Below are 72,089 nucleotides of genomic sequence, written 5' to 3' on the forward strand. Positions count from 1 at the left end.
AAGAATATTCAGAGTGAGGGCATTGGTGGACACATGAGCAGAAACATCAATAGTTTACAGAGATACAACAAAAATCAATGGTGATATAGTGATGATTGGTGGTTTTGGGGGACAGATAATTCCAGTCACCCAAACATGGTTGAAACTTTATACTCCACCCTGGGAATATAAAGTGTCTATTGTCCCAGTCCAAGAATACATCCTGGGCATGGATATTTTATGGGGTCTGGCTCTCCAGACAACCGTGGCAGAGTTCAGACTTCGACAAAGATGCAGGCAGTACTGAGAGGCTATGTGAAGCATTAGCCTATTTGCCTGCCAAAACTGAGGAGAATTACTAATGTAAGACAGTATAGAGTAAAGACAGTACAGGACAGCAAGATGAAATATCAAGAATGGTGAAGAAATTAGAAAAAGTGGGCATTTTAGGACCTGCACATAGCCTGTATATTTCCCCATATGGCCAGTGCGAAAGTTGGATGGCATGCGGAGAATGATTATAGAGAAATAAGGTCATGTCACCTATTCATGAGGCTGTACCCAATATTGCCTCCCTAATGGAACATTAAGTAGGGAGACAAAAACTTAGCACTGTGTTCCAGATTTAGCAATTGAGTTCTTCATTATTCCAGTTGCTGAAGAATCGCAATATCAGTTTGCATTTACATAGGGAGGCAAGCAGTGGACCTTTCAGGTCTTGCCACAGAGGTACGTGTATTCACCAGAATATTGCCATAATCTAGTGGTGCGTGACCTGGCTAATTGGAGAAAACCTGAAAATGTTAACTTGTATTAATATATTGACAATCTCCTCTTGACATCCGACTCATTGGAGGCAGTAGGACAGGCAGCAGATTCATTAACTGCCTGTTTGCATCAGAGAGGATGGGCTATAAATCCTCAGAAAGTGCAAGGTCTGGGCCTGTTTGCAGAATTCCTGGCGGTGATTTGATCAGGAAAGAACTATCCAGTGCTTTCATAGATAAGGTTCAGGCATTCCCAATCCCTGCAACACCAAAGCAGCTACAAAAGTTTTCAGGTGTATTGTGATATTAGCACTTCTTTATACCTCATTTAGTGCTACTGCTGAGGCCACTGTACAGACTCACAAAAAAGGGCATCTATGGGACTGGGGGAAAACAGAACAGGATGCTTTCCAAGAGGAAAAGTGGCAGTTAAACAAGCCCAGGCATTGGGTATCCTACCCTCCCAGCCGAGTTGGACGTTCATGTCACTCAGGATGGCTTTGACTGGGGTCTGTGGCAATGCCAGAGTTTTGTTCAGACCGCCAATGGATTCTGGTCTCAGGTCTGGCGCAAAGAAGAATAAGGATATAGTATGACTGAAGAACAGTTATTGGCTGCCTGCTCTACATTACAGGCAGAGCTGATAACCCAAATGGCTGAAAACTTAGTTAAGACCACTCTGCCAATTCAGGGGTAGGTGAAAGATCTGACCCATCTTCCTAAGACAGGGGTGGCCCAAGCATAAATGGTGGCACGATGGGTCTCCTATCTCAGCCAGAGGAGTAGTCTGTCTTCATCACCCTTGAAAGAAGAACTTCAGAAGATCCTAGGCCCAGTGACGCATCACAGTGATGCACCAAAAGAAACATTGGTCACTTCACCAGAGAAGAGTCCGATTCAGGAGGGAAAATATCCTATCCCTTAAGATGCCTGGCACACAGATGGGTCCAGCAAGGGTAACCCAAGCCAGTGGACAGAAATAGCATACCATCCCTACAGTGAGACAATCTGGTTTGATGAGGGGGATGGTCAGAGCAGCCAATGGGCAGAATTGCGAGCTGTGTGAATAGTTATAACCAAAGAACCTGGTAATGGTATCCTGAATATCTGCACAGATATTTGGTCTGTGTACCAGGGGCTCACTCTTTGGATTGCACAGTGGGCTACCCAGAAATGAACTATCCATGCACAACGAATCTGAGGCAAAGACATGTGGTTAGACATATGGAATGCAATTAAACACAGGACTGTACGTGTCTACCATGTTTCTGGTCACCAACCAGGCCTATCCAGTACTGAAAGCAAACCAGGCATATACCATCAAGGCACTCATTAAACTGATGCCTGCCTATGGGACACCTCAAGTCATCGAGAGCGACCAAGGGACTCATTTTACAGGTGCAATGATACAACACTGGGCAGAAGAAAACAACTTTGAATGGTTATTCCTTCTGCCACTTAATCCTGGTATTCTTAAGGCTGCCTTGAAGACAGACTCCCAGTTCCTGCAGGAGTGGACAAAAAGACTATGTGAAATCTTGTGGGACCTGAATGAAAGACCTAGAGTTTGCAAACCCAGTACCCTGCAAATGCTACAGACAATGTGGGCCTCCCTGCTTAGGATCCAAATTATGGGCACTGATAACCATTAAGACCCCAGATTGGCAAAGAATATAATCTTCTGCTCCCTGCCCCTGAGAATTTAGATCCAAGCACCCATAGATTAAAATGACCTTGGTGCAAGTACGACATAAGTTGTGTGGCCTGCTTGCACCCTGGGGGAGATTATTGGAGGTGGGAGGCTTGGTAGTCCCTCTGGTAATAGGCCTATGGATATTGTGGTTAACACTGCAATCTTCATTGCTAAAAGGACCCCCATCATGCCCCTCTGGCAGATCAGCACACCTCCTTTGGTGCGATATAGTTATGCAGCTACAAATATCTGGCCAGAAGGTGTGGTACAGGCAGCTGAGGCATGCCCCAGTACAACCTGAATTGTTAACCCAGGACACAAATACAGCCTGTATCTTGCCCTGGAGGGCAGATCTTCTCCTGGTACTTCTGAAACATCTGTACTACTAACCATGAGTCTTTGAGCCTTCAGGATCACCGAAAGGAACGAAATAACATCAGAGCATTCCAGTGTTGCTATCAGATCATGTATGACAACTGGTGTTGGTCTACATGGGACTTATGGAGCATAGTATGGACCTGTATTTCCCGACTACATGCCTCCTGCAACACCATTGAGCACTGGCCCATGAAAGAACATGAGTCTTCACTGATCATCCCTCACCTTAAAATTGTGTCAACAGACATCACAACGGGAAAATTGAAAATTGTCACGATGTGTCAGATTTCTGTATCAGGGAAGACTCACCCTTTAGTTAATTTAATCATTGGTTCACACTATGAATGGGCGGAGTGTATGGGAACTACTGAGTCATAGCCTGAACCTCTGATCACTGGAGGCAAGCAGTGAGTCAGCTGCAGGAACACAGGTAAAGGCAATTCACCTGTGAAACCAGAAGGTGTGGAGTCTGACTCCACCTCTTCTGTACTCTGTTTGAGGGCTGACTGCCACTGGGGAAAGATCTCTGGAGATGGCTCCTTTTGGAGTTTTTTCTATGAGCCCTGAACATGGATAAGCTTTTTCATTCATTTCCGATTATCCCTTTCCAGTGTGATAATTTTTCTAGCAATACACTCTCCAAAGACCAGTCTAACTTCTCTGTACACTGTACACTATACATCTGTACACTTGTTGTTTATATTTTTTTCTACTGTAGTATTTGTTGAAGTTTCCCCTTTTTCATTTGTCTTCTTTTTAATATCACCTCCATTGCTCTAAACTCCTATTCTGCTAGTAAGACAGAAACAGTGTAAGGCTTTATTCATTCCAGACCATTTTATTTCAATTTCAAATTATTTCAATTCATACAGGTAGCCCTTTCAATGACTTCAAGGATTACAGGAGAGGTTATGTCCTGATATTGCTCTAAACACTGATTTATGCTTTTACTGTAAAATGATTACCTTGTTTGAAACAGGTTTAATGTAAATGCTTTTAAGCTTTCTTGTTATAATGCTTAGTATATTGTTTGCTTTCTAAGCAACTTATTTGTAATTTTATATCATTTTCTAGATATGAAACATAAAGAGACATTCTTATGCGTCATATAAATATTTAAATAGGCTCAAAAATCTATTCCTGTCCAGAGCAGTTAGCCTTCTCTTCTGGAAGAAAAAGGCATTCATCAGAAGACAGGACTGAACGGGGTCCTTCATGTTTCCTGAACTATTCCTGTTACCAGTTGAAATGTTTTTCAAAATAGCATTGTAGTGTTGCCATTTTTCATTATGTGTGCCAGAAATCAAAATGTTCAGAAGATATGGAGAGAGAGAACCCAAATCAAATGTGTTTCCTACTTATACCTGGATTGGTTTTTGTTTGGCAGATTGTTTTCCTGCAGTTCATCAATTCAATTAAAATATATATATATATCATTGTTTACACTTCCCTAGAAAGATGCCTAGAAAGAGATCCCAAAACAATTCCACCAGCAATATATGAAGTGTCAATATTAATTTTTTAAATTAAACGATAAGATTTTGGATAAGCTAAAATGTGTTTACGCTTCAGGAATAATGTGGGTGAACATTCCTGTGCTCTATATCACATTTCAGTACATGCCACTGGGTCATACTGAATAATGAGAAAGATTAGAAGTGTGAGATTGTTTTTAAAATTGCAGTATTTAACATGAAAATATATGTTAAAAGAATGATCCATTATTGAAATAGGTCTTAGTTATTCGTGTTCCTGTCAATTGACAATTTAGATAATTATACCCAGAGGAGTCTGACAAAGAGAATTTACTTTCTGAGATGAGAAATACATCTAACCATATCAAACAAGAAATGCATGAAAAGCAGACAACAAATGAATTCATCTTGAAGCTAAGCTGTATGCCCAGATCTCTCTATATAGTTACCAAACATTTTGGAAAGGATACAACCCTGAGGCTCATCGGCTGCTGCACTTCAGTATGAAAAGAATCACATCAGAAGGGAAAATAAGAGACTTGCTTTGAAACAAAAATGGCTCATCTATCCTGACTGACTGGAGACAGAGGTGGTTATAGTACATTGTACAAGAATTGACTCACTAGACCTAAGAGACCTCTGCTGAATCACACTAACTTCGGCTGTTGAGGCTACTCCATTGATATTACAGCTTCTTTTCTGTGACCAAAGAACTATCAGACTAAAAATATAGCAATAGTAATTGAAATAATACTGACGCATGTCTGAAGAAAGTGATTTATGCAAGCAGCTATACTTACTGAATTACATTTTCAAATGGAACAGGTTTATCAGGTGCCATAGAAAACAAATATATGAAGACGGGATCAGAAATACCAGAGGTAGATGATCGTTTCATGCCTTCTCCAAAGTAAACAGGTCACTTGGGTTTCATTTGGATGTGAAAAAGTAAATATCTGTTTAATTTCTTTCTCTGGCAAACTTGTCTTTTTGTAGTTCCTGTGATTTCACTGCCCAAAAAGTCTGCACTGTAACTAATCTCAGTCTACTGGTAGTCAGCAAGAAGCTAGTTTGTAAGTAAAATTGCTTTGTTCTAAAGGTCTAAAGATCTAAGCAAGACAAGATATTTAAATGAGGCTCATTGACAGATATGGGGGAAAAAAAAGGGGGGGTTTGGAGGGAGAAAGGTGAAAAAAGAAATAAGTCATTACCTGAAAAAAAGTGTTAGGTGCTGAGAAGTACATTATTTAAGTCAAACATATTATTCTAATAAGTAATAAGATGTTCCCCCCACAAGATATATGTTTATTCAAAAATGGGACTTCTGACAAACTCTATTCCTCTTATATTTGAGTGAATGTAGGTGGGGTAACATTAAACTTGACAAATATCATATAAGTAAGAAAATCAGTTATGTTGGTTATGATTAGAATTAAGGATGCCCTGGTTGGTTTGTTTGTTTCTTTGTTTTGTCAATTATGAAGACTAGATTAAGAATTCTTCAGGTGTTTAATAACTAAACAGCAACATACAAGGGCTGGAAATAATAGAAAAGGTGAAACTGGATATAGACAGACTCATTGTAACTACTTAAGTTCTGCACATCATTAGTGTTGCAAGTAATTACAAATGCTAGTCAAATTTCAAAATAACATTTTGAATTATATAATAAATTTAACCTGGTCTACAGATTATTCTCCCTTATTGTAATTAACAGGAAAATATTATTCTAAGCCACTAAGAAAAAAGTAGATTAAACTACTATTAAAAAACTACATCATCAAAAACTAGAACAGTAAATTTGTTTGAAATTCTTGAAAGAAAAGTGGATAAAGTACTAAATCTTTTTATTTCAACAAGCTTGACTCAGAACAGAGACTTAAATCGCATAATTATTCAGGAGTTTTCGTAAAAGAAAAAAATCAACACCTTAGTTCTGTCCGTTTTAATCAAGGTAAAAAGTCAACCCTGTAGGCCTATTCACATGCCCAGCCTCAAAAGTTCACAAATACTATTCATCAAGTTAGAGTTTTGATACTGTGTGGGATAAGCAGCAAAATATCATTAAGAGGAGCCAAAATAGTTACTAAGAAGCAGTTCAAAGACATCTGTAAAAGGAAGGACTTGGCTTGTGTTTGAGTTAAAAGACTTCTTGTGTGAGAGATAAAACTCACAAAGATTAAAAAAGGAAGAAGCCAGGATCAGTCATAACAGGAACAGGCATGTGTTACTATGGAAGTTGAAGACACAGCAGGTAAATTTTATGCTTCAGTGTTACCTACTTTCTCTTGTTATCTTTATTTTTAAAAGTAGTGTATTTTAGTTTAGTTAGTGGCATGTGGAATAATTCTTGTCCATATATAAAAATATTTTAAGAAATATAATTAACACTTCTCAAACCTGAGTAGAGTGTATTTCATCCGTACATGGTGCTCACTGATCTCTGTAATCTGCAAAATGTATAAATGATAAAATGATACTAGAAATTGAAATGCATAAATGCACTTCATATTTCATGTGACATAGTATGGGTCCTGTTCTTGATTTGGGTGAATACAAATTTTCTTAATTTTTAATGACAGTATACATGAAATGTCATACATTCTACCACAGTATTTACATTGTTTATGGTGTTTATGTAGACCCTGTTTAGATGAGAGAACTGCTTCTACAACTAAGTGAAGGTGGAAAACTTTCTTCATGTAATTTTTGCAGAAATTGCTAGTGCAAAAAGAAGTCCTCTATAGGGGCAGATGTTAAATAGGAATCTGAATTACTGATATTAAAAAAAGGGCAGAAAGATAATCATGTTTATGTGTTTGGGAACACCATCAAAATTCAAATCCAGATTTTCCTTTGAACTCTTGATTTCACATTAAGGTAATTGCAGTAAGGTTTGATGGAAGTAATTCAAGACGTGTTATTTTATATTTAAAAATCTATTTATTCTTCCTGTTCCTTGATGAACATAATAGCAGGCACTTTTTATTTCATCTCCTATTTTTAAAGTTTAAATATACTGGTAGCTGTTTGGAGAGACACAAATTAGTAAAAATGGAATTTTTTAGGTTCATGGAAATTAACAAAGTCTACTGGAGGTTTTTATTTATCTATTTATTTTACTTGGAATTGAAGCTCCCGTTATGGTGGCTTGTTGTTGTCGGTTCTAAAAAATAAAAGACTTTATCACATGGATCTTTTCCTTAAATATATATATATATAAATAAATTTAAGATGAACTACAAGCCTATAAACTGCAGGAGACTTTATTAACAAAACCATGAAAAGCAATGCATACAGAACCTGAACGGCTGTGCCTTTTACAGAGCTGAATATCTTGCTGTTGCAGCATTTAAAATGCATCTTGTCATGCGGAGAAAAAAAAAAAGTATAAATGATTATTGTTGAGGGACATCTTGTCTCTATTTGTGTGCATATAAATATACCACCTTTTATGGCTTTTCACATAGCTATCCTTGATTTTTATATACTCTCCTGTTTCTAACTAGAACCAAGACAAAGTTCTCACCCAAGCATCCAATACGCTCCTGAACCCAAATCCCAGGCAAAAAAATAGAATAAAATAAAATAAAATAACATAAAATAAAATAAAATTAAAAAAAATCAAAAAACCTAAACTGAACACAAAAGAAACTAATGTACACATCATAGATCATATGACAGACAAAACTGTAGGAAGGAAGCTTTAATGACTGACTCCACTGAGACTGAATCCAGTGACTGTGAGTGAGCATTTGCAATTTTGCTCTAGAGACTCCCTCCAACTTATTTAAAAGAAAAAGACAAAAAGGTAACTAAAGCACTATTCTTATGGCAGGAAGCTGATTCTTAAGAAGACCATGTATGCTTTAGCACTTGAGGCTGATTTCGTCAGGGAAGCTCAGCATTCTGTTCTATTTTTGCTTTCCCAAATCACTGCATCTAGGTCTTTTGCAGTCCCTTCCAGATACCCCATGAAATCTACAAAGTATCCTGTTACAGTCACTTGTAATCTCATTCAGCACAGAGGCTTACCTCCATTACTTTTCATAAGACTTTACAGCCTCCTTCATGCCATTTTATTAAACTAATTCTTTCCATCCACTAGATACTGACTGCTTGACTTCTGCTTCTATTGTTCAAATTTGGTATATTTGGACTTTTTACGACCATTCATACATTGCTTTATTACTTTATTTTAACCTTCCCTAAATATGAATCCATCTCTACCACATCATTTGCAACCTCCTTTCTGCCAATAAAGACTTGCTCCATTTCAGACTGAATTTAACCATTTTGAGTTCAATTTCCCCAATTCCCCCCCCTTCCCCGCACCCCCCCAATAGGAGATGCAAAAATAGTAAGGGAATAAACGTATCAATTAACATTAATAAGGATTATTAGTTAAAGTTGTTAACATTTAAATTGTTAAATTAGTTAAATTTATTAATTTTACTTATTTATTTTTTTATTTATTCAGCAGCCCAAACAAAATTTTTGTTAAGATATTGAAAACTTTTCTTACTTCATCTTTTCCTGCATTTATGCACTCAATTTCCTTCATCTTTTAGACTGGAGAAGCCTTCAGGTCGAGTCTTCCCTAGACACCAAAGTTATTCTGTAATGTAACGAGGCGCAGGACCAACTTGCTCCATCAAAACCTCCAATGACTGAAATATAGATAAAGATTTTGTTCTCCATTTTTTCCTAAATATGCCAGAGAATGAAACTCCTACTAGTTATTTATTGGATTATTCAGAATTCTAATTACGTAATTCAGTAGTAAAACTTCATTTATTCTGTGTTTCTTTTAATTTTAACAATTTTGTTGTACAACAAAAATATTTATTTTAAATGCTTCAGAATTTGGGTCATTAGCATGCTACTTTAAACTAATGATCTCTCTTTGATTCAAAAGGAAAGCAATGGAATACTATACAGAGATAACTGTTAACAGTTCCCAATAAATAATTTAAAGCATAAATGAATACATGTAAAAATAAAAATAATTAAAAAAAAAAAAAACAACAAGCAAACTTGTTTTCCTTAACTGTACTAAGGAGCACAGAAGTAATCAAAGAATAAATAATAAGATTATTTAATATGTAAAAAGTGAATAAAAAATTCTACCAGAACAACTTAACACTGGCTTCTGGAATTCTACAATTCTCATTTCCAAATTAATTCTGAAAAAATCAGTTAGAAGGTTTGGGAACTGAAGTATGTTTTATTTCAGTTCCTCAGTGAGTTTAGCATATCTCATTTGCCCACTTCCCTTCCAATTGTTTCTTTGTGGGAGGAGTGGCTGTTTATTTTGTGAAGATTGGAAGGATATTTTCTTTATTCATGGAGATTTGAAGATTAGAGTGTAGGCTGAGATTGAAAGTGATGAGGAAGAAAATTATTTGGGGTGTGGGGAGTGGACAATTTGTTAGGTCATACCTTGGGGCAGAGTTTAGCCCAGTAACAATGGAAAACTGTACCACATGGTACAACACAAGAACTCATCTGGGAAAACTCACAACCTCAGAAAGATTTTCTGACTGAGAAAGGTAATTATGGTGGGCAAGTAATAATTTAAAAAAATAAACAACTAAAAACCTATGGATATTTGCAGTCCAGTTTGCAATTAAGCTGTTTGTAGGACTCTTGTTTTTGCTCATTTAAAGACATAGGAGTGTTCCAGATCTAAAGGAACACGTACGCATAAAAATAATTCAATATTTAAGATCATTGTTTGTTTTTGGACCTTTCAAAATTCTCTTTGAAAATAGTTTGCTAACTACACGAGATGAAATAGCTTCTGATCTTCAGGTTTTTTGCTTTGAATGAAGTACAACCACCAAGCTAACTCTATGGACTAATCTAATATTCACTTATTAAGCCAAGAACCACAGTCTTTCCGTCTCTTTTACCTTAGTATGATATACTTGTAATGAAGAAAACATACAGGGTAAAAAATTGAAGAAAAAGGCTAATTTTAGAAGTCTTTCAACATAATTAAGCTTCTAGAAGGAAGATAAGGCAATGCAATGCAACTAAGGTCTTAGTACCAAATTGTTTCTATGCAGAATGGAGTTATCTTCTTAAGTCAAATTTTAAGATTAGGTGCATTGATCCAAACACTGCTAGAGGTCAGCTTACATCTGTTTTCTTCTACTGAACATGGAAAAATCCTGAAGTAGCTTAGTTATCACAAATTAGGAACACACAATAGAGAAGATCTGCCCCTCTTTGAGTGCAATATTCTTTTGTTACAGTTTTCTTACACAACAATTGCTTCACAAAAAGAACAGTCATAAGAGGAAAAAACAATGTATCCAACTGCAAACATTATATACAATTTTAGTGTACAGTATTTGATATTATGATATTAAGCTTCTAAGCTTAATGAATGTCGTTGTTGAAATATCATTCAAGACATCTGAGGCAGGGGGTGTTCTTAAACACAGTGGCTGCATGTCCACTAGAATGAGAAGGTGCAAAAAAAAAAAAAAAAAAGCGTCATTATTTTCTTTCACTTCCTTTCAAAATGAACCAAAAGAATTTTTGGAACTTGCCTGCAGTTTTAAAATTTAAAGTGTCTATAACCCCTTTGGTTAGCCTTTAACGTTGCTATTCAAACGGTGATTTGTCTAAGAAAATCATCCTTCCTTGCAGAGCCTACATCTTCAATAGAATTCTAGAATCTGAATGGCTTAAATATATATTAGTCATAAATAATTTCCCAAGGGTTACATTTGTTTGCAGTTGAGATTGTACTGTATTTGTTGGTATTTTGTTATTCAAAGTTAATTAACACTTCTATTTACATAAAATTTGAGCAGCACTTTTAATTGTATCCTAAGTGTGCCTAGCATGGCACACTTAGGGATACAGCAGTAATGATACCAAATTGTCAAAAGTAAAAAATGCAGTTTAGTTTTCATTTTCTCTTGCTGAGAAAACCTCTCAAAAGCAAGTTTGCTTAAAAAGTAGAAGCCTTAAACCTGAACTCTCTCCCTTCCATGTTTTGCATTTCTGCTACTGCTATTCTGCTTTCACATATTGAAATCTTCCAGGAGACATGCCTCACCTGCTGTTCACCAGTAACAAAGGAATGCCAACACATATGAGCATGATCAGATATATTACTGAGGTTACTCATGCTCCAGTGTGCACCAATCATTTGTCATAAATCAGTTTGACAAAAAGTCATGCATCAAAATCCATCTCTCCAAGAAAGCCTTTAGTCTGAAGCATATCCAAACAGTTGTAATATAATTATTCCATTCTGCATTTATCTCTAGGTCTCCAGCTGGAGGAATTGACCTTCCACTGCCACAGCCAACACCAAGCTACAGAAGGCTGATCAAGCATCCTCTACACAGTGGCGTATGAGCATTACCTGCTCTGCTCTTGAGCAAGATGCTTTTATGTACGGTGCATTAGAAAATACCTCATATTTGGACTACTTAAGAGAGAAGAATCATCCTGAAATTGTAAGACAAAAATATTTAAAAATTAACTGTATGTTAAATTTAATTTTACCCGTGTTATTATAGAGAAATTACATAATCTATCTCCCGAAAAATGCAGTAGAGAAAAATTCTGTGAGGCTCTCAAGGAGGAAATTTTTTTTTATCCCAGATATCATCTTTGTGACAGTTTATCAGAGACTGTATAGAAGACATTCAAGAAACCTTTCAGTTTATGAAAGTTGTCACTAACATCACTTTAAACTCTATTTAATAAAAGAAAAATGCTGCAGTTATGAGAACTGGGTTACTTCTAAGGTGTTTTTGTTTCTTTTTAAAGCCTGCAAGATATTTTAACTTGAATACCGTTAAGGAGCCTTTGCAAAGAAGGAAATATGCTGTACAATATCTGTACAGCATAAAATATTGCAGTTGAAGAGAGGGCTATGCCACTCTACCTCAGTAGCAATAGAGCCTTGCCAAAGCCAATTGCCCTGCTATATTTGCATGTCTCAAGTTTCCATGCATCTACAACTACACTATATTCTTGCACCTACAAGCATGCAGCTCTTAAAATGAACAATATCCAGTTTGGTAGAATGCTATATTGTATAGCACCACTGAAAATGAGGTTGCTCTGGAAAGACACTCTAAGACAAAACAGGAGAACTCAGCAGAAATTAACTTGCAAGTAGCAGTGGCATCATATAAGCATGGTAGTTTAACAGCAAACTAACCCTAAAATGTTTGCTTTGAACTTCTGCACTGATAAGACTTAATTGTCAAGTAGGACTCATTTCTTATACGCAGCTTCTGCTTGGCAGAAATGCTATTCTCTTGTTGATAATTATCACCATAACTATTTTCAGACACCATTGCCAATGGAAAAAAGCTGCAAAATTATCTAATCAGACTGCTTTTTGTCGTCTGTAATAATGAATTGCACAAAAACAGTTCAAGTTTATAGTTCGCACTCAACAAAAAGTTTTAAAAGTTAAGCAAACAGTTCAATGTAAGGAGTCTATAAGCAGTGATGCATTCATAATTTCCCCAGTATTTAATGACAATATTGCTCGTGCAGTATTAGAAACTTCAAACCCGTGAGTTACTGTCTGTACTGACCTCTGATACAGAGTTATCTTTTTTCAACTCTACTCAAGTTTAGTCAGTGGCACAACTGTGGATGCAAAACACTTTTCAAAACAGATTATTTTAAAATAAGATCTAGAGAATAATCAGTGTTAGATGCTGAAAGAGAAAAACTGTAGGACCAGGTACAGAAGTTCTCTTTTATTATTGCGTAGCTCACTTTCCTTTAACTTACTACTTCATTAAAATTGCATGTGGATATATTTTATTGTATAGTACTCCTTCATGCAAGCAGCCTGAGAAATATATGGAGCCAGCTATATGCACTGACCTCCTTCTGACAAGCTTTTCCTCCCCTAGAAAATTCAACTATATGCAAAAAGCCAATGTAATCAAAAATTGACATCTATGCTTCTCACTCATAGCCCTAGTATGATTAGAAAAATTTAACTGGAGATTTATTATAGTTGAACAGTAAATATTGAAAGCTGTTCTCCATCCAGTTCATTTTATATGGATGATGAACACGGAAGAACCGAGAATATAAGTCACTCAACTGTTCTTATTTTGCGTGCATTACAAGAACAAACTGCAAATATTTCCACCTTCATCACTCATATGATTAGGGGCAAAGATGAAAGCCAAGAGGAATTCACTTAAAACTTCAGCAATCAATTGCAACTCCTTGCAGAAACAAGATTATCAGTACTCTTTTATATATTCTAGAAGTATATATTGAAGGTATTGCAAGCCACCCTATATTTCTGTTTTTTGATCTTTTTCCAACTCCAAAGCTTTATTTGTGCTTCACTTCTGGAATTTAACCTCAGAGTTCCTTAGAAGAAAAATTTGCATCTCCTTTTTAGGTATCATGCTTCTGTCCCAACCGGGAGACCCAACAGATGTAGAATTTTACTTTTTAATGCATTCTCTAATGACTCATTTTTAAAGTGACTGAAACACTATCTCTAATTATAGCTGCAATATGTTCCTCAGTGAATTTCACATCCTGTCTAAGCATCACATTATGTTCTTCCAATAATTATAGCCTTTCTTCCATAGTTTTTGCCTTTATTTCAAGCCAGTCAAAACTTAAATTCAATCTCTAACTTCACTCCATAAAGCTTCTCCCCCATAGTAGACATTCTTTGGAGATTTAAAAGCAGTTGCTGTTTAAGACCACCTTACAGGCATGTGACCATATTGATTCCTCTCCTGGTAGCTACGTTATACCCTTCAGTCAGAACTTTCAAAACCAAAATTTAAACTTCATTCTGAAAGCTATGCTCAGATTTTACATATATATCATAAAAATGTGTGTTTTTAAGTCAGAAGTCCTTATTGTAGTCTTTTCGTGTAAATTACAGTTTACCTCATATGATACTGAAACAACACACAGACCACTGCCAATTAAATATGATCTAATAAATAAGATGTTAGTGAATGCACTACGTGAATAATTATCTGCTTTTACTTATCCCCTCCTGATTACTCTGATGGAACTACCAACCTACAGTTGGTAGGCCAACCCCAGATGTTTATTCAGAAGCAACAGATTACACAGATTCATAATTGACTGGTCAGATAGTCTCTCAAGACATTTCTTATATCAGTAGATACATAGCTAACCTTGATGAGTTCATCTGCAAATATCTGCCTCTGTATTCTTGGATGTGGTCTGAATTATACTGCCTGTCCTTCCTGTTAAAGAGCATAGGAGGCCTTGCAGAGTTTAACTGACTCCTGAAGCCCTAAGTTTACCATTTCTCATGGATACAATAGCACCATAGGTTCTCATCACAGATGAGTCTCTGGAGACTTTCACACTTATCTTTCAACACAAAACTTTCTCTTTGTCCTGTTTTCTGTTATATGCTTCTCTACCTACATGCACAGGTACCAGTAAAAGACAACCCACAAACTGACACCACATCTTACTTAAGAGGATCTCAATGCTATTAATCTTTCTATATCCTGTTTTGATATATTATTATACCACATGTTAGGAGTGTGTCTTAAGCTTATCAAAGTGATATTGCACTGAAATAGTGTGTTTAAGTGGACATGTTACATCGGCAGATTATACATTCATTCTTTCCAAAGCATAATGTCCCTTCCATCAAATTTCAAAGAAACAGAACATTATCCTCCATGTTTTCCCATGTTTCCTTAAGTAGATGTGTTGTGTGGATATAGGAAGCACACACTATTGCATTACTGGAATTGCTTTTCCTTTGTAAGCTAAAGTCAAGAGAAGCATCTCCCTTGTTTGCTCAAGCAAGGATTTTTCTGATTCATTAAATCAGAAAACTAAGTTACAGAAGAACAAGACAATTTTTCATAAGAGCAGGAAAATATTTCACCTGCAGCATGTATTGACTTGTTCCAAGTTTTTCTGTTAAAAAACCTGAGTTTTGACTAAGTGTGCTTGGTCACCAGCACAGCATTTGCAGGTCTGCCACACTCTCTTCCTGCTAAAGCTACTTCTCTATAGCTTTATAAGTGAGCAGTTCTGCAAACTTGGCCCACTAAACTGCAACAACAGAGCAAAGAATATAGCAGAAGTCAGTCCTAGAATCACGCTTGCCCTAATGTCAGATCCCTCATCGCACACTCTCCTTCTCCATGTTTTTGGAGATCAGCAAGCTCAGGTCACTAGAAGGGAGACCAAATCATTCTCTGGAGGCACTTCATATAAAATATGATAATATAATTCAATATAATATTAATATAATATAATTCAATAATAATATATATAATATAAAATAATATAAAATAATATAATTCAATATAAAAAAGCCAAAGATAACAGTACTCAAAATCATTAAAAATTGTTGTAATTCAGAAGTCAACAGCTCCAAATACCAAGTTAACTTTTGGCCCCAGAGATTCTGTCTCTTCCAATCATTAGTTTTCCTAAGTTCATAAGTTTTCAGGGAATCCACAAATGTGTTGTTGCACTCCTGAAGTCAGTTACACACATCTAAAGCAACTACTTCATTTGCAGCTAGACTTCAGCCTAGACTCCGTTAATTCAGAAGGAAAAAAAAAAAGTGCATCCTCTCCCTTAAGAATACCAAAAAATCAAAAACAAAGCAAAACAAAACACAAAAAAACAAGGGCAGACTAATCTCAGATATAGGTAGCTGTCCGTGTTGTGATCCTGATCTACCAGCTCCTTTGTAGCTATTCATCCATAATGTTACATCTAGCTTTGTCCTTATGATAGCATGTCAGATGCTAGTTTTCGGGAAGGATGTCATACTGATTTAGTGCAACGTTGTGCATCCTCTTGATAGACACCTTTTAATAAGAGCTAGTTAAAAGCTGTCCAATAAAAGTGTAAATTCTCAAGTTGTAAAGTCACAATGAAAAATAAGAGATGAATCAATTAAGTGAGCTAACAGTTTAAATGGACTTATCTAGTTTATGATGAGAAATATTACAGTGCTCATAAAGATGGTATAAAAATATTTCAGTCTGGCTGTCAAACTCAGCAGGAAAATATTCCCATTGACAAAAGAATCTTGTAGCTACCAGATCTTGTGACAGCTGCCGTCCCCCATTAGTAGCACCGATGTGAAAAGGAGGAGAAAAGTTATTTTGAAAAGAGGAGGAGGTAAAATAAAGTTTCAAATTCAGAACTGAAGGTACACTGAACACAAAGCAGAGTTCACAGATCCCCAGATTGCAGTCAAATAGACCCTGTACAAGAACTTGTCCTGGCACAACCACACGTATCAACCTGGGCTTAAAATATCTCCATACTATGATGCTTTATACCAAGCAGATGTACTTTGGATATGGCCAGGAATCTTTTCCTATTAATCTGATATTTTTATTCATCTTATAATCACAGTAAAGGCTGCCTTTCCAAATAACTAGGATTTAGGTCTTGTATCTCAGTCTTATACTTCAAAAGTACATTTGGGCTGAGAATTTGAATTAGGAAAATATTCAGATTCAACTTAAATGACTATTTTTAATACTAAATTCTAAAGCACCTCTTCAGAAGAGTCTAGAACTGTCCTAATGCATTTCTTACAGATAGAATTTAAAAAAGGTTGTTTCCAGTTAGAGATTATTTGAATGTTAGCATTTCATATCTGTGCATAGCCAGTTCAGCTTTTGTGTGCTTACTCCAAGGACCTATATAATTGTCTACAGGTTTTGTTTAGTATTACTGAAGGAATCTAGGTGGCTAGGTTATTGGCAGGAGATATAAGCTTATGTTACCATATCAGGTGGTAGTAAAAGTTGATAGGAAACGAGATACACAGAACAGTGAGAAATGTTTTCAACATAAACACATATAATCCACCCCAATATAAGTTATATGTTGGCAAAGTCAATAAGATTTTAGCAGACAAGTGATTTGCTGCTTTCAAAGATTTGTTGTATATAATGTTAGGAGGGCAAGTAGGAATACTGCAAAAGATGAAGGACTATCTTTTATCAGTGGGCCTTTTTATTTCAGAGTGGATGCCAGTGTCTATACTGCTACTTTCTGCACAGCCCTTGACTTGAACAGCATACAAAGAATCAGTGTATTATGCATATATACTTTTATAGGCGATATGAATTTTTGAATGAAAAAAGGCCTACAGTTCTTTATCCTCTTAACCATGTAAGTGAGAAGAGCTGCGGTACTGACAGTTTAAAACAGGGCTTTTAAAATTCTCTTTTTCTCATTCATACAGTGAATTAAGTTTTTTTCTCGCTCCAATTTTGCTTCCTTAAGAACAATGAAGAATATTCACAATCAAAATACAGCACAAAAATAATGTCATTCAATACAACAGTGATTTACATCAGATACATACCTCAAAAAAAAAAAAAAAAACATAGATGATAAACTGCAATGATATTTGAATGACTAAATTAATCATCATCTCCACAGAATGAAGAGAACAGTGGCACAGTGAAAACAGGACTTCCAACAAGTCAATAGAAAGAAGTGTCATCATTAAAAAAAAAAGAGATGTGGTTGCAATATCTCTCAGGTACTCTAAAGGAATAATGGACATGAGTTTTAAAATTTTTTAAACAACTCTTTTTTAGGAGAGTAATAAAAACTTTGGAATTATGATTATGATACTATTTATTTCCTTACATATTCACAAACCATCCTTTTGTTGTTTTGACCCCAATCTCAATCTGGCATTTTCTGAAGAGACACACCTAACAACCAAACCAGGCAGAAATGCCTGAAGAGCCAAGGTAACAGGACCATACTTACAATAGAAGAAAAAAAAAAAACTAATAACCCCTTACATCTTGGCTTATAGATTCTTAACCATTTTTATGTATTAGGTAGGAGCCTACTGTGTATTTTCAATTTTATTCTCTATTTCCTCTCCAGATTATAACCCCCAGATTCCTAGCATTTCATACCTGTGTTTTTGGTTTTTTTTTCTTTTTATTAAACATATCAGACCTGGTCATGAGAAGTGCTGTTTATTATCCATGAATCTTGACTGCTACATGCCAGCAATTTTCTAGATATAATGATGGTAAAATTCCATCTGAAATTAAAAAACAAACAAACAAAAAACAACAACAAACTCTTTGAATCCTATTTCACAAATATTAGTAAGTAAAGATATGGAATAAAAAGACCCAGAGGTTTACAATACAAGAAGAACAAGTGAGAGGAAACAAACCAGCCAAAAAAAGGTAAGTATTTCTAAGCAATTATGTTAAAGATTCTCTCCAAAGACTCAAATGAAAGTCTATATATCTATTTGATTATTATCCATTTCCCTTTTTGGGATGTTGTTGCTATTACAAGTATGTCTGTGTGCACATGTGCATGCATGTTTGCTCCCATGCAGGCACATATGCATCGTCTAGTCACTCACAAATACATAAGAAGGCACAACAGGTACTATGGAAGTAAACATAATGTAACTTACAAAATAAAAAACAGATTCTTTTAAATCTCTTAAGTTATTTCCATTTCCTTTTGAAAATGTCAATAAGGAAAGTATTTAAATATGGTAAGCATAATGTAATTACAGAGGGCAGATGCACTTTCAAGTTAATTATGATAGACAAAATTTGTCTTTTAAGTACCTTCAGTGGCCCATGACTGTAACTTTTGAAAAAAATTACCTATCATTTTCACATACATATCTTAGCAGAAGTTGAAGAAATTCAGTGCATAGAATATTTCTACAAGAAACTGAACTTTTATATTCAAATCAGTTACCTTTTGAAAACTCATATTGTATGGGACAAAACAAAACAAAACAAAAAAGGCAGAAGATAAAATCAAAATGACTCAACAGCAGGATCTCAGAAGGGAAATTGGTGTACTCAAGTATCGTCATACCAGTCGATTTGACAGTATTGCAGAAGACATACTGATGTTATCAAGCAATGATTGTGCCATTAAACAAAGACTGGAAAACACTGAAAATGAATCAGAGAGAATTCAGATTGAGATTGTAACACTGAAAGAGGAAAATGAGACATTTAAAATAAGACCAGAAGATAAACCGGGCAGAAAACGGAATAACCTATCAAAATGATTATTCAATAATGGCAATTATACTTTCAGTGAAATGAGACCATGCCAGTAAATTAGAATCATAACAGCAGCTAATAAATTCCAAACTGCATGCTGCCTGAGTAGCTATTTGATACATTTCTCTGCATGACAATTAGAGTTATCGTAGCTTATAGCACAATTAAAAAAAGAGCCTGAGATTCCAAGGTTGTATATGAACACATATTAAATTTTAATTTTCAGCAGTTAGAACCCACACAGTCAAGACACTGCGATTCTAGACTTTCAGCCAGTCTAAGGGAAATACAGTGCTATGCAAGTCAATGAAAGCATGCTGGTCAGTTTAAGTCAGTATATGAATCAGTATGGTCAGTATGGCCAGTATAATGAATTTGAGGTGGGTGTTAAATGTAAAGAAACTTACCTTTATTGATGACCTAGATGAGGGGATTGAGTGTATCCTCAGTAAGTTTGCAGATGACACCAAGTTGGGACGTGGTGTTGATCTGACTGAGGGTAAGAAAGCCCTTCGGAGGGACCTACATAAGCTGGATCACTGGGCTGAGGTGAGTGGGATGAGGTTCAACAAGGCCAAGTGCTGGGTGATGCACTTTTGCCACAATAGCCCCACGCAGTCCTAGAGGCTTGGGGATGAGTGGCTTGATGAGTGTAAAGAGGCAAGGGACATGGGGGTGTTGGCTGATGCTCGGCTGAACATGAGCCGACTGTGTTCAGGTGGCCAAGAGGGCCAGTGCTATTCCTGGCCTGAGTTAGAAACACTGTGGCCAGCAGGAGGTAATCATACCCCTGCACTCAGCATTTGTGAGGCTGCACCTCGAGTACTGTGTTCAGTTTTGGTCTCCTCACTACAGGAAAGACATTGAGGCCCTGGAAAAGAAGTGTCTAGAAAAGGGCAACGAAACTGTTGAGGAGTCTGGAGCACAAATCTCATGAGGAGCAGCTGAGGGAGTTGGGATTGTTTAGTCTGGAGAAGAGGAGGCTCAGGGGAGACCTCATTGCACTCTACGACTTCCTGAAGGGAGGTTGTGGTGTAAAAGGGTCTGGCCTCTTCTCCCAGACAAAGAACAGAGCTTGGGGAAACGGCTCAAGTTGTACCTGAGGAGGTTTAGGTTGGACATGAGGAAAAACTTTTTCTCTCAGAGAGTGGTCAGGCACTGGAATGACCTGCCCAGGGAGGTGGTTGAGTTGCCAACCCTGGCAGTGTTCAAGAGGTGTCTGGATGAGGAGCTACAATATATGGTTTAGTGGCTTGTGGTAGTAATGGGAGGATGGTTGGATTAGATGATCTTGTAGGTCCTTTCCAACCTTGTGATTCTATGATTCTATGGTTACACCAGAGCACTTCTGCCCAAGGGAGGACAGAGCTTGAATCTAATAGTAAGGCAACACGTCCCTGCTTTGCTACAAGCCTACTGAACAAATGGGCACATCTTTGTGTGCTGGAGCACAGCCTCTATTGCTCACATGTAAATCTGATCATGTTGCCAACTACTGTTTTTTTAGACAGAGTCCTTAAAACAGTGAGACATTCTAACTGATGAGGTGCTAAACTGTGCTGCTGTGATCCAGGGCTTTTTAAAATATTTTTTTATTATTTTTTTAACTGAGAGATACAGAGTTCATTTCATTTGTTCAGTTTATTCCCATTGTTCCCAACTGGAAAAGTACATTTAGGCTGTGTCTGATCACAGATTCAAAACAAAATAAAGAGGGGAAAAATAGCAGTAATGCATCCAGAAGCACCAAGTCTCTAAAAGAACCAGAATGGAATGAAACGTCTAAGAGAAATCAGTCTCTATTCTTAATGAGCAAAAGTCAACCAGGCTGACAAAGGTCCATGTGGCATTTAAGTGGTTTTGTAGTCTTGAAACAATGACAGTGCCAGTGAAACCAAATGCAGATTATTTTTATGGAATTCCTTATTCTATTCAAACCAGTTTATCCTTTTAAAGGTGATTAAACAAGGAATGTCAGCATAGCTCATCTGTAGTGGGCAGTGCAACACTCATCTCTGTAGATGGATGGTTTTCAGAGTATATGTCTTTTTCAGCTAGCATAAATTTTTCTCCCTGATTGCACGAGTAGACTGAAATAGGTCAAGTTCATTACTATCCTCATTAAATTCTACAAAATAATAAAACAAAGAAAACAGCATCTAACACCAACAGCATTTCAAATCTTGCTGTGGAATATATATTACGAGACTAAATGTTTTGAAATAACTCTGCTTTCTCACTTGCAGCATTGTATTTGATATCTATGTCTGCAAATAATATTCATCTGCGATTTTCATTTTTTTGAGAAATTGGTGATCTCAAATAATCTATAACATTGCAGTTTTCAATAAAAAAATTTAGAATATCAGTCATGAACTTATCCTGCTCCTTTTGTTGTTAACCACCATCTCTTTCTCCTACTCCACAGTGATTTTCTAAGTCATTGCTGCTGTGAGTTTTGTTAGTCTGGCAGTTACTTTCCTCACAGGAAATTCCTAGGGCAACATCATATTACACTACCAGTTACCTGTCATATTAGACTCAGCTTCATAACCCTCCCCAAATCTTTGCTCTTAGCATATCTATTTCTTTCCTTTTGACAACATTGAACATGTAACTTTGCTGTTTTTTGAAAAGGGTGCTACGCATGCACATGGTAGTTGGGAAAACAAACAAAAAGTAGTCAAACCCTAGTGCAAAGATTGCTGACCACTTCACTTCCTTCTGTACGAGTGAGGAGATACGAGGACTGCAGTGAATACAGCAGATCTTGGAATAAAGAAAATATTTCACAATTTCATTCTCTGTTTAAATTCAATCTAGAAATCACATTTTCATTAATTAGAAACTACATGCAGAGGATGTGAAGCCTACTACACTCCAATTATAAAGGAGATATTGGCAGCAAATGAAAAGGTTGCAGCTGCTTCAGAAGTGGCTGGTACTGAAGCACATCTCCTCTTGGTACCCTGACTGACTTTGCTGGATATTCAATGGAGGGTCCCCTTTACGCATCATGCAGCTGATGGTACGTGGAGTAAGTGGGTCTCACTGGTCACACAATGGGCTTGAGTGGGGAATTCCAGCTATCCAGGAATCTCAGAAGTGATAATGGACTGGCCCAAATGCAAAGACTTCAGAATATCACCGGAGGAGAAAGTGATGCATGATGAAGAGGCCTCACAGTATAATAAGCTACCAGAGAATGAAAATAAATGTGCCTTGTTTACTTATGGGTCCTGTCACATTGTGAGGAAGCATCAGAGGTTAAAGGTTGTTGTATGGAGCTCTATATGACAAGTTGCAGAAACTGCTATGAATCCTGTGTATTCAGCCAATTTGCAGAAGTGAAAGTCAACTGGCTTTAGATACTACTGAATGAGAAAGCCAGTCACTGCTCTACCCCTATGAATGGTGGCAAATGCTAGATGAGTTGCTGCAGCAATGGAAGCAGAACAACTGGCAGCAGAGGTAGTGTTATTAGCACATCAATGGTTTGGTTGTTTTTGAGAGAAGGGAGCATGCCCAGGGCTGGGTCAGGCTGCTCAGTGAGGAAACAACTCTGCGTTTATGATGCAGCAGCAAGAGGCAGAGAAGATCTAGGATAGATCACGTGTCATCATGCAGAAGATCATAAAGATGTGAGTTGGCAGGGGGCAGCTGCTTCTCAGGGGTGCTAAGCATCACTCATTAGGTGGTGAGATCTTATGCTATTGGAAGTATGCCAGTCCGCAGGCAGTTATGCTGCTCTCTGGGCACTAGTCAACAAGTGGCAAGTAATTGCATTGTGTGTATGTGTGCATTGTTATCACTGAATTTTTTTTTATTTCCATTTTCCTTTTCTGTATCAGCAAATAAGGTTTGTCTCTGCCCACGTTTTTTTATTTGGGTTCCAGTTCTCTCTTTTATCCCACTAGATGTGAGTGAGTAAAAGCCTGTGTGGTGCTGAACTGGTTAAGCCACAACAATAGCAAACTGCCTTAAAGGTGAAAAAAATAGTTTTGATTTTTTTTTTTTAATTTTCATCTCTGCATTTTCCTTTTTTACCTCCCAGTCTTCCTCTGTAAGATTGCTTGCTATCCATACTCTCATGAAAGTTTTCTTATTTATTTTATTTTAAAATATTTCACAGAGGTAAGATATTCCACCATTTCATTTCTTCCTGGTTTTGACCACAGTCTTTCCTATTTCATGACATGACTTTATTAACTTTCTCCTTATAATTAAACATACTGATTCTAGTGAATGAGATATGCCTGGAAAACAGTGTCTCAAAATACTGGTGCAGTTGATACAACTGAAACTTGACATGATCCAGCAGTGTGCTTTTGCAACCTAGAAGGCCAATTGTATTCTCGGCTGCACCAAAAGAGGAGTGGCCATCAGGATGAGGGAAGTGACTGTCCCCTTCTGCTCTACCCTTCTGAGGTCCTACATGGAGCACTCATTCAAGTCTGAGGCCTCCAGAACAAGGAAGACTTGGAAATATTGAAGCAGGTCCACAAGAGGTCCACAAAGATGGTCAGAGGTCTGGAGTTCCTCACTTATGTAGAAAGGTTGAGGTGGCTGGGTTTGTTCACTTCAGACAAGAAAAGACTCCGGGAAGACCTCATTGTGACATTTCAGTATTTAAAAAGAGCCAAAAAAAAAAGCATGGAGACTGACTTTTTACATGGTCTGATGGTGATAGGAAAGCGAGTAACAATTTTAAACTGAAAGAAAGGAGGCTTAGATTATATGTTAGGGGGAAATTCCTTATTCAGATGGTGATGAGACAACAGAACAGGCTGCCCAGAGAAGCTGTGGATGTCCCATCCCTGGATGCATTCAAGGCCAAGCTGGATGAAGCCCTGGGGAACCTGACCCAACATGTGACATCACTGCCTACGTCAGTTCCAAGTGTTGGAACTAGGCAATCTTTGAAGTCCCTTCCAAACCTCTCCACTCTACGAATTTTTTTCAGTCCATGGAGTTCAACAACAAGCTCAACAGATGAAAAGTGAAAAATATTTGTTCACAGATATTTACATATTCAGAAATAACCGTTCAGGCAATTGGAAGTGTTGCTGAATGTTTTGTTTGGACAATACACGCAGTTTAAAAGTATAACAATTTCTGACTCCTAACAAAAAACAATATTTTTAGGTGGAAGGTAATTTTTGGATCAAGAATTTGAAATTCTGTCTCACCTAATGGTAATTTCATTGCATATACAGTGATCTTGCACATATTATATACTATGTTCAGTAAGGAAGACTACATAATATTGGCAGTGTATCTGCTGAAGTGATGGACTTCATTAAAGATTTGTATAAACTAATACAATTTTGTAGATAAACTATTGCACAGACAGCGAGAAAGAGTCCCAAGGAGCAGAAGCAACATATTGAAAAAATAAAAGCATATTCTTAGTTCACCACATAGAAAGGTACCTGCATAGATCCCCATGTATCTCAGTGGTTTCTAAATGGGAAAGGACAAAAATCAATAGCAATAGAAATTGCGTTTTCAGGTTTCAAAAGTTCTTCAAATAATGAAAAAGAAGGAAGAAATAATGAAAGTAAAGCGACCACCACTGCCTTTTTCACAGAGAATTTACTTTTGTTTAGCATTTGCATTGGTGATTTATATTCACGTGGCTATAGCTCAAAGTAATGGACTAATCTGCAATACTGATGAAAGCTACCAACTAATAAGAAGAACTAGACGTATTATGATAATCTCCCTGTCTGCAAGAAGTCTAATAGATAATTATGAATATTTTAGAGGAAGAAGTATTAATGATCTCATAAGTCAGTGTTAGAGAAAAGGCACTGATTTTTTTTAATTAGTTCTTTTCTTTACGTATTTCTAATAGATTCAAGGAACAACAGGGAAACTCTACTACTGCTACTTAACATCCAATTTCTGACATACTGAATATGCAATCATGACTTTGTTATTTGTAATGAATGGAAAAATTATTGACAGCTTATATTGTATTTCAGATTTCTAGTTTTCCTCCTACAGCTTGCTCATTACTTTATTCTCAGTATCAGATGAGCAGTTACAATTTTTTGATGAAAGACTACTTAGAAAGCGTTTAGTGCAAGTGTTTAAACACCAACCAAAAATTTAATGAAGAAATAAAGCAGTGCATCACACCAAGACAAATATACTTCTCATTCAGTGTGGATTTACAAATGGTCTTTGTTTTCAATACTAATTTATTTGATTTTCCATTAGCTTTAAATGCTGCAAAATATATTTCTCAAAAATAAATAGATAAATCCAAAGCACACTCCAGAGGCAATTCAGTGTATTTTACATGTTGAAGATGTTTTAGTCCAGTAAGGCAACCTACAGAAAATGATATGGAAGAAAGTATCCTAGCAAGAATGTGCAAATACTTTCAGTAGGGTATGACCAGTAATGCAATTTAGTGTTATTGTCATAATTACAGAAAATCACATTATATAATAATTTCATGTATTCAAGATCCATTAAATACAAAATGCTATTCCATAACAGTCTTGTTTGTATGCACAGAAATGTTTTAAATATTAACAAACAAAATTCCATTGCATTAATTAAAAAATGTGAAGAGAAATTCAAGTTAAATAAAACATACTGAAGAGCTTTATACAGAGGATGGGATAATTTTAAAAATCCACAGTCAGGAATTGCTGCTTTAAGACTTAATGCTGGCTCTACTGTAAAGTTTCTTTTCAAGAATTTGTATACTGCAGATACTGTAATATTACTTCTCCCATTCAGATTATTTTTCAGAGCAATAGGAGTTTTATTCCTCTGGCTACAAAGTGCTTCAACTAACATTCAGAAAGATCATCCTCAATAGATTTTTGAGCATACTTATGCCAACTCTGAAGGAAAATGTCTCAAGCATTTCTTATTTGCAATCATATGTACATATTACATAAAACTAACATAGTATAATATATATTAAAAAAAAATGTAGAAAGTATTTTGTTCACTCTGCAGGGAATTTCAAATATGCCTTCTTGTTTCTGTGATTTACAAAAGAAATACAAACAAGAAGTCTCTAGTGGTGGATATTATTTGACACTCCTAGTGACAAATAGGTCTGCGCTGTCATTACTCAGTCTAGTGACAAATAGCTTCCTGAAAAATCTTTTAGAAAACTGAAGTGCCAGCGAACACTCTGTTAAACCTCTGTTAATTTGCAATTAAAAATATAAATATTATAATAATTCTCAAACTGTACCGCAGATTTTTAAGATATTCATCAATTTGCCTCCATTTTATTTTCTCAGAAGAGTCTCACATCTTGCTTTGTAAATGACAGATCAAATACGTATGTCCATTTTCAAAGCTTTTTAAAGAAGTTCCCTCCCTCTGTGAAAACTACAAAAAGAAAGCTTTCAGAGTAGAAACAAAAGCAAATTGAAAATTAATTTAGAACAATGAAGTGGCAAAAGAACATCACAATACTTTTAATTAAATGATTTTCCATAAAATTTCCATAAAATCTCCTTGGGAAGAAGAAAAAATATTAATATATAAACTCTAAATGGAAAAATATTTCTTCAATTTGAACTACCAGTAGCACCTTCCCAAAAATTTTCAGAAAGATAGCTACTGCAGGAAAAAGCTTGTTTTACGTTCTTCTCAGAGACAAGAATATTTGATTATTTCTACTTCAAAGAAGAACTGATCCTCTTTTCTTCCTGAGGATAAATCCATTTTAAGGAATAAAACAAAACAAATGGGAAGGGAAGGTGAAAAAAAAGTAAGAAAAGAAAAACAGGAAAGAAAGAAAAACAGGAAGGAAGGAAGGAAGGAAGGAAGGAAGGAAGGAAGGAAGGAAGGACACATACAAAAAAGTAAATTCTAAATACTTCATATACAACTGCAGTAACATTTTAATTCTGTTAATAAACTGCTAACAACAGTTATTTATTTGATACATTCTAGTGTTATTTCCTAATAAATGAGATGCTATTAGAAAATACAAGGTTGTGGTGCTATTCATGAAGTGAATGAAATAATAGGTATTTGTTTTACTTGTCTAAAGACAAAGTTACAGAATTATGTGGTTTGCTTTGAATCACCATCACATCACCCTTGAGACACAGCCAAAGAGCACAGAAACGCTGAGTTTAATACATAGATAAGCTTGCCTACATCTACAAGTTAGATGAGCTAAACTAATTGAATAACCTACCTTGTACTTTCAAGTTAAAATGTTATTTTGTACTGATTTTATACTGAATTACAACAGTTTGTCTCAGCACTTTGATTTTAGCCAGGAAAGTTTCTGGACCCTATGTAAAAGGTTTTCTCTGTCTGCTCAATTCTGCAATTAAATGGCAATGTTCTATAACACAATAAAAGACACAGTTTCAACAAGAAATAAATAATTCAAACAAGACCATCCTGGTGATATTTAAGGGGAAGACTGAAGTCTAAAAAAATTGTTTTGTTGTCATTGTGTGTTTTTTTTTCTTTGTTTCTTTAATTGTTAATTCACATTAGACTTACTGCTCTGGCAGCCAAACATCATCTATTATCAACTTCGTGAATGTGTTCAGTTAAAGCCCGTGTGGGGGACTATGGGATGCAAATAGAAACTGTACTCTTAATGTGACAGTAAATTGGCATAATGGACACACTCTCTACTGTTTTTTCACCCCACATTAGAAGCTTGTTTTCTTTTGGACACCATTTTGCCTCTCTATGAAGCATGCTCATGACAAGCACTACGTGGGACTCACAATAAGCTCTGCAAAAGAGACGTTCTGAAGTAAAGATGTCTTCATCACTTTCCCAATACAAAGGGCAGTGTTTCAATTTGCCAGTATAGCAGACTCCAAAAACAAATAAATAAATAGCTAGCTGTTATAAATAGGTGGTGTTGAAAAAAGATGATAATTACTTTCCAGCCTCCGTACCTAGCAGTACAAGCAGAAGTTGCTAAATATGGAGAAGAGTCACAATCAAAAGAACTTATCATCTAGTTATGAGCCAAACACTGCTATCCTACATCTTCATCAATGACATGAATGAAGAAATAGAGTACACCCTCAACAAGTTTCTGGATGATACAAAGTTGGGAGGAGTGACTGACACACCAGAAAATTGTGCTGACATTCAGCGAGACTGGGACAAGCTGGAGAGTTAGGTAGAGAAGAACCTTATGAAGTTCCACAAGAGCAAGTGGAGAGTCTTACACCAACTTCATGCATCTGTAAAGTTAGGGGCTGGCCTGCTGGAGAGGAACTCTGCAGAGAAGGTGGACAACAGGTTGACCATATTCCAGCAGTGTGCTTCTGTGGACATGAAGGCCAGCAGAATCCTGGGTGCATTAAAAAGAGCATGGCCAGCAGATCAAAAGAGGTGATCTCCTCCTCTACTCTGCCCTGTGGAGGTCACATCTGGAGTCCTGTGTCCACTTCTGAGCTCTCCAGTTCAAGAAAGACAGGAACTGCTGGAGAGAATCCAGTGAAGCGTTACAAAGATGATGAAGAGCCTGAAGGAGCATTTCTCTTGAGAGGAAAGGCTGAGACACCTGGGACTGCTTAGTCCAGAAAAGAGAAATCTGAGAGGGCTTTTTATCAATCCTTGAAAATATCCAAAAGGCAGAGGTCAAGTGGATAGGGCCACACTATTTTAGGTGTTGCCAAGGACAAGGTGCAATAGGCACAAACTAGAAGAAACCAGAAGTTCCATCTGAAAGCTTTTTAATTATTTATTTTGAAAGTGACAGAGTCATGGAAGAGGGTGCCCAGAGAAGCTGTGGAGAATCCTTCCCTGGTGCTATTCAAAACCCGCCAGTGAGGTGGTAGGTGATGCATTTGAGCAATGATGATCATGAAAGACAAGTAACGTTTCGGACAGCCATGCAGATTTTTATAAGCATGGCATGCAAGCTCATGTTCATCATTGACAAAAATGTATAGCTAATGTTGAAAACTGGTGCTTGTAGCTGAGAATTTTCTCTATCAAATAGTCTTATTGTGCTCTTTGTGACTGCTGTAATTTCCATGGAATTATATATGAGGCATTACATTTGGAGCAACCTACTTCAAAAATAACATAGTATGCAGCACAGTGATTTTACTTGTATCATTAAAATATCAGAAAGATTCCTATTTTGTATTGTCTCCTTTCTCTGATTAGTCTTTAGGTAAATATATTATCACATTGCATTTATTCAGAGAAAAATTGTTTAAACCAGAACACCAACTCATTTTCAAATCAACTGAGAGAAAACTTAATAGAAAAGAAATTGTTACAATGTAATTTAGAAAAAAAAAAACATTCAAAAAAAAAAAAAAAACAACTATCATATATATATATACATCATTATACAAATTTTTAAATTTGTATTGGCTTGGAACAAAAAATAATTCTTACACTGGCTTGAGCAAGTTGTTTACACGATGATCTTGGTCATTTCAGTTCACTCACCTAGGAAGGAAATCCTTGCAGTGGTCCCAACAAAGACAGAAACTTGTATATATTATTAGGAATAACTCAAAAGGATAGTATCTTACATGTATCAGTTACCAAAAGTTTGATTTATTCATTATTTTGACTTAAAACTATTATTTGTGTATCTCATTATTTTCAGCCAATTTTCATAGTTTAATCCCCTTTAGACATCTATTATTTTCCTCCTTCCTCCACTAGCACTGCTAGTGATTTCAGCAACTGAAGCAATTGAAGATACAGGCAAGTACTTTCTTGTGCGTTATTTTATTCCTTAATGCAGACAAGAATAAATATAGATAAATATATTTACATTTCTGACATCAGCCTGGACATGCTTCTACTGGAATTATTGGAATTTTGTTCTTTAAAGCCTCTTTATAATGGCTATTTTTAATTTTCAGTGCCATAAAACGGATTACTGAAAAGCACTAAATAAACTCTATCAGTGCCTCTTTCGATATCATATATAGTGGTGTTTCTTTGTTTAAGCTGGTGAAAGTGCCTGGAGGGATCTTCCAGAGCTCATAAACACTGAATTCATGTTTTAACCTCTGTCCTTTTTGCTCACAATGTTCCAATATATTTCAGCACTGTCAAATCCTATACAATGCCCACGTAAGTACTGCAGTTTTGGTCATGATCAAAACTTATTAGTCACTCCCATTCTCCCCTCTGTTAGCAGAAACCCAGAGCAATCTTTCTTTGAACATCTATAGGAAAGTCAAGTTAGAGACTACCTAGGAGGTGACATATGGCAGAAAGGTAAAGTGACTGGAGGATATCAAAGATGGAGGTTGGATGAGTAGCAAAAAGCAGAGCCCATATCTGAGTGCATATGTACATTTCATGCATATTTTGAAGATGTATTTAAAATCCATCTAATCCTGATATTTATTCATATGAGATATGTTGTAGTAGAAAAAAGTTAAAGCTCTTATGTAATGTTTACTTTTCTTAACAGAGGCAGATACAGGAGGAGCCCAGATAACTGTCTTAGTTTCAGCTGGGATGATATTAAAATTATTATTTTAAATTTATAAAGGGAAAAGTTGTTTAATGTACATATGTTCTATTTATTTAGAAGCGAAAAATCTTCAAGCCTTCAAAATTATGTAAAAACCACAATTATTTGAAATAATTTGAAATAATATACCTTGGAAATGTCATAGATATTTTTTCTTTAGATTAAGAAATGTTGTAATATAAGTTACTTATAAGGTTATGAGCTGCTCAAAAAGAAGGCACACTGCTACACTATGTAAAAGATACCACTATGTTCTTTTAATGACATACTCAAATGTGTTAGAGCAGTGTAATTTTAGTAACCATTTGTGTTTTTGACTTCAAGATTGAGTTTCCCTTTCTACCTTATGAAGAGATAAAGGATCTTCTGTTCACCCCCAATAGTAGATCACATCACATTGAACTGCCTTGTATTTATTTCTAAGTTACACCTGGGCTCATGAACATCCAACCAGCTCATCAGAAATTCTCACTTATACTATATGCAAATGAAGCCCCAAGTCTGTCAAAAAAAGGTCAGATTTCTGTTGCTGCACTAAGACTAGAGCTCCACTCAGCATGAGAAAGAAAGGCAGTCCCATACACCATTAAAACCAATATACTAAATATTGACAATATTGTCATTCATCACTGGCATTTGTAAAACAAGTTTGCAAGGCATAATTCCTTTCCTGTTTTCAAACACTAATACAATATAATACCAAATAAGGAATGTAAGAGTAATGATAAGCAATACTTAAGAAAATATGGCAGAAGAACTGGAGGAATCAGACACCATGATACTTTCCATGCATCCCTCTTTCAAGGATCACAGTGCTCCCTGGAAAGAACTATTTCCTTTCCAATGCCTGTGCCTTTTTAATGACTAACTTACATACGTGTAGAAGGTCCTAAGTTAATTTCAGAGTATAATATTAATTATGAATGTCATGCCTCATACATCCCATGTAGAACAGAAAAACAAACAAATGAACAAACAACCACAAAGGTTTGTAGCAGCATTTTCACTAAGGCAAGATTTGAAGCCTCCAGTATGTACCTGCAGTGTAAGGTGGCAACAGCTAATCATCCAGTCTTTCTCATGGTCTGAATTATGTTGGTCTTTGCCATAAGGAAGCAAATATATTTTAGCAGTATTCTCAGATCAGCTATTCTCCATCCCTCCTATACATGTTCAGCTGCAGCTCAGCCTGCCCCATAGGACAGAGAAAATAAAATTTAGGCTTACAAAGGCCTTCTCTTGCTAACATATAAAGAACTTTTTGGGACCTTATCATACTTCACTGGCATTCTGTTCCTGAAGCTGAACTTGAGCAAATTCTGTCTCAAAGTTCACAATAACTTTAATTCACCCTTTAACATATACATTGACATGATTTTGGCTGGCATGGATCTAATTTTCTTCACGGTAGTTTTCGTGATGCTGTGTTTGGGTTTTTGATGAGAGTAGTTTTGATGACACACTGATGTTGTAGTGGTTGCAGAACAGTGCTGCATAGAGCCAAGGAATTTCCTGCTCCAGGGAACACAGACAGGATAGTTGGCCCACCTGACCAAAGGGATGTCCCATACTTTATGATGTCATGCTCAGAAAATAAGGGAGGTGGGGAACATTTGGGCTAATGGCATTTGTCTTACAAAGAAACTGTTATGTGCAATGAACCCTGCTTTCCTGAAAATGACTGAGCATCTGCCTGTCAATGGGAAATAGTGAATGAATTCTATGTTTTGCTTTGCTTGCAAGCATGGCTTTTCTTTGCCTCTATAAACTTCTGACGCCATGGTCCAACACAATAAAATAGGAAGCATTACTTTTGGAGCAGCTCTCATAGATTGTTACAAAATACAGCTGCAAGATTGGTAATTATTTTTATGACACAAATAGGAAACAGTCCACTGGAGACAGGAAAACTGAAAAACATACACCACTGTTGTTGTTTTTTTTTTTCAGTTTGACATCTAATACACTGTACTCTACCTATTCTTTGGGTCAGAAAACTATTAACATTTCTAAGTGAACTCATATACACAGAAAATTTTTTTCTTCACAGCATAGACATGAAATTTTAAAATAGATTTTTTGTTGTTGTTGTTTTTAAACAAGTACTTTTTAGCATTTCTTTATACTCACTACAGAAAGAAGCCATGTCATTACTTAAACACAGTAATTTTCTTAGAGCATTTTATAACAACAGACTTCTAAAAAAAAAAAGGTCAAAACTTGAGAAGCATTTTCATGTAATTTATGTAGGTTTTCACTAGTGGACAGAATGAGGAATTGGTAATTAATTTTTTAAAGATTGAACAGAGGGTGTGGAAAGTTTAATGAAATAATTTAGGACTCATCATGGTAGGACTGTGTATCAGCTAGGAAACAGAAATAATGTACATAATTTCAAGGGGTTGCCTGATGAGAAATATTTTATTAATCACTGTTTTTGTTTGCTACCAGAAGACCATATTCCTATTTTTGTTTGCGTCTTTAAAGTTCCTGTCTGTTCAAGAGGAAGGAAAGATAATATAGTCTAGATTGTCTAGTATGGAAATGCAGTATATTCATTGATATTCAAAGTAAATTTAGTGGAGCCCAAGAACACCATAACTGGACATTTGTGACACAAATGGCACCACCATAGGAGCATGAAGACAGCAGCTGTCTGCTGTAGAGACAAATTACTTTCATTACACAGATTTGGCTAGGTTGCAATTACTCAGCAACTCTAAATAGAATGAAAAATTCTGTCTGCTGTTTCATCTTTACTGTTCTCCTTTTGTCTCTCAAGCCTCAAAAGTGTTAAGTTTTCTCCTCACATCCAAGCTATCAGCAATATATTTTAAAATGAGTAGTTTGAAGTGTTTGGCTACCTGGGGCCACAGAACCAGCAGGCCAACAACAGATACTGTTGGGGGACTTTCCTTGATTTTACTGGAATTAAAACTAAACAGTCTGCGGGAAAGGATCATGAGTATGGTGAAAACTTATTAGTTCAAACACACAAATCCCTGCAGATCACAGCAGCCTCAATCTGCTTAAAAAATGGCTTCCTTGGGCAAGCCAATCTTTCTGTTAAATAGGTCGGTCTTCCCTGGAGCCAAGATCTGCTTCCTCCTGCATGGATCATTATAACAGCACAGGCAGTATTTTGTGTTCTGACAATTTCCAAATAAAAATCAGTCCTACAAAGGCTGTGATTGTTTATTTTTCCTCAGGGCTTTGAGTTGCTCTGAATAGGGACAGAGAAGAAGAAAAGTTGGATATTAAAACTGCAAGCTGCTATGAATCTGAGATGTTATTTTTAGTTTAATTAACAATAGGGAAGATACAAAGGAATCCAAGTCACATAGCACTTAAGATATGCAACAAGGATACACTGTGTAACCTGCCAGGCAAGATCACTGGAATAAAGACACAAAAGTAGCAAGAGGGACATCCTTCACAGCTCCGCAGTATTAAAATTCAAAGTAGTCTACTACTGTTCATGAGATTGCTAACTACTAATTGTGCAACACTATTCAAATGAAACATTCTGATACACTTCAAGTTAGACAATCAGTTACTAGAAAAAGTGGTATCTGGTTTACATCCGATAAAACTCCCCATCTTCCATACTTACAGAAACAGTAGAAATATGTGAATGTTTCACTTATGTTCCATACACATACAGTGTGTTTCATCCTTACTTTTTCAATCTAGGCTTCAGGGCAATAGAAAGAAGACCTCAAACTACCTGCACATTCCAAGTTTTTGGGAACAAATATGAAAAAAAAAAAAATCTCTTTCCAGCCCATTATGAGGGTTAGCTAATAAGTTTATACCATATCACATAAAGATCGTAGTACATTTTTGAGCAGTTACTGAAACAATTAAAAGGAAGTCCTATCTCTTTCTCCTTGCACTGAAGATATTGGTATGGCAGCAGCCTGAAAATAGTTTAGTTTTTGAAAGACTATAAGCAAATTTACCTCTATCTGGATGAATTTTGCCGTGTTTTTTGAAAATGTCACCACTCACAATTCATGAAAGTGTTAAGTACTTACGACATTAGAGCCTGCTTTATATCAGAGTTATACAAGAAACTGTACACAAATTACTAAACACTCTGTCTTGTAGAATCAAATCACCTAAGTTTATTCAAATATATGTGCATCATTAAAAGTAATATTTAATCTCAGCAAGATTCTAATTCTGGTCCAGTTCTTTGCTGTTTTATTTTCCATTTTGGTTACCTTACTTCCTTCTAGAAAGATTTTCTTTTTCTTGGCAATCTTTTTCGTTGCTTTCCATATACATAGAAGTATCTTTTTTTTCTTTTACATATTTTTTCCATTATTAATAATTTTATGAGAGGCTTCAATATGTACAGAGGAACCAATTGAATGCTGTAAATACTTCACCTTTGCTAATCCTTAGTACTGCTTCTAACTGCTGTGACTAATTCCAGCTAGTCACTAGGGACTATTTCCCTTTTCTAACAGAGTGAATCATGAGCACTGAAAGAATATTCTCAATTAATTGGATATTAATGTTAGCAAAATTGTTTAGCATTGTAATTGATCCACATTCACAAATTCAATCAATTTTTGTGTTGACTTCAGGAACCAAACATTGGATGATACTAATAGCTGTGCTCAAAGCATTCTTATTTTGGTGGGAGAGGAAAGAAAAACAGAAAGAATGGAGGCTGTACTTTTCAGGCAACAATGCAGTAGGACAACAGGACAACCCCAGAATAACAGAAACTTAATATCTTTTCAACATTATAACAGGGACGTTCAAGTATGGATAAAGGAGAAGAGAGTGGAGAAATTTTATGCACGCAGGATAAAAAGTAACCCTTAACACATAGCTAAAGGCTCCAGAAGGACAATAGTAAAATCTGTTCAGAGCTCACAGAATCGCAGAATGGCCAGGGTTGGAAGGAACCTCAGGGATCATGAATCTCCAACCCCCTGCCACAGGCAGGGCCACCAACCTCCACATTTAATACTTTTAAACCAGGCTGCCCAAGGCCTCCCATCCAATCTGGCCTTGAACACCTCCAGGGACAGGACATCCACAACCTCTCTGGGCAGCCTGTTCCAGCACCTCACCATCCTCTCTGTAAAGAATTTCCCCCTGACATCCAACCTAAATCTTTCCTCCCTCAACTTAAAACCATTTCCTTGTCCTGCAGTTATCAACCCTTTCAAAGAGTTGATTCCCCTCCTATTTGTAGGCTCCCTTTAGGCACTGAAAGGCTGCAATGAGGTCACCCCGCAGCCTTCTTTTCTCCAGCCTGAACAAGCCCATCTCCCTGTCTTTGTAGGGGAGGTGCTCCATCCCTTGATCATCTTCATGGCTCTTCTCTGGACCCTCTCCAAGAGCTCTCTGTCTTTCTTGTACTGGGGGCTCCAGATCTGGACACAGATCTGGCCACCTCTCTTCTGATGGAGCCCAGGATAAAATTTGCTTTCTGAGTTGCAAGGGCACATTGCTGGCTCGTGTTAAGTTTTTCCTCCATCAGGACCCCCAGGTCCTTCTCTGCAGGGCTGCTCTCAAGGACTGCTCCTTCCAGTCTGTATGGATGCCTGGGATTCCTCCAGCCCAAGTGCAAAACCTTGCTCTTTGCTGTGTTGAACTTTATCAGATTCATGCGGGCCCACCTTTCAAGTCTGTCGAGGTCCCTCTGAATGGCATCCCTTCCTTCCACCATGTCAACCGTGCTGCTCAGCTTGGTGTCATCAGCAAACTTGCTGAGCGTGCACTCAATTCTGTCATCAATGTCATCGATAAAGATGCTAAAGAGCACCGGTCCCAAGACAGACCCCTGGGGGACATCGCTTGTTACTGGCCTCCACCTGGACATAGAACCATTGATGACCATCCTCTGTCTTCCACCTTTTAACCAGTTTCTTATCCATCGAGTGGTCCGCCCATCAATTCCACTTCCCTCCAATTTGGAGATAAGGATGCGGTGGGGGACCATGTGAAAGGCCTTGCTCAAGTTCAGGCAAATGACATCAGTCGCCTTTCCCTTGTCCACCAATGCTGTCCCATGATCTTCCCAAGCACAGAGGTGAGACTCACTGGCCTGTAGTTCCCGGGGTCCTCCTTGCTCCCTTTCTTGTAAATGAGAGTGATGTGACCCTTCCTCCAGTCATTCGGGACCTCACCTGACAGCCACGACTTCAAATATGATGAAGAGCAGCTCGGCAACCACCTCAGCCAGCTCCTTCAGAACCCTGGGATGCACGCCATCTGGCCCCATAGACTTGTACACATCCAGTCTCATGAGGCTGTCTCAGACACTGCCCTTGCAGTGGGGGGGAGGGGTGTTTACCGCCCCAATCCCCACCTAGAGGTTTAGGGATGCAGGGCTCAGGGATGTGAGAAATACACCTGTCAGCAAAGTAACAACAGTCAGAATATTTCCAGCTAGCTGTATAGAATAGTAAAGCAAAGAGCAATAAAATGAACTGGCAGCTGTCACTTCATCTATTGTCAAGCACTTGCCAAGAGCCTACCACAAAAAACAAAGCACTGTGGGTTTTCTTGTCTTCATAATAGACTTTCTTTTCCATTATTAGTTGCAGCTAACTGACTGAAACACTAAAATAATCTATCAAGCTTAGTGGTAAATTAAGGACTTATAGACCAGCTTATCCTTCTTTATGCCTTAGCCACTTCTTCTAGCATTTCAGAAATTTCCAGAAATTAGTTCTGGAATACTAAATCAGATCTATTTATTCTTAAATATAAAGGATTTTTTTTTTTATCCTTATCATAGAAGTTCATATAACACTTTCACATTTTGAAAAACAAATTAACTAACAAAGAAAACCCCCACAAACCACCAGCAACCCTACAAAAATAATTTAAATCTACAGCTATGACCACAAAAACTGCGGCAGATGATGCATATTCTGCTTAGGTAATTTTCCATCTGTAATTTCAGTAGAGACATGGCTTCTACTGCTACTGGAAACCTTTCTGGATCACTAAAGTAGTTTAAATGCTAAACTCTGATAAAAGTAGAGGAATAATTAAGGTCTACATTTTTAGCTAAATATTGTTCTGAAATTCTGGTTCCAGTAGTTAAGTCTTTTATATATATGAATTTCTGCAGTTTTAATAAAATAGTGAAAAATAATCTTACATTTACAAAAATCAAATAACAAACCATATACAAAGAAATTTTTCTAGTTTTAACTTGCTAAGTTTTTGTTTTGTTTTGTTTTTTAAGACAAAAACACTTAAAAATTATGAAGAGAAATTCTGCAAGCAAGAAATAGGCCAATGCATTAGTTATTACTTAATATAGAGCAACCACTTTGACTCATCTTTAGAGTGTTTCAGACACTACGCCATGTATATGCCAGGCAAGGAAGACAGGAATTTTATGAAGGTGACAAAAAAAAAAAAAAAAAAAAAAAAAAAAAAAAAAAAAAAAACTAAAAAGCAACATGAAACAAATAGACACACAATTTAATAAACTCATACTGTGATATTGTGAAACAATTGAAAACTGTTTTGAACCTACAATTCTTCTTCAGTGTCCTCAGACATGGCATCTTCGCTGCAGAAGAGAAATCAAGGGATAGCTACATATACTGCAGCAGTGCCTTCATTCTTGTTGTACTACCACAGCATTTGTATTTTCAGTACAGATAATTCACATGCACACAGTAACAATAGTGACAGATGGGTGTGGACGATCCACAGCACTTACTGAAACATAACAGGGAACAAGAAACCCCTGCAGAATCATGAAATCATAGAATCATTAACGTTGGAGAAGACCTCTAATCCAACTGTCCACATACCACCAATTTTGCCCACTGAACTCTGTTTCTTAGTACCACATCTACATGTTTCTTGAACACCTCCAGGGACAGTGACTCAAACACCTCTCTGGGCAGCCCATTCCAATGCCTGAGCACTCATTAATAGAAGAAGTTTTTCCTAATATCCAAACAGAGCCCTCCACAGCTCAACTTAAAGCTATTCCTTTTCATCCTATCAGTGTTACCTGGGAGAAGTTGACGCTCACCTCACTACAACCTCCTTTTAGGTAGCTGGAGAGGGCAATAATGTCTCCCTCGAGCCTCCTCTTTTCCAGACAAAACAATCCCAGTTCCCTCAACTGCTCCTTATAGCACTTGTGCTCCAGTACCCTCACAGAACTGTTGCCTTTCTCTTGACATGCTCCAGGGCCTAAGTGACTGTCTTGCAGTAAAAGGCCCAGAACTGAGTGGCCTCACTAGGGTGAAGTACAGGTGGATGATCACCTTCCTGCTCCTGCTGGCTGTGCTATTTCTGATACAAGCCAAGATACCATTGGCCTTCTTGGCCACCTGGCACACTGCTGGCTCATGTTCATCCAAACACTGGCCAACACTTCCAGGTCCCTTTCCTCTGTACAACCTTCCAGCTACTCTGCCTCATGCCTGTAGCATTGCATGGGTTTGTTGCCACCAAAGTGCACTGGGTCTTGTTGAACTTCATTCCACTGGCCTCAGCCCAGCAATCCAGCCTTTCCAGAACCCTCTAAAAGGGTTTCCTACCCCTAAGGCTAGGCACTTCCTCCCAATTTGGTGTCATCTGCAAACTTACTGACGGCTATACTCAATCCCCTCATCCAGATAGTAAAGATACTAAACAGGATGGGCCCCGACATAGACCCCTCTCAAACTCCAGACTGTCAAGGAGAGTTGTCAATAGATCTTAATAGAGCTCTTCAGAAAAAAAAAGTGAGTGTGAAGAAAGTAAAACAAAAATAAGGTGTGGGTGACAACCTGCCTCCATCATTAGATGGTGACAGATGCTCTGGAGGAAGGAGGACAGTTCTTAAAAAGAAGAATATATTTGAAACAACCTGCATACATGAGAAGCTCCTAAGGATGGTGTCATATCCCAGAAAAAGGTTCTGTGCTGTCTCTGTAGAAGAGAATAACAAATTCCTAGTAATTTTTTCAATACACAGTCATGAATCTGAAAGAGGATAGGACTGACCTTCCAGACCTTTTTCCTACAACAAATGAAACAGGAAGATATTGCTACATTTCATTAAGGACAGTGATTGATTTTACACCTGTTACATCCTAGGTTTAATATTGGTTGGCTTAGTTATTACTGTGACAGTGAACAACATTTGCTCAGAGCAGCTTTTAATATGTGGCAGAGAATGTATAACGTAAATCAAGCACTCCAGCATGACAAAAGAACAAGACAAAACACAGAAAACAGTGGGAAACCTATGTTCTTTTTGCATGAATATACAAGAAAATAAATCTGTGAATAAAAGAGGAATACTTAGCACATGGGGAGAACAAATGAACAAAACCATTCAGAACGAGCTTGCTAAAAATTCTCTTTTTATGTTTCAACCAAAATGACTCAAAAACTTAGATGAGTTTTGGAAAATGAAGATTATTCTTCTAACAGTTAATCACAAGTGGCTGCCTGAGCAACATTAACCCTATCTGTCCTAGGACATGTCTCAAGTAAATCTACTTTGCTAAAAGAAGAATTCTTCTTAATTATTATCTTTTGCAGTCTTTACACCACTTTTCTTATCTGACTTGATTGCCTTCTAACCCACTTACAGCCAAATATCACTGTGTCCATCATGGCACTTTTGAGCTGCTACTCCATCAGTTTCTTACTACTTCTGCATGTAACTGTCTCCAGTTATGAGAGGATGGAGGCTGAGACTGGAAGATGTCTAAGGCAAGATTGTAAAACTGCCTGACAAAATTAATGTATGAAGTAAAAAGCTGAGGTATCTCCAGTTAGATCCAGTCAGATTAGTTAGAAAAATTGTTAGCTGTAATAGGAAAAGCAATCCCAGCCAACAAAAATAAGATCCATTTTTTACCTGGAAGTATTTTGAACAAGTCTTAAGTTATATAGTTAGAGACTGACAAGTGGAGATTATCTGTTTTTTGAAGATGAGTGATATAGAAAGTATGCGTGCCATATGATTATTCAAACAAAAAGATTGGAAGACAACTATTTTCAAAACAAGGTGATTTAGCTACACAATTACCATGTACAACATCCATCTCATTTGTCCATTTACTTCTCAAAACTGGACAGCACAATTAATGTATGCTATAAAATGCACCAAGGAATTCAGATGAAATAAAAAATAATCAGGGTATTATTGTCTAGCCTAAAGGAAGCTTGAGGTATTACTGCAGTAATTACTTCATTATGACCAAGTGGAGAAAGGCTCTCCTGCCACCTGCTGAACAAGGGGAAGAGCACTTTCCCCTCTCGTGGAGCTCTGATGCCAGTGCTGATGTATGTGGCCAGAAGGCTGAGTTCTGCCTTTCAGTGGCCCCACCTTGAGTCAATAGGCAGAACCATGGCTACAGTTTTAACCAGAGACAATCAAGAGAACCTAGAGTCTATTTTCATGAAAAAGTGAGTGTTCATTGAACAGAAAAGATTATTAGAAATGGAAAAGACAGCCTAACATAAATATATACGGTAGCTACATAGCAATGACTGATAGTAGTGTATCTATTTTAAAGAGTGTTTAAATCAGAAAAATCCAAGATAAAATGTTGAAATGAGATTTTATCATAAAACATATCTTGAAAGTTCCATGGAAGAATAATATCATCTAAGGTATACTTTAACAATTATAATTGGACTTTATCCCAGAAAAGAATAATAAATTGAAATATGTTTAATATCATTATGCGTATTCTTTTGTGATAAAAATAGCTTTATATTTCATTGCAGTTCAAAAAACTCTGCAACAGGGGAACAATAATAAAAGAAAAAAAGCAATCAAAATAAGAAAGGGGGGAGATTCTATGATTTCCTGTATCTCTGTAAAAGAAAAGAATAACTGGCTTCTGTGAATAATTTCAAAGACTTGAATAAGCTTCACATGTCTTCCAGATGTCTCTTGGAAAAAAAAAAATAGAGAAATATCTCAGATACTTGTAGAAAGCATATAAAACAATTTTCAAGATTTTTAATCTCAAACATAAAAATGCACAAACAGCAGTATTTACTGAGCACACTTATCATAGAATCATAGAATTACTTGGGTTGGAAGGGACTTCAAGGATCATCAAGATCCAACCTACTGCCACAGGCAGGGCCGCCCAACCTCCATATCTAATACTAGACCAGGCTGCCGAGGGCCCCATCCAACCTGGCCTTATTGGATAGGTCTCAAAGAGAATCCTGCAGTAGCATAATGTCACAAGTCTATAGTGCATTCATTTTCTTCAGTAAATTGACAGTCCTCCCCAAAATGCAGATTTCTTCATGTAGTGTTCAATAAAAAAATTTTCTTAGTGGATTTGCAAGGATTTTGAAAAGGATGGGATTCAGTGCTTATAAAACAAGTGTGATTCACATTCCTTGATATCAAAGTCATTTACAAAAAAGAATAAATTTCATTACTGTAAGGGATGGGCGCTCTTTATTCCATGGCAGTAAAAAAAAAATAAAAAAAAATAAAAAAAAAAATCATGTTTTGAATATATACAAGTAAAGGAAGAATATAATCTCATAAGTGTTTAAAATCATATTTGCTATGAGGTTTTTTTTTTTTTTTTTAACTTGAGCATTTAGATCTCAAAAGAAGGAGAAAAAAAAGAGGTATATATACATAAATTTAGATGTTTTAGAAACATTTAGAAATGTTTTATAAAACTTGTAAAGTACATTTTATGTGCATGCACACACAAAAATAACCCTACAAATATTCTTTACATGTTTTTTTTCTGATGAGGAGAGGTAAACTATAGGCATGCAGCACTGTATGGGAACTGCTGAATCATGGCCTGAACCTCTGATTCATCACCTGAGGTGAGCAATGAGTCAGCCACGGGAGCACAGGTGAAGGCAATCTGTACATTCATTGATTGAAATTTGGCGAGCCAGCCAGGCCAAAAATACTTTATATCATGTCCTTTCTGTGGAATTTCTATAAATGGGTCAGAGGGGAGAATATCATCTGCTTAGATAAAATGATCCCTGGACAGATCCCAGGGTTTCTGGGTTCTCTTTATTACCAATTAGCAACCATAGTTGAGAAATGGGGTCCCCCTGTACTATGGGGAATATTTTCCCATTCCGCATGACAGAATACTTTCAAGGATCAGACAGAGACATCCTAACTACAAAAAAAAGGCAGTTAGCTGCCTCCACAGTGGCATGGCCACTGTTAAATGCCTTAAATCAAGCTGAGATAAGAGCTGACACCTTGGAAAGTGAAAATCAGCTATTAAAAGACTGTATTGAAAAACTGGAACAGAAACTTAATGTATTAACAGGGAAAAGACCAATTTTACATTCCTTGATAGGTCGGGTCTGCAACATTTCAGTAGATAATAACCACACCTCTGAAGTAATGGACCTGGTTGAACAGGAAAACAAAAACTCTTAAGTCAGATTTAGAGGTTCCACTTATGGCGGATTCTTTGGAATTCCATCCTATTATAGCCCAAAAGACAAAGAAAGTACAAAATAGACCAGCAGGGGTACCCCCTGACTAATGGCCCCTGCCCAAACGCATTTATATGTAACAGCTATGCCATATACACCAACAGAACTAATGGATATGGTGCAGTGATTTTGGCAGAGGCCAAAAGAGAGTGTACCCACATGGTTACTTAGAATATGGGACTCAGGGGTGGAAAGCATCATGGTTAATGGGCGAGAAATATCAAAATTGGCCATGATGACAGTACACCCTGCCATCAGGCAGAGACTGTATGCTTCTGTTCAGTATAACAATGAGAACCATTAAATAGTAGACTGATTGTAGCACATGGTTTGGCCGAATAAATCAGATATTCCATTAAACATAGGATTATGGTCCTCCATGGAGGACCTTAAAAATTATATTCTTCAATTGGGCATAAGAGAAGCAATATAGGAAGACTCGTTTGAAAGTCCAGATATGGTACAGTTTTTGGCAGGTATGTGAGATTTAATCTTACAGCAAGCCCCTTCTCTCCTATATGGGACCATAGTTTCCATATTAAGCCTCCTGGTGGCCTTGGAGGCTGTGATTCAACAGGCTGCCCAGTTAGTAGCTGATTTGGGGGAGACAGAGCATCTGCGCACTAGGCGCAATATTTGAGTAGTAGAAGAAGCAGAAGAGCAGTAGTTAAAACCAAGAGGCCACCTGTGCGGAATCCTCAGTCGGGGCCTGTAAGGGTCTTGCAGAAACAAATGTTTAATGATCTCATTTGGGCCGAGGTCCAATTTGCAAAAATCGACCACCAGCCCAATCACATCCTCCTTCAGCTGTTTTCATAGAATCAATCAGAAATTCCAAAATTACCCAAAGAAACCAAGGGTAAGAATTATAGAAAGAATACCAACAATGACATGAACTTGGAGGATTTCATTGTTCCCAATAGAAAAAAGAAGCCCCCTCAGCTGTCTCAGGCTACAATGCACAAGCCACCTGAATCAAAAGACTTGACTTTGGCTCAACTCATGGTGTGACAAGGGATGTTAATCCCCCTAGGGCCTCCAGAAGGGACTGGAGGCCCTATGTAGAGTTGACAGTATTCTGGTCCCAGAAAAACGTCCAGAGGTTTACGGCACTTGTCGATACTGGAGCAGAAACATCAATTATCTATGGAGATCCAAAAAAATTTGATGGACATAGAGTGATGATTGGTAGTTTTGGGGGACAGAACTATTCCTGTTACCCAAACATGGTTGAAATTGGGGGTTGGGCATCTCCCACCCTGGGAGTATAAGGTGTCTATTGCCCCAGTCCAGGAATACATCTTGGGCATGGATATTCTATGGGATCTGACACGGTCTCCAGACAACCCTGGGAAAGTTCAGTCTTCGATAGAGATGTATTAGTATCCAGGCAGTGCAGGCAATATTAAGAGGCCATGTGAGACATGGGCCTATTTGCCTGCCAAAACCATGCTGGATTACTAACATAAGAGTCTACAATGAGATAATCTGGTTTGACGAGGGGGATGGTCAGAGCAGCCAATGGGCAGAACTGTGAGCCGTGTGGATGGTTATAACCAAGGAACCTGGTGATGGTATCCTGAACATCTGTACAGATAGTTGGGCTGTGTATCAGGGACTCACTCTTTGGATTGCACAGTGGGCCACCCAGGAATGGACTATCCATGCCCAACTGATCTGAGGCAAAGACACGTGGTTAGGCATATGGAATACAGTCAAACACAGGTCCATATGTGTCTACCATGTTTCTGGTCATCAGCCCCTACAGTCACTGCGAAACGATGAAGCCGACACGCTGGCCCAAGTTCAATGGATTGAGAATTCACCATCTGAGAACATCGCCCATTAGTTACATCAGAAGCTACAGCATGCTGGACAAAAGACAATGTGGGCAGCTGCTAAAGCATGGTGATTGCCCATACAACTGCATGATATCATCCAGGCATGCCAGGATTTCGATGTTTGTTCCAAGATGAGACCGAGATTGTCACTTGAAACAGCAGCCCATCTTGCTAGAGGAAACAATCCTCTCCAGCAATGGCAGGTCGATTGCACTGAGCCCCTTGCTCGATCTGAGGGGGCAAGATATGCCCTGACCTGCATCGACACTGCAAGTGGGCTACTGCAGGCCTATATTTCTGGCTACCCAGAAATGAACTATCCATGCACAACGAATCTGAGGCAAAGACATGTGGTTAGACATATGGAATGCAATTAAACACAGGACTGTACGTGTCTACCATGTTTCTGGTCACCAACCAGGCCTATCCAGTACTGAAAGCAAACCAGGCATATACCATCAAGGCACTCACTAAACTGATGTCTGCCTACAGGACACCTCAAGTCATCGAGAGCGACCAAGGGACTCATTTTACTGGTGCAATGATACAGCACTGGGCGGAATAACATCCAATGGCGATTCCACCTGCCACATAATCCAACAGGGGCAGGCCTCATCGAAGATTGTAATGGTATTCTTAAGGCTGCCCTGAAGACAGACTTCCAGTCCCGCAGGGGTGGACAAAAAGACTCCATAAAACCTTGCAGGACCTGAATGAAAGACTCTGAGACAGCAGACCCAGTGCCCTAATAATGTTGCAGACAACATGGGCTACCCTGCTTAGGATCAGGTAAGACTCCAGATTGGTAAAGAAAATAATCTTCTGCTCCCTGCCCCTGAGAATTTAGATCCAGGCACCCATAGAACAAAATGGCCTTGGAAGGTGCAGGTAGGACCCAAATGGTGTGACCTACTTGCACCTTGGGGGAGATTATTGGAGGTGGGAGGCTCAGTAGTCCCTCCAGTAATAGGTACATGGCCTACTGATATTGTTGTCAACACTCCGATTTTCATTGCTAAAGGGACCCCCATCATGTCCCTGCGGCAGATCAGGACACCTCCTTTGGTGCTTGATATAATCATACAGCCGCAGACATCTGGCCAGAAGGTGTGGTACAGGCGGCCAGGACGTGCCCCAGTACAAGCAGAAGTGTTGACCCAGGACAGAAATACGGCCTGTATCTTGCCCTGGAGAGCAGATCTTTTCGTCCTGGTACCTCTGAAACATCTGTATTACTCCCTGTGACTCTGTGAGCCTTCAGGATCACCAGAAGGAATGAAATGTAATCAAAGGGTTCCAGTGTTACTGTCAGATCATGTGTAACACCTGGTGATGGTCTACATGGGACTGATGGAACATAGGATGGAACTGCACCTCACGACCACATGCCTCCAGTAACATCACCGAGCACTGGCCCATAAAAGAATATGAATATTCACCAATCATCACTCATCTTGAATTGTACCAACATGCTGTACCACTCTGCTGGAGTTTCATAAGCGAACCCAGGATACAGGTAAGCATCCTATCTTTTCTGCTTTGGTGTAATAACTACATAGCCAACCTCTCTGGTATACCTCATAACTATAACATCTGTACATTCATTGATTGTACAAGCACAACCTCACTTTTCCAAGTAGCCTTCTTCTCTTCTCTCTCCTTTCCTTTCTTTCTTTTCCTCAAAGCATAAACACAACAAAACAAAGCATTCATATAAATAGCAGACACAAACGCACTTGGGTATTTACTCATTACTGCTTCATATTTTCTCAATAGGCAACAAAATTCTTATTCTGATGGCATCTTGAACTATCTCTTCTTTTTGTCCCCTTCTTGTATGTGCGCACCCATACACAAAGGAATGACATAGCTGCTGACTATATGATTTTTCAGTGTATACCACTATAAAAAAAAATTGCACTAAATAAATTGCTGAGTGTTATCCCCATGTGTACACATATGTAAGTTATCATGATCGTGAACTTATCCACACAAAGATGATAGTGAAACACAGTGTTTCTCAAGGAAAAGCCACAACTTTCTCATTTTAAAATGTCCATTTTATACAGGACATGCTATATGCCATTAGGTTATTTGAGGGGTTAATAAACCTCAGAATCACTTCCCTTGTCTACAGTGAAGTGTCATAATGACTTCAATGCTGAGTTTTTTCCTGTAAAGAGGTACATTAGAAAGAACACAGGAGAGAAATGAATGCACACCCTAAGCCCCTAACCAGTGCTTTCAATGCCTTTATAGTGTACCTCAGAGTACATTAGAAAAATAAATAAGAATCTTCAGCTTTTTGACCTTAAATGATTTTTTCCCTTTCCTCTATTGACTGTAAGACTAAATGAGAGAACTTTAGATTTTATTTCATATGCAAGGCTTAAAAACTAATTTGCCATATTCCTATCAGCCAAAAGATAAAGTCTATAGCTCAGTGTACGATAAGAGTTTCCAAGGGGATATCTAGGCCCAAAGCTTTCCAAAGGTATAACATGGAGGATACAATACAGATGATACACATCAGGCTAGTTGTCTCCAGACCCTTTCCTTTCCTCCTCGGGGCAGCTGTGTATTCAATGAATCTGAAATCCTGTCATCTCCCTGCAAGTGTCATATACACTAACATATATGGATAGATGCAACCTGCTTTCTGTGCCAGTGCTGCAGTTATCTCAGTTCAAAGACTCTGAAAGAATCACAGAGGAGAAGATAACTATTTAAGCCTTAGGGATTGCCATCTTTGTCAGGGGCAGCCTCACTTTCCCATTAGAGATAAAAGGGACATGGCAACCTGTTCTGAAACAAGCAAAACTGTAAAGACCAGAAGGCAAAAGCTGGAAAAGCAAAAAAGAACAGAGATATATTATAAAAGCACATAAGTATCTAGAGCATTGATAAATCCCTAAACCCTGGTTCAATGAAGCCATGCCTGTTTACTCCAGCTGAGCACCAGGCCTGTGCTCTTTCCAAACAGAAATAAACAGTTTATTAAATCAAACCATTGCCTTACTGTGCTGTTACATCTAAGAACTTTTCTCAGTGGGCACCACCCTGATAATGCTGAATGCACTGTTTTAGAGACACATTACCTAGGTTCATTTTGCCTGCCTGAGAGGGGAATCTTTATCATTCTCTAGTCAGCCCAAACACCTGCTGCTGTGACAGAAAGCATATGATGCTTTGTACTTCTGTGCTTCCTGATGCATCATTTTCTTCCCCCACTGCAAGTATCTGCCTCACCCGTTTTCGCAACAGTAAATGAGCAAAGGGTTTGGTCATTCTCATTTCTGTCTTTTAAGTAGCAGCATGCTAGTGAATGACTGGCCTTGTGCAGTTCAGATTTCAAATGACCTACCTCCTTCTGAAATTGATATTCCAGCCCATACATAATCTGTCATGTTTTGATCCATCACAGAAAGTGTGACAGCATGACGAGGTGTCCTTCTGTATCTCAACTGTAATTGCTTGGAATTTTGTTTAATCAGGAAATCTTTAGCACCTGCTAAGGAAAAGTCAGGGCAGAAAGCTCTATCAGGTGAAAAGGGTCATCTGTTTCTCTCCTGCTGCTTGATATTAACACAGCAGATAGTCTCATATTGCTAGACGTGCTGCACTGGGAAAGAGATAATAAAGCTTGCTATAGACTCTTGAATTCCCTTGGGGTTTCAAGTAACAAGCTTGCCAGAAGTGGTTCACCTTATTTTTAAATATTTTATAGGTGCATAAAAAGTGCCAGATGCTATTTAGAAACTGGACTTACAGCTAACTACTCAATTGGCAAAAAAAAAAAAAAAAAAAAAAAAAAGGTAATTGAAATGGCTTTTATTTAGCAGCTGCCAATAAAAAAGTAAAACGCTAAACAAAATAGTTATACAATAGTTATACACATGATATAATTTGGCTGTACAGCCTCTGTTGAAGTCACATACTCAGAACATTTTCCATTCAATTTGTGATGGCAGGTATTGTCTTTTATATACAAGAGATTTATTTTCTAGTCAAGACAGAATTTTCCTTGTATCAGTGGAATAAATGTCTGACCACCTGTTCTCGGAATTGAAAAGTTTCATTAAAGAAACATGCTCATTAACTGTCATGCAGAAGATAGTCTATACTGGATATAAACGTTGAAGAGGAAGGAAGTGTAAAGAAAGGCTGTAAAATAATTAATGGCAAAGAAAAGACAGTACATGTAATATTTCTGAACTTCAATAAACAGCTGATATGGTGCCTTATAGACCATTATTTGAAAGAAAAAGAAAATCCATATTTCCTCTGATAAGAGCACTGTCACGTGAATAGAGAGTTGGTTAAATTGTCCTAAAATGTGTAAAGATAAATTGCAGTGATCAATATGGAGGATGGATATAATCTTCATAATACAGACTATGGTGTTTACTAACATATGTTATTAGATATACTAAATAATTTAATCTTCTGTTTATAAAGATACTACACTGAATAATCAAAATTAGTGGAGAAACACAGCAAGACATGCCAGGCTCAAATGTAGTTGAAAAAAAAGGTAAAATTTGATTTTAAAAATTGCATGTGTGTATTTGATGAACAATTATCTTAAATACACACTTTTAGATGATAGCATAGAGAACATAATTTCGCATAAAGCTAGAGTTGGTAGAATAGGTATATAACTGTATGACAGGTATACTGGCAGTAATTTATGGCACAAAAGTGTATATATTATTTTGTCCACTATTTTTAAACATATCTATTCGATACTAAAAATTAAAATTAAAATTAGAAAAAAAAGAGTAATTTCTATATGAGGTTTTATATACCAAAATTCAAATATGTGAAAAAAAAAAAAAAAAAAGAGTGGGAGAGAGAAAAAAAGAAATAAAAATAAATGGATAGCCATCTACAGGAGCCTAAGTGTCATAAAGTTAACAGAAATTCATTATTAAGATCAGTTCAAATTATTCTGAAAAATACAGACTGGGAATTACATATAAAAAGGTAGAAATTTGCAATGAGATGCACTATCTTGTCAAAAAAGGATGTTCAAAGCTTTCCATTAATCACTTCATATTCAAGGTGAACAAACACATACAATGAAACCACAGAAGCCGATGGAGTTATTAGAGCTATGCTGGAACTCTATCCAAGATAAGAATAGATAAGAATAGATAAGAAACATTGCAATATTGTTTTTGTATCTTCAGGTTAATTAATGAGAAGCAAGGAGAAACTCAGACTGTTTAAGAATCCATAGAAAACATAAAAAATAAATTGCAATAATTTCTGTCATACGTTTCAAACTCCCAAAGAGGATATAACAACTGAATAACAATCTAAAATATTTTTAGCATACCAGCTACCTGAAATGGAGAAGGCTCTTCAAAAATATCTGATTACCTAGATGAACAGAAATTTGCTTTGAATGAATTGTAACATCTAGATCAAGCAGTGACCAACTGCTTGATGGGTATACAGGGATATTCTTAATTTTACTGCGTTTCTTCCCATGAAGCAAGCATGATCTGAAATGTGCTTATTAGAAAAAAAAATGCAACCATAACCTGAAGTATATGTTAAAGCTTTAGCAGACAATTTAGGTAACAGAGTGGCACAATGATGTCCAAACTGGTTAAGTACAACTATATATATATATATGATGCATCTATTACAAAAAGACATGTGGCAAACGGGAAAATTACTATACCTGTGTTTTAAAAACATGCAAGCACACAGGGCTTGTAACAGCTGGTATGTACGTATTTTTATATTGTTGTCACTGCCTAAAGTCCATACAAATGAAGAATATCTTTGTATCAAAAGTAAGGCCAGAGCAAAGCAAAATCAAGACTGTATCCCTTGAATGTGCAGATATAAAATTACTTGCCGTTTTGTTAAAATTGACAAAGCGGCTGGAAATGATTCCCTTTCTAATTTTGACATTTGGAGAGAAAGAATTCATTTAAAGCATATGAGAACTCACCTTTCAAAAAGAATGCTTAAGGATTATGTCTCTCTGCAGATAAGGCACATATATGCAGCAGCAGACATGATCTCATTCCCTAGCCTTAAAAATATATATTTTTAATAGTGAACATCCTATGAAGTTTATAGACCTGGCAAGTTCACTATAGCTGAAGACTCTACGGCAGTCTCCAAAAACTATACATTCAGGAAGGGCAGGTGTGAGAAATTTTTAGAAGGTAATGAATTTCCCATCTTTTATTACTATTTGGGTGATGGTGTATCAACATAAAGAGCACAAATCACTTCATTTTATTTGAATATCTTAGTCAAAATCAAGTGTACTGTCGATCATACCATTGCCAACATAGAAACAAAGATAAAATGTAAGTCTCAAAGGGATTTAAAGATGCTGAAGAAGGATACCTGGGATTTTATTTCTCAACATTTCTTTATTTCCTGTTATTCCCACATGTCAGTTGGTCCCATTTGTTTTCTTTCATGCGCACACACATGACAGTGCTAGCAGTCATATGTTCACATGAATATCTGAGGACAGAATAATTTTTTTGTTTCATTTTGGTAAATGACTGAAGAAGCTTTCTGTAATCTTTCTTTTCAATAAGATAGCCTTGTAGAGATCAACTAGAGGGCAACTTTATAGTGATATAATTTAGGAAAAGGCATCAAAAACTAACAACCTCCTTAGCTTGGCATGAGCTTCCTAATGATTGCCTTCTAGATAATTTATCCAGAGAACTAGTGATATTTTGTCCTGATGGAGAAGAAACCAGCAGTTGATTTTTGCAGGAAGAAAAGCCTTTTAAGCTCCTACTAGCAATCTTATATGTGAAGAAATGATTAAGGAAAAGCCACCTCCAGGCATTAAAAATAAAAATCCTCACAATGAACCAGATGGGATAAAATTAGAATCTGTTATCAAGTCTGAAAAGCTCAATGCTAATGCTGTAATTGCAGGATAGAGGACTACCATAGAAAGAATTAATAAAACTCCTCTGAATTAAAAATGAGCAAGGGGTATACCATTTGGACGTGGAAGGGTTTAAGAAAATCAACTCCTCCATATGAGGAAATATACAGTAGCATTTCAATTGATCTAATAAGCAACTCATTTAATACATAACAATATTAAGCAAGTAAAATTTATGAAAGAGTGATGAGAAGACTGAAACAGGGGCTTCATCACTGCTTTAACTTTTGCTTTGCAGTAGTCTCAGGATTAAATCATACTTTTCAAACTGCATTTTTCTGAGACAAAATCTGTACTACAACATGATCATCGTCAGAATGTAAAGTGATAAACAATAGATTATACACACACTACATATACAGAGTGGGATGCAGTAGTCAAGTTTGCACAGACATTAGCAAAAAGAAACAAGAACATGTCTAACGGGGCCTACTACATGTGCCTGTGTAAGAAGCAAACACAAGACTTTTCTGACACAGCCTGACACATAGACTTTTGAGTTTACAATACCCAGAGGTTTCACTCTACAGGGCTTAATGCATATTCAAGACCCAGAATTTCAACCTGCAAATAATAAATGCGTTCCTCTGAAAAAGAGACTCAGTTATAAAAAAAAATGACTTCTGGACTCTTCACTAAGGCCAAACATCAAATACTGCAGTGTTTCAGAAGTTCTTAAACAGACTTAAAATTTTGCTATCACTCCTTGTTTTTTTGTGTGTTTGATTGGTTTGTTGGTTAATACTTTTTGTGGTTGGTTTGTTTGCATGTATGTCTGTACGTATGACTTCTTTTTTTTTTCCTGCTTTGTATAGATTATTCAGACTTGAAAAAGATAAATTGACAGAAAGATATTTTGGCAGACATTATTCCAAATTGCAGTCTGCTTCCATCAATGGAATGTAATATGGCATGGCCTCAACCTACGGTTCTAGCGTATCAAAACAGAAATCATATATGTTATTTAAAAAGAAAAGGTCAGCAGTTTTGCAGCAGATTTTGGAAAAAAAAAAAATCTTGCAAAGATCAATAAACTGTGAAATATCTCCATACAGAAAGATATTTTTCTCTTCAACTCGATGTGAGTATACTCATTATCCTTCTTTATTCCACTGAGACTATTTATTTGTTTATGTGTCTTTATAGCTTGTAAGTTACATATTTTCAAATTTAGTAGAAAAGCTAAAATTCAGTGGTCTCAAATATACTGATCTTGGCTGAAGTCACAGATCGAAAAACAAAAATAAAATCACACGTTACTTGCAGGATGGAGGTGACCAGAGTCTCATGCTAAAGATATCTGTTTAGTATTTTAGAACATGCCTTGGGAAAGATCAATTTTAAATCGACAGGAACATTCACTGTCGCAAACTTCTCTGCTGGGGAAGAGAACAGAGGTCATTTATTAAAAAGAATATCATAAATGGTAGGGCTGATCCTTTTAGTTATTACGGACGCACACAAAAAATCCATCTAATCAAAGACTGCAAATTAACAATATGTTAAAACAGGCTGGCTTTCTGTGTCTATGGTTACTGATAAATTAGCAGATTATCTAGATCAATAGATATCTTACATGTAATTATTATTCTGGGTTTAAATCCTAATTACTGTTAGGAACTTCAGTTAGTTTTGGCAGACATTGTTTACCTTGAAGCTTTACTGTTGTTTCATCAACTGAAACAAAATGCCAGCATCTTGATGCCGACTCATGCTTTTTCTTCCAGTAGCTCCTCTTAACATCACATGCTGATTCTGCACAGTTCAGAGTGACTCTCACACCACAAAGAAATGTTTAAATTGCTTACAAACAATTTAAACGCTTGAACTCTTGCTTAAAGAGAAGCTGTTATTACAGAAACACAGAATCACAGAATCACAGAATTGTAGGGGTTGGAAGGGACCTCCAGAGATCATCGAGTCCAACCCCCCTGCCAAAGCAGGTTCCCTACAGCAGGTCGCACAGGTAGGCATCCAGGCAGGTCTTGAACATCTCCAGAGAAGGAGACTCCACCGCCTCCCTGGGCAGCCTGTTCCAGTGCTCCGTCACCCTCACTGTAAAGAAGCTCTTGCGCACATTTGTGCGGAACTTCCTATGCTGCAGTTTCCGGCTGTTTCCCCTTGTCCTGTCTCCATTCACCACTGAAAAGAGTCCGGCCTCGCCACTCTGCCCCCCACACCTTAGATATTTATAGACCTGTATCAGGTCCCCTCTCAGTCTTCTTTTCTTAAGGCTGAACAGACCCAGTTCACTCAGCCTTTCTTCATAGGGGAGATGCTCCAGGCCCTTCACCATCTTTGTGGCCCCCCGCTGGACTCTTTCCAAGAGATCCCTGTCTTGTACTGGGGAGCCCAGAACTGGACACAGTACTCCAGATGAGGCCTCACCAGGGCAGAGTAGAGGGGGAGGATCACCTCCCTTGACCTGCTGGCCACGCTCTTTTTAATGCATCCCAGGATGCCATTGGCCTTCTTGGCCACAAGGGCACACTGCTGGCTCATGGCCAATCTGTTGCCCACCAGGAAAATCAAACATTATTTTACATTCATTTTCAGGAACAACACTCTGAGTGAACACTGACAGTTTTGAAGGGGGTGGGAGCTCATATCTCTCTCTTCCACTGCTTGGAGGAATAGCTGGGCATTGGTCAGGGAGTGATGAACAATTGCTTTTGCATCATTTATTGTATATATTAAGATATATATGAATATGCATATATAGTCATAACTATTTTCCCTTCCTCTATCTTCAAAAATAGTTTTATCTCAACCCGAGTTCTACTTTTTCTTCCCCAATTCTCTCCCCAGTCCCACAGGGAAAGAGGAGAATAAGTGAACAACTATGTGGTGTTCAGTCACCTGCCAGGTTAAACCACAGCAAAACGGTGATTTTTTAAGTAATCTTGAAACATATTCTGAAACTGCTTTTTTAAAAGCAAAAAGCAAGGCTGCATATGTTATACTATTCACTGTGTTTAGCCAATGTATAAAATTATAAAACTGCATAAAATTATTTACAGTGATTTGAGTTAGCCTCTGAGCCTTTGAGTTAGCACTATGCCTTCCCCATACACTGTTTTCAGCTCAGACAGTACCAGCTGAGCACCAAAGTTTGGTTGTTGCTGAGCAATATGCATACAGGGCTTGGTCAGGCTATTTGGTGGGGAACAGCTGTCACCATGATGGTTCAGAGCAGGGAGTGGCAACAGAGCGAGATGTGTTGGGCCACGTGTGGCCTGTGGGCCACAGGTTGGACATGCCTGGTTTAATTAATGAATGCCATATCAGTCTTTCAGATTCCTGGCAACCAGTTGCACAGCTGAAAACTTCTGCTGGGGCAGTTGCCAGTGCATTTGCTCTCTCAGCCCCCACACAGGTGCTGGAACCACCTGCTTATGTAGCTTCAAAATGAAGCTGGCAGATACAAAGTGAATTTCTCTGCAAAGCCTTGCTAGGAGCCATAGTCCTACCTGTAACGTCACTCTTCGCTCCCTCTGCCCTTGGATTATTTGTCCTTGACCTGGTTCTGCCACTACTGCCTGGTTCTACTCCTGTTCCAGCCCCTCCTCTAAATATTTGATTGTCAAAGAATATTTATTACCTTACTACTGAGTTAGCAAAGAAAATTTCACTTTTCTGCTTTTAACATTTTATACTAGACTAAATCATATGGTAGCATACACGAAATACAAGCTAATAGCAGCTAAAAAGAAAATTTTCTATTAGAGACCTGTATGAAAACTCTTTTCTTAACTATATTACACTATAAATATTGGGAATAAGGATTAAGAACTGGGAGGAAAAATGCTAGAGGAAATAGATGAAAGACGACAAGAAAGAAAAACATGGAAAAAAGTCACAGAAATTCAGGGTTAAAGAATATTTGTATGTATCTATGAACAGCCTAGAAAATCCCGTAAAATGATTGATGGGGATGGACATTCTATCAACACCTAAAATATTGAAAATTTATAATAAATTAATCAATCTGAAGTTTGAATAGGATTTGTGTGATATCTACATATCTATATTCTTTTCCTGTTTTCCTTCATTTATTTAGAAATTTATCAAACTTTAGGCCTATTTATACATTTTTGCATACTACGGGAACTCATTTTATATTCCATATTATTAGCTGTGACTAATGGCTGCTGCAGCCAGCAGTCCCCCTCAACTGAAACATGACATAATGCCTAGGTGGATTAGCATCTCAGAGCACTTTTGGTCAGAAATTTTTACTGTTAATAAACTTCCGTCTGCCCTGATTTTTCTAGATCACTTTTGAAGTATTCTTTTGTCTCTGAGCCTGACTGTTATCACTGTGCTTATATTGAACTGAACATCAGATGCTCTTCATCATTATTTTTACATCCAGTGGTTCTGAAGACTCCAATAGTTCAAACAAAAAGATCATATGTTTATCTCTTCTTTTTCCATCCCTCCTGCACTGATTCAATCATCAATCCCACTTATATTTAGCAAAATTCCAACTTTCTTCCTGACTCTATTGAATTCCAGGTCCAGAAAAAGAAACAAATTCTCAGCTGCTACATCTTCCGCCTGTCCTATGGCTAAGTGCCAGTCACCTGCATGTCACATTGGTGGCCCTCAGCCCCTGAACAAGCTGGAACCAAATGAGAGCAGCAAACCATATGGTAGCACATGGGATGTTAAGCTTACTGTGCAAGGCCGACTCAGAGATTTACTTCAAATTTCAAGTCAAATTCAAAGTTTTCCTTCCTCTCCATCCCCATCCATGCAGAGGCCTCAAGACAATTAACTCCACTGGGGCCAAGGACAGACTTGGACAAGCCTCCAAACATCTACAATCCTCCAGGATGAAATGCTAATGGTCCCAAAGTCAATGGCATGGGACAGGCAGAACAGGTTTGCAAACATACTGAGACATCAGAAGCTGAAGGTAGATGTGCCATGGGATTTATATAAATGCTTAACCAGACATCGGCTAACTGCCACTGTCTTCAAAAATTAGTTAAATTTCTTGCCTGCCCATGTGTTTTGCTTAATCCTGCTATGTGTTTTTTCACCTTTTCGAACAGTTTAATCACTTTTTTCTTCTGGTCCCAGGTTATTACCTCATGAAATTCTGCTTTGATATACATCAAAAAGTAATTTACATTAAGTATATAGAGCTTTTGAGAGTAAGGCCATTTCCATGATTCTTGTTTTTAGTGATGATTACTAACTAATAGCTTTAGCATTCCTATAGCTGTGCCATCTGATGACTGCAAAAAGCCCTCAAAATATTAATTAACTGAGCCACACAATGCACCTGTGAACTAGATTTTTATCATTCACTGGCAGATGGGGAAACAAAGACACAGAAAGGTTGAATGACTTACAGAGGAGCCCAGAGGAAACACATAGCAGAGCTGGAAACAGAACAATTAGAACCCAGAGATGTCAACATTTGGTTTTGCGCATCGTTAGTTTGCATTACATTTCAGATCTTCCTTTCAAGTTTCAGATCAACACTCCTTAGTAACTTGAAAATCCTTATTCTTATTCCTTAAAGCTCTTTCACTGTCTTATTTCTTTGGACAGTGTCCTACCTGCTGTCTGTGGGTGATATTTTTGACTCTAGATTTTCATGTTCTACTGTGGACTTGCGGATATTTCTTTACAGGATATCTAAGACACAGCTGTCCTATCTTGCCTTCACAGATAAAGTGCTTGTCTAAAGACTCATCATATATCAACAGCTGCAACCCTTTCCTTTTGGCCTTGACAAATGCAATCTCACACAATCAATATTCCTCCAGAAAATGCTGGTGAAGAGATCATTTCCGTAAGCCCTTTGCTTTGTCATTGTCATTATTCCAATGGTTCCCCTTCATTTTATTTTACAAACATCAGCTCTTGTATTTATTTCTTAAGTCCCTCATAGCCTGCTCCTATATTATCTATAATGGTCATGCAGAATAAAATGGTTAAGTTATACCACTGATGAGGCCCCGTAAAGACGGTGGCATAGCAAAAAGACTGGAAGATAAAAATGATGGGCTGTTCCATTGAAAAGAAGACTATTTCATTCTAGTATTAGAAAAGTAGATTGTTAAGAAATGTACTAATTGTAACCATGGAACAGCCTAATCTTTTTTATCTCCCAGTCTTTTTGCATCAGTAAAAATAAACAGGTTAACATGCAGATTTCTGATTAATTTCCAACATGTTAACTGTTAGCTGGTGACGTTGTCCTTCATATATAAGGACTCGATTTTAAAACTCCTGTATATGAAGAAGAGTTTAGGGCCAAAAAACCCTCTTGCTTGCTTCCTATCTATTTTTCCAGCTATCTGCTGCATAGAAAAAGCAATAATTTACTATCAAGGGGAGAGAGAATAAGAAGAAAAAACTTCTCTGCTCCTTTCCAACAAATCATGCATGGATTCAGGAAGAAATATTTCTATTGAAAAGAGAAGCTTCCATACTGAAGAAAAGCTACTGAACCTGGCAGAAACCTAGTACCTAACCAACAGGAGAAGATGCTCTAGGGTTGGCACAGTTCAGTTGAATATGGATATTTTAATACATTTCAAAAGTCCCTGCCAGAGAAAAGTTACAAAAGGCTATGCAGAAAGGTCTTTGCAAACTTGGAGATACCCTGCACAAGGCAAATAAGAAAGACAACATTCTTCCCCCCCTTTTTTGTGCTAGTGACATTCACCAATTTCTATATACTTGCCAATTTAAGATGTTGTGAACCTGGTGGTGGTGTGACAAAAACTGACACTTCAGATGAAATGAAAATGGAGGATGGGTACAGTGATGGAAATGTATCCACATCAAAAATGACAACCAGCAGCAAAGAAACATCCCAGGTTCCCAGGAGAAAAAGAATACACAAAATGATAGGATTCAGCTGGCAAAAATAATATGTTGGAGCCATCACTTTACACAAGACAAGAAAGAATATTAGTCAAAAAGAAATATTTTTAAAAGTTAAACTTCAAAAAACTTTTCTTCAGTCACCAATTTACCACTGGTGATTATATACAGGGAAGATGCTTCTTTTCCACACGTTATGGAAGTGGTATGAAAAAGATCCAGCCTCCTGTTATAATAAATGTAAGGATGAATGAATTGTAATCAAGAATCATTTGCACAATATCTACAAACAGAATTGTATGTTCAGAAGACTTTTTTTATGCATCCGCTTGCTTTGGTAGTAACTCTAGTAGGCAGCAGTGTACTTACAATCCTAGACTTTAGTTGAGATGAGGGAGAGGATAGTGCAGCAGCACTGTTGAAGGAGCTTCTGTGTAGTAGATTTCCTCTATGGGATAACATTCACAGGTAGTTACTACTCTAATGTTATTATAGTTCCTTTTCTCAGTATTCCTAAAATGGTATTTACACCTGAAACTTTGACTGGAATCATTAGGTATTCCTATCAGCTACAGATAATGAACTGCGTGGAAAGAAGAGCTATCGTATTTTGCATCCTACCCTTCCTGTCTGTTTATTTATCTTTTAAGGTGTAGTACCTCAATATCTGTGTTAATATTAACGTAACATTAACAAAACATAGTGAATTCATTTAAACAACCATTTTAACGGCAGCAAATATCTTCTCTTTCCTTGCCACCTACCTTCTCTACAGAAGGACCAAACAAAATAGGGATGGGTGACCTGTCATCAGATTAGTAGGATAAAGGAAATGTATCCTATTTGAGTGGGAGGATTTGGAGAGTCTTTCAAATCTTTTCTTTAGAATAAAAGCTTTGTAGCTGTGGAAGTAGACTTGTCCAGCAAACTATGCAAGCCATTATTTTTGAACTAGATATAGCACCAGTAGCATCTGTGTGGAGCTTCTGCCACAAGTAGAAACAGGGCCTGCAAGGAAGCAGGAACTGTAGAGTAAAAAATTGGAATTGATGAGATAATGGTGAGTGTGGAGAAGATGGTAGGGGTGGGAAAGTGTTTGAAAAAGGTAGTGAATGAGGATGTGAACATCTCTGGGAGAAGACAAGCTTAATGATAGGATAGCGGGGACTATGTTAGACATAAAGAAGAATAGAGGACCTTTGGATATTAGGGGTTGATAATAAGATGTAAGGTTTGTTCAATCATGTCCTGGAGCACCACATCCAAACAGTTTTTTTAAATACATTCAGGAATGGTGACTCAACCACTTCCCTGGGGAGCTTATTCCAGTGCTTAGCAACCTTTCAGTAAAGAAGTTTTTCCTGATATCCAACATAAACTTACCCTAGCGTAACTTGAGGCTATTTCACTTCATCCTGTCACCTGTCACAAGTGAGAAGAGACCAACCCCATTCCCACTGCACATTTCAGATATTGATGCCAAAGAAATCACAAAGCTATCAGAGATGACAGCACTTGAACCAAGTACTTTATGCAGCCCAATACTGATTTTGATCAGGAACCAATGATTTTGTTTTTAAAGACTCAGCCATTAGCCTAACAAACAAGAAACAAAAGAAAAAAAAATCACATGGCAGTTACCTATATGAGATGTTTCAAAAAGACCTTGTCGTTGAAATTGTCACAAGCTAATGACAGGTGTCATAGAAAATAATGCTAAAAGCAATCTATCACTGACCCTTGGAGGACCTCTCTCACGAGGAAGGTGACTAATGGGATTGAAGTCAAGGAGACATTTCATGTCCTGCTATGCTTATTGTAAGATAACTGCTGCAACTTGCTGCTAGATTTGTTTCAAATTGCCCTCACATAAAAATAGAGTATTTTTAATAATGACACAGCAAGCTTTCCAGATCCCTTTAAGAGCAGTATCACTTTTTTCATGAGGTGACTTTTTGAAGATCATCGAGCATGTGCTCAGTTGTGAGACACAGTGTTCATTAATAGGTTCCACCTTGACTTCTGTATAATATGAATCACTGACCTGTTCACAGGCAGGGAATTTTCTTTAAGTCAAATGAACAATTATTTTGCTTCATCAAATCAAAAAGCTCTTCTTTATACTGAAGAAACTAGAATTAAATATCCCTTCCCAGTAGTTTGTAAAGAGTTCTCGTATTGTTAAAATTAAATTGTGGAGACAGAACCATACAATGCAAGCAGAAGCTGACGAAAAAAGAAGTATAATTTACATTACTTCAGAACTGAAATTGGAAAGAATTCTTAAGTAAAACAAACTGAGTCCCTGCCTATAGAAACTGAAGAAAATTCCTTCTCTGGAATAAAAAAATGTAAATATATACTGATGCATTTAAGAGTGAAGCCTTTGACCTAGGAAACTGAAAAGCAAGTCTTCAAAAAAAAAAAAAAAGATATCAGTAAAAAAAAAAGATTCATTATAATATCAAATTTATATTGGACAACAGAGAAAGCCTCCATTTTCTGAATCATTATCTCCAGAGAATAGCATGAGAAAAAGTAGTGAGGCGTTAGGCTGACATCATCAGCCTAAGTAAATGGTTGTTATATATTTTGAGTATTTTGACTAGCATTGACAGAAAGGCAAAGTCTTCCAAGGCTTTAAAGTCTATTTTTATTTCATATTGGAACAAATATACTTTAGAAAGGAATTGGGACAAATTTATTTTTGAAGAGTGACAGAAATGTTTCCTCCTTTCTTGGTAAACAGGTGATTATCCAGTATGTGAGAAATCCCCATTAGTCATTCATCAGATCTTGAATGCAGGCTCATCTATTTCTTGAAGAAGTAATTACAAACCAGGACCACTACTGGTTGCTGCAAACATTCTCTGCTTCAAGGATACATGTTAATTATATATTATAAGATACATATTAATTTATGCAACTAACTGCTAGAATAAAATGTTGTGATTCATAGCTCTTCCTTTGCTTATTTTTTAAATAACCGCAAAGTAGAATATATGTTATATAGTTATGATTCAAGAATTAAGGGAACTGGTTACCATGAAATAATTGAAAACAATGAGTTTTAAAGGAAGGAGAGCATACATGAATTTATACTTTCTATTTTCTATACAGTGTATCCAAGAGGAGACACTTCAGCTGTTTTTCTACCAGTTGCATTGTCCTTTTACTATTTCCACTTGTAACTAGTGCAGTGGGAACATATATTTGTTCTTTTCTTTTTGTTCTATCCAAACATCAGTAACTCTTGAAATCAGACAGCATTAAGATCAGAAAATAATCAGTGAAGTACTTTAAAAATATTTGTAAGGAGAGGACAGTACTAGCTACAGTGCACAGTCTGTTAGACAACAAATTACTAAATTATGTTAAGATTGAATGTTTGAGATCAGAGACAGACTAATTAGCTGAGCCTGCAGCCAAAGAAGAAAAGAACAATGACCGATGTGCAACATACATAAAATACTTATTTTCATTTCCAGAGAAAATGAAAGGGCCAACTTAAAAAGTTACTGGGATTTTATGTCTAATCAATTTCAAGTGATGTACAAGATACACTAATCTTTTGACTACTACCTGTACATCAAGATTTTTTATACTTGAAGACATGACATAATAAAAAAATTACCAGAAGGATTTAATCAGGAAGGGAAAGAATAAGCAATGAATCAGTACTTCAGTGATTGATCTTTCAAGATCTGGTGAAAGTCTTTGGTTATCTTTTACTTTAACATCAGTTCATTGTATGCTATACCTCAAGAGAAATGCTCACAGCTAATACAAACAGGTCAAAGTACAAGGGCTGCTCCAAAAGTAGTGTCTCTAATTTTATTATGTTGGCCCTTGATGTCACAGGCAGATGTTGGAGGTATGGCAGTGAAGGTTGAACCTTCCAACCAATATTCTCTAACATTTTGCTGTTGTGTGAAAGAGGGGAAGTTGACATGGAAGTGCATATGGAACAAAGATGCGTCACTGAATTCTTCCATTTGGAAAAAATTATACCTACTGACATTTATCCACCCTTGCTGAACATTTGCAGAGTGGATGTGAGCACAGTAAGGACATGAGCGACAGGTTGCAGCATTGATGACAGTGACGTGAAAGACAAGCCATGCTCAGGATGTCCATGCAGACTTTTTACAAATGCAGCATGCAGGCTCTTGTTCATCACTGGTGAAAAGGCTGTTGTAGTTTTCATAGAAATAAACAGGAGATATTGCTTTCTTGTTGATCTACATACTAATATAATATAATAAAGTTTCTTTTGATATGTTCTCATGATCTGGCTTTTATAAGCGTATGTCCTGCTCCCACCATTGTTGTGAAGTTTGGCGTCTGTTCACGCACAAACCTTCCTCGGGTTTATGGTACTGAAACATTATTACATATTCAGAGAATGCCAAACTAAATCACAGCAAATCCATGGAGATCTAAGCTTTGGCTTCATTATGTCTAGTCTCTTATTGCATATGCAAGCACTATTAAAATCAATACTTTTGATTCTATTTATTAGCCAAAAAAAAAAAAATTGTATACTCAGTAAAATGGTTCAGTGTTCTATATCCATGGGAGAGGGGAATGAGGATATTAAACTGCTCATTTTTTGCTGTCCATATATCCACATTTACACAAATAGAATAGCTTTATAGAACAGAGAGATGGAAGTTCATATACCCATACAGAGAGCATAATCCTTAGGTATTCAAAGATAAAATTAAGCTGTAAGTCCTCCATCTCTGACACACTCTCACAGTATGACGTTCCAGTAGGAAAAACATAAGCAATCCATGCTGTAAATAAACTTAGCAGAAATTTGAGAATGGACTGAATTGGATGAAATGAACAGCCATTCTTAACAAAGGCTATGCTGTTCAGAGGAAAATAAAAATACTGTTCTTCAGTGACTCCTTGAGTTCACAATAACTTGATGTTTATATTCTTCCCTCTCTCATTCCTGCCTAAACAAGCCCAGTTCCCTCAACCTTTCTTCGTAGGAGAGGTGCTCCAGCCCTCTGATCATCATGGGGGCACTCCGTTCCAGAAGCTCTGCATCTTTCCTGTTCTGAGGGCCCCAGGCCTAGACACAATACTCTGGATGGGGCCTCACAAGAACTGAGTAGAGGAGGATAATCACCTCCTTCTCCCTACCATCAGCAGATAAATTAACCAGGATTTAATATCAATAAGTAACACTCAATGAAAATTCAAATAAGTTGGAGCCCGGAACATTTTTCTTTTCTGAGAAGCAGAGCAAGTTTCTCAGTTTTCCTTTTTCTTGGCCTAATGTTAAGCTCTTGTGTCTCTCTGGCTATACTCCTTCTTCAGTTATTGGAGAATTAAGAACATATCTGACAGTGCAAATAGTCTGAGGAACAGTAAAAGGAGAATTATAGACACTTGAGGAGGAAGAACTACTAAAATTATAAGCTCCCAATTTGCCTGTTTTTGTCATCTGCTAGAAAACAGAATGACTCTGTCAATATATCTCTCTTTTTCTCCCATGAGCAAAATGTGTTTATGAGGCTGGCTGGATGAAAATAAGCTTTCTGAGAGCACAGATTTGTCCACAAAAACATAGCAGACTAGATTGAGAGAAGGTATATACAGATCATAATTTTTGAGTGAAAGAGGACAGAATTCAAGCACCAACAAGCACTCTTTAAAGGTCAGGCTTGCCATTGACAACACAAAAACAATGACGAGTTTGATCTCAACTTGATCAATAGGAGATATAAATAAATACTTTAATATTTGCTTCTGATCACAATAAGTAGCCAGACATGATCAGTGTTTTCAAATACCAGAAGTTAAAAGTTAGGTAACTACAGGCACTTTATTAATTCACTGTATCACTATACCATCAGAAGAGGGGTGGCCTGCAGGGAGAGGAAGGTGATTATCCCTCTCTACTCTGCCCTAGTGAAGCCCCATATGGAATACTGCATCCAGGCCTGGGGCCCCCAGTGCAAGAAAGTCTGGGAACTGTTAGAGAGGGTCTAGAGGAGAACCTGGAGCACCTCCCCTGTGAAGACAGGCTGAGGAAGCTGGGCTTTGTTCAGCCTGGAGAAGAGAAGGCTGCAGGGTGACCTCAGTGCAGCCTTTCAGTACCTAAAGGGAGCCCACAAACAGGAGGGAGTCAACTATTTGGAAAGGTAAATAACAGCAGGACACAGGGAAATGGTTTAAAGTCTAGGGAGGGAAGATTCACGTTCAATACTAGGGGGAAGTTCTCTACCAAGAGAGTGGTGAAGCGCTGGAACAGAGAGGTTATGAATGCCCCATCCCTGGAGGTGTTCAAGGCCAGATTGGATGAGGCCCTGAATAGCTTAGTCCAGTCTTAGATATGGGGGTTTGTAGCCTTGCCTATGATAGGGGAGTTGGAGCTTGATGGTCCTTGAGATCCCTTCTAACCCAGGCCATTCTATGATTCTATGATCATGAAAATCAAGAGAGTAATATTTTTTTTCTTAAAATGAGGAAATGAGGTATTGAGTATTTTAAAATTCTTGAGGAAATAATGTGATAAAATCGTTTATCTGCCTTTAGGAAAAGAGCACACTGTTCCCACCCAGAAGTTACATGACGATGTAACACGTCTATTCTATTCAGTTATGTCCTACAGTATCTACAGATAAATAACTTTCCCAAGCATCATAAAGTGAAAAAGAAATCAGAAAATCTGTTCTTTAGGATCCCATAATAACATAAATAAAATCTCAGCTCCGTATTCAATTTTGGATGTCCCTTTTCTTCTGTCCTGCCAACTCTATGCCCAATGCAAAAGTCTTATTTTATGCTTATAGCTTACACTCCTCATCTTGGTATGGTCTCAATTTTATTTCTTGTGCTAACTTGCAGAAGATTACGTGGTGTCCTAAAGTAAGAGCATGCTGTTCTAATGGCCAGTATTTTGTCTTGATCCTGTATCTGCGTTATCTTCTTAGAAGAATTTTAATGTTAGTTAGATTAAGTTAAAGATCTTAGATGCTAAGGATTAGACTTCAGGAATTAAGCCGAAGTTTTAAAAAAACAGGAGAAATCATGTGCCCAAGCTGCCTTTGTGGCCAAGACACTTCAGAGTATGTAAAAAGAGATGGATTAAGTCTATCATTATTTGCTTCTTATTCATTAGTTTGATTTAAATCATAGAATCACAGAATCATCAAGTTTGGAAAAGACCTTCAAGATCATCAGTTCCAACCATGAACTCGGCCAACCGATTCCATCACCAAGCCATGTCCCTTGATGCCACGTTCACCTATCTCTTAAATACTTTTAAGGATGAGAACTCCCTCACTTCCCTGGGCAGCCTGTTTCAATGTTTAATCACCCTCTTGAAGAAGTGATTCTTCCTAATGTCCAATATACATCTCCCTGGGCACAACTTGTGAGTATCCTCATGTTTTCACTTGTTAACTGGGAAAAGAGAATGAAACAGTCCTCCTTGCTACCTCTTTCCAGGCAGTTGTAGAGTCTCCCCTCAGTCTTCTCTAAACTAAATCCCAGTTCCCTGAGCTTGCTTCTCACAAATTTTTCTTCTAGTTTGTTCATCAGCATCATTCCTTTTCTTCGTGAATGCTGGAACAACTCAATATCCTTCTTGTAGTGAGATGCTCAAAACTCACCAGTTCTGAGTACAGGGGAACAATCACTTAGTCCTGCTAGCCACAGCGTTCCTGATGCAGGCCAGGATACCATTGGCCTTCTTGGCCACGTGATCACACTGCTGGCTCACATTTAAGCCAACTGTCAACCAGACCTAGGTCTTTTCTAGAAGGCAGCTTTCTAACTGTTCTTACACAAGCCTGTACCATTGCATGGGGTTGTTATGATGCTAGTACAGGACATGAAACTTACTGTCATGTAATGGCACGTGACTGGACTCAACTCATTGACCTACCCTACCCAAATCCGCATGCAAAGCCTATCCTCAGGAATATCTAGTTTTGCCTAATTTGGTATGTCTGCAGACTGCAGACTCAATCCCCTCGTCCCATCATCCAGATAAATGTTAATAACATTCAACAAAAGCAGTCCTGGTACTGAGCAATATGGGATGCCAGTGATGACCAGACACCAACTGTATTGAACATCATCTACCATGACTCTCTGAGATCAGCCAGACGGCAATTTACTCTATAACCTTCCCTGGCACCAAGTTCAGTCTGGCAGAGTTGTAATTCCCTAGATCCATCTTCCTGTCCTTGTAAATTGAAGTCACATTTGCTAACCTCCCGTCTACTGAGACCTCCATGTTTAGTAAATTATTGAAAATGCCAGCTCCTTCACTATTTTTCGATGAATTCAATCCAGCCCATAGACTTATGAATAGTTCGAATGATGTAGTAGTTCACTTATCTGCTACAAGTTTCTCATGGAATTACACAGCGTTAATCTTGTTTCATGTAATGGTCTTCCAACCAAAGAGGCTGGGTGCCCTGAGGACAATTGGCCTTATCCTTGAAGTGAATGTTTACCTCTGTGGTAGAAATGCACAAGCTTTGCAAATTAAGTGTAAGTGCATAATAAATGATGAAAAAAAAAAAAAAAAAAAACCCTGGAAATCTAAATATAACATGGAAATATTTAAAATGCAACTGAAGCTTCAGAAATTGTTACTTTAATTGTTCTAAAATAGGAGATTTCTTCAACTAGTAGTTGCCTAGTAACCCTACCTCATTAGAATCCAGAGACTATTATGTCATACTTCACCTATGCAGGTCTTAATGCATAAAATAAAATAGCCCAATATAATATATCACTGTAGATAAGGTATACGCTATTATATCCTGCCATGACAGTACATTTTTGAACAAAAATATGTCCTATTTGTAACTGCACATGTAATTGGTTTGAGATGATTATAGCCCATCAACCCTACTGTATGTGCCCACTAGGAAATTAGTTCACTACTATTTCTTAACTTCAAAAGATTTACATGAATTTGTATTCAAACTCTGCCTATTACGAATGTACCCTCAAGCTTTGATTGCTATGAATGCCATTTAAACATTCTTCTATTTAAAAGGCTGAGAAGAAGAGAAAAAGCTGACCACCAAAGAGTTAAAAATAGACAATGTTGTGTGGAAAGAGAGCAATTGAAAAAGATTTTACACCTACCATGAAATTTACAGTTAAGAAATGTTCTAACATTTCTTAACAGGTTTTTCCTGTAATTTTATCAAAGATTAAAGCAACTGTTAGTGAAATACATGAAGGTGCTGTAGCAGTGATTGAGAATATTATTTTCACCATAGACTCTATAAGCTAGGGAAGACATGAAAATGTTCTTTTAAAGACAGTTCATTGAGTTATTTTCTTTTTAGATATGGATGCAAAGGAAATACAAGATATCACTCTTATAACATGCTTTGCAAACTTTTATCAGTCTAATACATTCCCATTTAGTTTACAGACACCAAGGATGGCAAGAAATAGTTCCATCTATTTTTAATTTTCTTTTAAATATAGATGTAAGGTACATTAAACATTTTAACTTTATGTATATACTCATTTTTTGATGAAGATATAGCACCTCAAACCTAAAACTTCCTTTCTGCACATGCAAAAATAGAAATAAACATACAACATGAAATGCCTTGAATCAATCTGTGATTTAAGTTCAATATGATTAAGTTTATGATACTGGAACATCAGGAAATGACTAAGCATCTTGCTAAATATATATTGGTGTTAGCAGAGCAGCAATATTAAAAAATCTGTACATGTTCCACATGCTTTGACAGATTCCAAAACCAAGCAATGGCAACATGAAAATATTAGAAGAGCTAACTACATTTATTTTGTTTAATTATTTGTTTAGTTATTGGGTGTGGGGAGGTAGGAACTGTTTGGATTTCTTTTTAACCTTTAATTGCTTTCCTAGTTTCTTTTTCCAGAATAAAATCTCATTCATTATTGATGTATCTGATATGACTGTTTATTTTTTTATACATCAACTTTGCTTTACTAGATTCTTCCTTTTTTTTTTTTTCTTTTTTTTTTTTTTCCCCCCCCATTGATCTCAAATATTTCAGTCGTGTCATCCTACATCAAGCAATAGTATTAATTATCTGAGTACATGCCTTCTTTCCTTCCTGTCCAAAGGTAGCTGTCTGGCTGATATTTGAGGAAGAATAATAAAGCATGATTATACAGCTCTAATATTAAAAAAAAAAAAAAAAGAAAAAAAGAAAATCTGGTAAGAATATTCCATGATAGACTCTCAAGAGTTTATGCTTTTACTCTGCAGAGACTATTGCAGACAGCTGTGCTTCTACTTTGCTGTAGTCCAAGCAAATACATGTGAGCCACACACTAAAGATTCATACTGCAAAAATAAAAGTCTGTTCTCCAATGACTTCAAATTGAATAGATGACTTACACTTTACCTTAGTATGTCTAAAATATGTACTCACAGATATGAAGGAAGAATTTCTTAAAAAGAAATTTTAAATACAGAAAACAGACATGTAATTCAAGCACTCAAATAAACTATCATCTAATTCCTCTGTGGTGGGAAGGGACTACACAAATTTTCATCATTAGCTGTGGGGGATAAGACAAAATAAAACCACTTTGCAGAGAAGCTTAAGATCATCAGTTTTCTCTTTTATTGAAGTGGACCAGGATTCATCAGTTAAAGCAGTAACTTCCAAAACAGGAAACAAAATCTAAGAAGCTGTAATATCTTAAACCTCTCAAACATGAGACCATACGTGTTCCTGTGATTATGTCTGCAGTGCTCCATTCCAAATATCTTGAGGTTGGAAAAGTTTTTTAAGATCATATACTTCAATTGGCTTCAAATATATTAATAGCAATGCTTTGCTTTCACTGAAATCTTCATGCTTTTAACAAATTAATCCTCTTAACATCCCTGTTGGCTACATAGGCAAAACTTTCCTGTTCTGTTAAACTGAGATAAGAAGTGCCTTGCCCAAGGACTTGCCACAAGGACTGGACAAAGCAGGGTTAAAACTGAGTAAACAGCAACTTTTATTTATGCTCCAACTAGACTTCATTCTTTAGTTTATGTCAACTGTTAACACAAAATATGGAAAAAAAAAGACATGCATCTTTTTTTCCATTAATATTCCTACTAATGCAAAGATGAAATACTTCACAAAATCTGTATTTTCTGTCCACTCCTTGTTTGTAGGGAAAGTGATTTTGAAATTTAAAAAAAAAAAAAAAATTGAATTTGGTATTTTTGTACTTTAAATGGTACAAAAAGAAGGTACATAAGAGAAATGTAAAAATATGTGCCAAACAAGGTCATGAAATTAAATAGTTTTTTTCATTATGTCAGCTGTGAATTCAAGTGTGAATATTTGATGCCCTCCATTTTCATTGGGTTCTTTGACCATGGAGCAGTCTACTCAGCACCTGGCCTGAGGTGTGCAGATGGGTATCACCTGTTTTGAAGGGGGAAACGGATCCTTGCCCAGGAGCTGGCAGGACTTGTAGAGAGGGCTTTAAACTAGATATGAAGGGGGAAGGGGATAAAACCAGGCCCACTAGAGATGAGCCTGGCAGAGTGGTAATGGGATTAGGGGTGAGGCAAGGGGCTCAGCTGAAGTGCATCTACACCAATGCATGGGTAACAAACAAGGAAAGTTGGAAGCCATTGTGCGGCAGGCAAGCTATGACATAGTTGCTATTACAGAAACATGGTGGGATCGCTCCCATGACTGGAGTGCTGCAATGGATGGCTATAAACTCTTCAGGAAGGATAGGCAAGGAAGGAGTGGTTGCAGCATGGCTCTCTATATTAGAGAGTGCTTTGATATTAGTGAGCTTGCGGCTGGGGATATAAGGTTGAATCCCTATGGGTAAAGATCAGGGGAAGGGCTGACAAGGCAGACGTCCTGTTGAGCGTCTGTTATAGACTGCCAAACCAAGATGAAGAGACAGATGAGAAGTTCTACAAGCAGATGGCAGAAGCTGCGAAATCACCAGCCTTTGTCCTCATGGGGGACTTCAATTTCCCTGACATATGCTGGGAATACAACACAGCACAGAAGAAGCAGTCTAGGAGACTTCTGGGGTGTATGGAAGATAACTTTGTGATGCAGCTGGTGAGAGAAGACAGGAGATGTTGCACTGCTAGACCTGCTGTTCACAAACAGAGAAGGTCAGATTGGATGGGGGGCCCTGGGCAGCCTGGTTTAAAAGTATTAAATGTGGAGGTTGGTGGCCCTGCATGAGGCAGGGGGTTGGAGATTCACAATCATTGAGGTCCCTTCCAACCCTGGCCATTCTGTGATTTTGTGATTTCTTCTTAGGTACAAATGGAAGAGGGAATCCACAAAAGGAATCAAAACACATGGTTGTTTCCAAATGTCTTTTATGGAACATAATTTAGTTATAGAACTGATACAGCTGAAAGACAATCCATAGAGTACATTCTTCATTTCAAACCAAAGAATAAAAGCAGATATCTTACTATTAGAAAATTTCTGAATTGAGAGAAGAAATTAGATTAGATAATACTATTTTGGACAGAGTTACCTGTTTTTCATTCTTAGGCTTGCTTTTGTTAAGAAGTATCTGTCAATTGTTCCGATAGACTGTCTGAGAAAGTTACTTTACTGTATGTGAAGTATTGTATTGTGACACTCAGAATTGCAATGTCTAATATTTGGTGTCTGGATCCTGGTGAAGATCCTGTTATGACACCAAACGGCATCAGAAGGGATGTCCACAAGTGCCACAGAGAAGGCTGTTGCTTCTGGGAGACCTTGTGCTCCACTGAACTATCTTTTGTACAGTGACTCAGAGTAACACTGTAATGGATAGGTTGCAGAATCAGTAGCATCCTTGCCATTGACTTCTGGTCTTGATTTCTAGAATAATTACAGAATAATGCAGAATTACAGATGTGTTGAGAACATTTTTTCCCCCAGATAACTTTGTGATTACACAATGTTAGACTACATTGTTCAAATAAAGTTGGGAGAGGAAAGGAAAATCAGATGGCAGATAAAAACTACAAACCTATTCTGGGAAATACAGACTGAAGAAATGGGCTGAGAGGAATTTCATGACATTCAACAAGAGGAAGTCTAGTGGCAGGCCAAGAGGCAATTTCACAGACTGAAATGCAGGAGATATCATCTGAACACCAAAAAACACTTATTTTCCTTTGCA

Source organism: Lagopus leucura, unplaced genomic scaffold, assembly GCF_019238085.1.
Source record: "Lagopus leucura isolate 7727_CA_CO unplaced genomic scaffold, USGS_WTPT01 Super-Scaffold_100001, whole genome shotgun sequence".
NCBI classification, from domain to species: domain Eukaryota; kingdom Metazoa; phylum Chordata; class Aves; order Galliformes; family Phasianidae; genus Lagopus; species Lagopus leucura.